Raw genomic sequence first — 69,968 nt, forward strand, 5'->3', positions numbered from 1 at the left:
TCCGCTGGCAGCGAAAAATTATTTCCCATCCACCGGCGTGACGTGGAAAACCAGTCCCACCCCCACCTCCACTCACACCGGAAGCACCCGGTTATGATGGACGACGGGTGGGTTGCGTGTGTGCGAAAGGATGAGCTGAGGTTCGTTCAAAAACTGGCCCGGGGTTTGCAGGCCGCCGGAGGTCAGTTAAAATATACATATATGCAAATCAAATGAATCGCATCGAACCGGAACCGGATTCGGGCTTGTTTTGGGGTGGGAGTGGTGGATGAAAAGCTACGAGCCGCAGCCGGAGCCGAGCTGGTTGGAAATTAATTTAAATGCTCTTAATCAGATTTGCAGATCTTTTATTGGATCTCGCGTGGCGTCACAGCGCCGTGGCTTTCGTCGAATGACCGCACGAACAGTCGGACCGCATTCTCGTAATCATTTCTGGCACAACATATTTTCTCACGCAACCCGACCCAATGGTGGTTGGTTCTGCCTTTTTTGGAACACCTTTGCACATCTGTAGGCAAAATGGATCGCTCTCGAAAGAAAAAAAAAAGAAATCGAAGGTAAATCGGAAGTAAAAAGCAGGTCAGCGCACATCGACCGGCCTACCTGGTGGCCTGGTGCCTTTCTGGAAATGGCAGCCTCTTGCCGGGAAATTACTTAATCAGACTCCCGATTTCCCGTGTCCTGGCCGTGGGGAAGGGTACGCTAGAGGGCAGGCGTGGGCGTAAATTACCGGCCGACCGTTTAACATTTCGCTGAATTCATCAGGTTCCGGGAGATTTTTCATGCTTCGTAAATTAGAGCCCCCGAAACTCCGCTGGAAAGCTGCAGAGTAGCAGAGAAAGAGAGAGAGAGAGAGAGAGAGAGAGAGAGAGAGAGAGAGAGCAAAAAAAAAGTTTTTCCCACCGGAACACACGCCACACAACTCAGGCCCCGCGCCATGAAGGGTGCTGTCTGCTCGAATGGGTGGAAAATTATTGCTGAGGTTTATTTTACGCCTCGCCCTATGCTGTCCCACGTCTGGCCGCTTGGACGCTTGGGCGGTTCATTCCGATGGCCATTTTGAGTAGCTTAAAATGGGACGATGCGGGACAATGGCCGATTTTACGTCCACTTTACGGTCGGTTCTATTTCGCCTCCACGTCCCCGGCACGGGTCCATATGATTTTATTCGTTTAATTACGATGTGGAAAGATGTTGAGTGGTCTGAGTGTGAGTGGTTTTTTTTTGCTTTCTTCGCTCCTTCATTCGATGCAGCTCGTTCCTTTCGTTCGTCATGATTTTGCACTCCAAAAACGGCAAATATCAAAGTGTCTGGCGTTTGGGTGCTCTTTTTTCTTCACCTCTCACTAAAAAAAGGGGTTGGAAAATGCTCTCGGAGCCTTATTGTGTGTGTTTAATTTAAGCACTCAATAGCGACCACTCATAAAAGGCGGTGGCGCTTTTACGGTAATACGAAATTGATTCGCTTTTTGCAATTGATGGCATTTAAAACCCCCGTTAGTAGCATAATTATAACGGCGACACTTTCACGACAAAACAGCCACCAAAGCGGGCCGCCCCAATAATAAGCCGCTCGTGATTACAGGGCTGCCAATTCGAAATGCTCCCCCGACCGGCGAACCCGAAGTGGTGCAGTATTTTAATCTCGCTTTTAAGTACCGTTAAGCATCCCCACACCCACCGAGTTGGCTCTTTGTACCCTTTGCGCGATCAAAAGTATTCAAAAGAACGATTCAACAAAGCGTTGCGGTGCCCGATGGAGGCGCCTGGTGCCCCATGAACACTTCCGGCCTAAGACTTTTCGCATCCGTGTTTTTGCCTGGGAAAAGTTTCTTCCACATCTCCCTTTCGTCTTTCCGCTCTCTTTCCCCTACTAGCGAGTTGGCGTCAAATGTTTTCTCACCGGCCCAGCGGCCACGTCCGGTCGCGTCCGGTCGCCGGGCGAAAATCGATGCCCAGTTCATTTCCATGCCCGCACGGACATTCATTTGTGGTTGCGCGCCCAAAGACCACCGGATTTCGTTTCGCAATGTAATGTCTTGGGTAAACCGATAAAATACACGTGTCCCACCGTCCAAGTTCGCTGGCTTTCCTCATCCAACGGCACTTCTCGGTGGCGCTTTTGGCGGGAATTCAACTGAAGCTGAACACCCGCCACCCAACCAGCCAGCCAGCCAGAGTGAAGCGGATTTGTTTTCACTGCCAGCCACGGTTCGCTGCCGGTTCTTCTGGTCCGGATTTCCTTCTCCGGGTGTTCCGAACCCTCCCTTGGGGCGTGGAAAGCGAAAACCACGTCCGGAGAGCGGCGATGAGCGAGGGGCATTAGATTTTGCGGCTTAACGCTCTAATAAGTAAAATCAATTTGTTGCGGTTCTATCGAAACGGAAGCGGTGCCTCGGTTTCCCTTTCCAGCGTCCGGCGTCCATTGTCTTCGAGCTTTCAGGGAGCTTGGCTCGTTTCGCGCACACTGTCACCAGTGGTTAAATCGGAACCGAACCCCGAGGAGGCAACCAAAAAGGGGCCCTCGACACAGCACGACAACCAATACGACCAATCAATTATTCAATTTACTCCTCTTGACAACTGAAACCATCAATTTATTAGAATACACGACGACTGGGCATGGCCGTTGCCGTTGGTGTCGATTTCACCGAAACGAACGAAGGCTCCTAAAGCGCTTGGGCTGGATTTGATACAGTTATCGGTGGCGGTGCTGAGCGCACGTAAAAAGTCAATGAGGGGTATAATCTAAACTTATCGGTTGATTATTTAAACAGCACTTAAATTTAACAGACCGAAGTTTCCGGCAAGAGTTCTTGCAGCTCTCTGAATGTACTTTAGCATTTGGCGGATTGAAACAGTTAGAAATGACTGCAAATTTTCCATGCCGTTTTCGTGCACTCGTGTGGGAATAAATGAGGATGCGCCGTTTCATCATGCGCTCAAGAGGAATTATTTGCACCAATCGATCGAAAAGGACGCGCAAGTCAACCTGATAAACCATCCAATTCACAGCCCCACCCACGGTGTATGGTTCGTTTTGCGGTTGACTGGGCAGCTTTCGACAACCCGGGAATGCAATAACGACGGCTCGTAAGCTTCAAGGTTACCCGCACGTCCTTAGCGTCAATGCCACGACCCGGGCAGCCAGGTACATTGTCCTGCGTAAAAGTTCTTCGTGCCGATACACCGCACGCGGTCGAAGAGGGTCACACGCACATCGCTCGCACCGATTGGTGGAATCCTTCGCCACATATTGACACCTGTGACCGACATCAGCCTCAGGTCTGCCATCCGCCATCTTTGACGGTGGCCACACCGAGTAGCCGGACAGCCATAAATATTGGTACCGGCGAGATATTTCCCCGAACCGAACCTCCCCGGGGCTGGGATGGGGAGGGATTTAATTGATTTTGCTAGCAAAGCGGCAGCGGCACCGGGGGGCTTGGGGAGGGACGGTAGCGAAGGGGGAAGTTGAAGCTTATCGAACAACCACCCCCGCTTGCATCCGGTAACCGCACGCAAAACCGCAAACCCCGCGCGAGACCCGCGAGCGGTGCGGTTATTTATGGCGCGAAAAGCGAAGCCACACACTGGTTCCGTTACACCGCGACATTGGGAAAGGGGAAGGGGGAGAGGAAGGGGAGGGGGGGGGTGAGAGGAACAAGAGGACGCGGGAACAATGGGAGCGGTGTGGGTGCTCTCCATCATCAGGCAAATGCGATCGATGGGATGAATAATGCGACAGCTATAAATTCGAAACCGCGCACGGAGATTGATCATTAATTACGCAACCATCATTCCACGATAAGTCTAATCAATGGTGACTACGGGCCAAAAGGTGGGGGTGAGACACTGACCTTTAAGATGTCACTTTCGAAAGGTACAGCGAGTAGTTCATCATCCGCCCCATTCGAAGAGCGAAATCACAAGCGCAAGCGCATCAACACGTGCGTTCGTTTCCCTGTTAATGAGTTTGCTTTAGGGCGACCTAAGGGAGAGCTAAAAAAACGCGCAAAAATTCGTGCGAAATTTCCCGCGCACCACAAATTTGCCGGAAGAGACTACCTCCTCCCACCAGTATCGTTTAATTTATCGTATCCATGTCTTGTGGCGCACCTTCGCACCATCTCATCGGCTCACGGATCCAGCGTTCGCGTTCGAGCTGCCGATCGTTAGCGATAAATGCAGCTCCTGTGGGCTCACCCACGCACACACCCACACCAGCAAGGATTTCACGCTGCTTCACGCAACGACGACGTCGAATAATGTCGAAAAATCATCAAAACCCCTCCGCCCTTAGAACCGGAAAAGACCCAGCTTGGTCGAAGCGGAAAAGCTCGCACCGTGCGCGTGGAGTAGATTGCCATCATTGGGATATTATCATAACCCGCTTTTACATTAATGCCGCTCGTCAATACCTCGCTTGCTTCCTCGCGAGCGCGAGCGCGCGCGCGCACGCGGACGCGTGCTGTAATCCTTTTTGCAAGAAACGGTGAGTTTTCCGGGGCCCGCGCGCGTGAATATACATATTTTCCTTTTCGTTTCGACCGGGTTTCGACGTTTTGGGCCGCCCTCATTCGCGAAACGCGAAACAAAAGCTTTTTTCGTCGACTAGCGAAACCGCACCGCAAACCCGTCTTCCAGGCTTTTGTGGCGCCCTGGGGGATGGTCTGGTTTGTTCATTCATTTTAGCCGCCTCTTCCGGGCGTGAAAAATGGACCGAACCGCGGCAATGTAGACACCTTCGCGGCACCCGGGCGCGGCGAATTGTTTCACTTAATCATTCGTCTTATTTTCTCCTTGCTTGCCGGGACCTTAATTAGGTGGAATTAGCTCGCACCGGTGTTGGGCCTGCTGCTGGCGAATCCTGCAGGACACGAACCAAACCGGGAGGGGGTGGAAGCGTTCACCTAAAATTTGCACCCCTCGCGGCGGTGAAAGTTTAATGGCCGAACGAACGAGGCGACCGGTTTCTGGCCGGCCGATGAATTCCTTAAGTGAAATTATTGAGCCCAGTGGTGGGAGGTGGTTGACTAGTCTGCGCCCGGGAGCAAATTAATTCACACCATTCCGTGTTAATCCTGCGATCCTTTTTCCAGCACTCCCAGACCCGCAGGTCTGCCACCACCATCGCACTTGTATTGGAAGTATTTTGCAATTTGTGATGAGTGGAAAAATATGATTTTGTTTATCGCGCGAGCGGGCCGAGCGGTGGAAAATGATGCTCTTTTTCGCGTTTCGTTTTTCTTCGCCCAGAGCAGGGGGGGAGGGGGTTCAATTGTGGTGCTTGGGCGTGCTGGGCGAACACGCTCGGGGCTTTAAAAAGGCATCATCAACTTTTGTGCGTCCTTTTTCTTTTGGTTTTCTTGAGTACCGCTTCGAGGAAGAATTTAGCAGCAGTGAGTTTGATTTAATTACCGTACAAGCGAGCAATTAAAAATGCTACGGGCTCCTTTTTGATGGCTGTAAATTACCGAAACGCATCTAATCTCGATATACGATAAAACGCGTGGAAATATTAATTGCAGTACGGAAAACAAGTCCAAGGGCTAATTTATACACCGATCCGATCACTATACATCATGATTATGGAGCTCTTCTCGTCATAAAACCATTATCAACAACCCCTAGCTAGTGTAAACTTGAATCGTGCACAGGCAAAATGTATCCTGTCCTGTATCGTCTTGCAGCACTGAAGCTCCAAATGGCATAAACTCAATCATTATGATAAGGTTTTTCGAACAGCGTAAGGCTTTGATTTAATTTTTATGCAAACTTTCGCCCGCCACCGCACCAAAACCCCACAGCCGGGCTCCTCCGTCAACATAATTCGTTGTTTTCCCTCCCTCCCCGATTGGCTTTTTTCCTCCTTTTTCTCTTTCTTCTTCTTCTTGCTTACTCGCTTGTCTGGTTCTTCTTTACGCTCTTCCAGCGCCAAGCTTCACCAAACGCCACGCACACCGAACTGGAGCCGTGCGCCTTGTGCCGCAGCGCTCGAACCAGTGCGCCTGTGCTCATTAAATTGCGAAATTAAATTTTCAAAAGCATCATTTTCCTCCCCAGCCACCCTCGCACGAGCCCGCTCCCCCCTGCGCTCCACCGTACCAAATGCAATTTGAAAGTCGCCGCACGGTTTTTCGAGAGTGGTTGCCAGTAGTGAGCTTTTCTGTTACATTGTGTGCCGGATCGCGAGCCCTGGTGGCTGTGGCTTGGCCGGGGGTTGAAGTGCTGCGCAGCACACTCCAGCTACATCATTGCCACCCAACGCAACCCACTGGGGGTGTAGGTGGCTCCAGCCAGCCACGTGTTAACGGCGTGTCGCCAGAACGTTTTGCTCCGTTTTTTGGGGCCGAAGAAAAAAAAACGACCGAAGCCGGAGTCGGAGGACGTTGTTCCATTTTTGGTCGCACTCATGACGCTGTTGCGTGTGTTGGCTGATCCCGAGAACTGCCTCAGGTGTTTTTTGTTGGACCCGCGTCGCAAACCCTTCGGTGCGCCGTAAACCGGGTTCGCCGGATCCGTGACCTTACATTTTCGCGAGGTAGTAATTAAATTTTGCAAGCAACCGTTTGTGTTAAAAATTAATACAAAAAGTGTGCTCCAAAGCGTCTTAAAGGGTGCAGCGTTAGGTGTTGGGCGTGTTTTTGTGATCCACTTATGCTAAACGGAACAAGAAAGGATAAAAGATCAGGCGCCTGTGTTGAAATTAAAAAAATAACCAACGATTCAATACTCACCCGTGCCCTCATTTTAAAGTGCAAAGAACTTATTATAGCTTTGGAATGACGATGACTCTTAAGAAGTTGGGCTTATCAAGAGTTCACCCAAGCTGTAATCACTCCCAATCCGTTCCAATCCTCGCACCGGCATGTCACAGACGCGAATCGCCGTAGAGACGGAAGGGTTTAAACTCGTGGCAATGGCAGGACGGAGAAAAGACCAAAACCAGAAAAAAAACGGAGTAACGCATCAGCGCCGGGACGAGACGAACATGGAAAAAGAGTGGAAAAGAGAGAGATAGCAAGAGAGAAAGAGAGAGAAGGTAAAGTATTCACCAAAACTCGCTCGTTGCGCACGCCCGTAAAAATGTCGGAAAAGTAAATACTACTAAAACTGGCATCAACCCCAAACCGGTGACACGGCACCCGTTCTGGTAGCTGGTTTGGTTTGTTCTTTCGCATTTTTCCGCGCATTTTCCGCGCACGCACACACCGCGCAAAACAAAGCACCATCGCACCACCGATCGGTACGCGTGCTATCGCGTGCGCTATCTGAGCCAACACTCGGCAGTAGATAGGCTTCCACGATGGTTACTCGAGCCCGCGCCACAACCCGGAGCGCTGATTAGTTGTGTTGTTTACATTCACCCATCCACCAGCCACCCACACGATGGTGGGGAGGAAAATCCTTACTATTACTTTTACGCCGCGTTTCGGTTCATCGAGCGGGCGAACGCGAGTGAGTGAAGCCTGGCCCGATAAGGGGTTGCAAAAATGGTCTAAAATTATGTTACAACACAATCCCGCGCCCTGCCTGTGCGCGTGAGCTTTTCCTCCCACCAGGACGTGTTTATTCGCGTTCCGTTCCGTGGTTTTTTTTTTTTTTCACGCTACGCTTCATTCATTTTTATTATTTGTTTACAGCGGCATCGTTCCGGGCGTGCTTCGAGTTTCCCAAGCCCCCTTTCGCTCGTACACGATCGTTTCGCAACCGGGCGACCGAGCTTTTCCGGTCCCTCGGGTTGGGAAAGCGTGCTTTCTTTTGCTCCTTCCGCTGGTGTATCTTCTTTTGACACAGTTTTCCGAAGTGGGACCATGAGTGGGTCGAAGACGCGCACACACGTCAAATCAAGCGCGAAACCGGGGCATGAAACATCGCCCGGAATGGCAATAAATGTTCGGACTCGAGTGCCATCCGGAAACTTTGACCGGCTGGTGTCTTGGTTGTCCCGTAAAAGGGCTTACGGTGTTCGGGTTCAGTCTTTCTCGAACACACATCGCTGGCTCGCAGTCGAACGTACGATTCCGGGCCCAGAGCCTGAAACAATTCGTCGGTCTCGAGATCGAGAGCTTGTTCGGTTGCGTTATGCCGGTTCCCTTTGTCGGTTGCCGACTTTTCACTGAACCCTCTGAGCCGCGTTATTTCATTTTCCCAAGTTTAATGGAGAAAGTTTGGCCAGCACGCCTGAACCCAACGCTCGAACCGGCGACACAAACCGATTGCCCTTTTCGCTTCCAGTTTTCGCTGCTGCTGTTACAATTCGAAACCCCGTTGGCAGCATTCCGTTCGACCAGGTGTTTCCCGATGCTCCGACAAGCGATCGGGCACCGTTGGGGCTTTTTTTAGGGGGCCATTTCGTGTCTTTTTTTAGCTTTCTCGCTCCCTTCCGTTAATGGCTTTCCAATTTGCTGCCTTTAATGCCGCATTTCCAGCCCCAGTGTTTGGCAGACCACGGGTTTTGACCCGTTCCGGTTTCGACGAATAATCCTCTCGTTGATGGTGGAAAACGCCGGATGCAGCGGGCAACTGAGGGTGAGCTTTGGAAAACTCATCCACTGCCATCCCGGCAGAACATCGGACCGTCGGTCGGTGGACTTCCACCACTCTCTGTCTCTCTCTCTCTCTCTAGCTCTCTAATGGCCCAGTTGATTCCGGTCGGTGGTGAAATGGCGCAACCGCAGATTAGTGGATGCAGCATAAAATCCCCACCGCCTGTTCTGGTACCCTGCCCGCGGTCTGGTGTTTCGGGAAAACTTTCGAGTCCTCCAACTGGCCCCTTTTTTGAGCGTGTTTTACTTTTCTTTCCTAGCCCCTCTCCGCGTCATCTAATGCCACTGCTGGATTTGACTTAATGGCGCTCTAACGTGGCCTCCCCTCGAATGGAACTGCAATTCAATTGAATATTAAAGCTATAATAACTCCGCTCCGTGGAAGGAAAAAAAGCCGTTGACTTAAGCGAGAAGCGGGAAAACGAGTACAAATATTGCACGTACAGTACAGAATGAGAGAGAGAGTGAGAAAGAGAGAGAGAGAGAGAAGCATGAACGGAAAAACGAACGAACAGCTAAACAGCAAGGAACGGAAGCGAGCATTTTCTGGCATGTAGCATAGCAGGCTTTTTTTCGCTTCTGTTTTTCTCATGGCCTACTGTTCCTTCGTGCCGCCTTTGCTCTTTCAATGCAACGCCCTCCGATCCGCGGCACTCCGGTTTCTCGAACCATTTTGTTTTTTCTTCCTTCCCACCGACCCGCGTGTTGCGCCCCCTCATTTCCGGGTGCTTTGCGAACTTTTCCGGCCCAGCTACGCCCCGGGTACGGGATGACGAGAACACGGGACCCGTGTTCGATCATCTCGCGCATGCAAACCCCGAGTCCTGGATGGGTTTTCCACGGGCTCATGTCACGGGAAAAAAGGGAAACTCGGGGGCGGCGCTTTTCTTTGGGGCGCGTCACTTGGAAAGGGAAATAGTTTTCACTCATAATTATGCCCGCCGATAACAAGTTTTCTGACCCATTTCCATTGCCTCCCCCACTCCGGTTCACCCACTTCCGTTTTCTCTTCCTCCCCCCCTCCCTTCAACCCAGTACACGCCCCCCAATGACATCCGCACCGCCCTCATTGAGTGCGGGAATGTGTGTTTCGGTCAGTTCGGGCGCAACTTTTGCCATCACCGGAATCAAGGGGCTGGCCTGTGTGCATGCATGCGGAACCCAAGTGGGTGAGTGGGTGGTTGGGTGGGGGGGGGGTACTGAGCTTAGCCCACCGCCATGCTGTCACGCTTTTTCGCAACCATTTGCTCGAACCCGGTCGCCTGGAAACTTCATCCCTCAACACGAAGTCCGGGTCTTGGCGTCGTCGCTTGTGCTGTCACAATTGCATTCGGGGCTCGTTTTTCACCGTACCACACACACACACACGTTCACAATCGGTCAACTTCACCCCCGACCATCCTTCTCCCCGTACCCCCCCTCCCTCCTCTCCATATGCGTGCCGGGAGTTTTAACTTCAGCGGCAAACGAAACCCGAAGCGTGTCAGATGCGAGAACCCCAGAACCGACCCCAGAAAAGCGCCTCGAGCGACAGCCGTTCGTTTCGTCCTGTACGCCGGGCGGTATATGCTGACATCATCCCTCTTGGCGAAAGAAAATTTGTCCGGCCGAACCAGCCCACCCCTCATTTAGAGCCAGGGCTCGAAAATTACTACATCCTGCCGTACAGCAGCGTACGTTAGGCTTCGGCGATGCCCGCAAGCCAGTGTGGCCACGTACGGGTCCTGTCCGGGAAAACCAAGTGCACCACGGACACACACACACACACGCGTACCGAGCGACCGGTAAACGTTAACACTGCACGTGACTGAATTCGGAATGGCCAAATGGTGGACGGTAAGAAGGGACAGGCGCACGAGAGAGAGAGAGAGAGAGAGACAGAAAAAACCAGGAAAGAAGTCGTGCTCCGTACAATCAACTGACGCACAGAGGAGTCCTTTCCATCATCCAGTGGTGGGGTTTCGTTCCCAGGGGCGGGTACTAAGGGTGAGCCAAGATGGCCGCCGGCATTTGGTGGGACAAAGTGAGGACATGGCCAAGCAAAAACCGTTCACAATGCGCTACGGTGACTGTGGACGTGGGGCAACGACTTCCTGCCCGTGGGCCGTTCCTTTTTTGGGATGTTCTTTTTTTTTTTTAGCCAGTTCTTTCTTTCCATTCACCCGGACAGGATGCTTGGAGCCGGAGGAGAAGAAGCCATAAGAGAAGAGGAGAAGAAAAAGGAAGCAAAAAATGGCGAGAATTGCGTGTCCTTCCGCGAGGCCACCAGCCGCGTTCGGTGCGCGTTCCAATAAATAAACATTTTATTAAATCGGCATTTTATTACTTCGCCGCTTGCACAATTCATACGCGCCTCGCACGTGGCCTCCCGGGTGGCTCCACTGCGTGCGTAGGTATCGTCCTGGTGGCCTCATCACCACCCCCTTGCAAGCACCCTAACAACCGATCGCTTGGAGACAAATTTCATTCAAAATGTATCCGAAAGGAAGCCGACTCGCGTCGAACGGAAGTAAAGCCGGAACGTGGTGCGTGCGTGGTGTCGCCCGAGGTCCGTGCGTCAATCCGTCGAAGGGCCGGATGTCTTTCCCACTTGCCCTCTGGCGAACGGTTGCGGTGTGTGTGTGTGTGTGCTTGTGTCTTTGTGCACGCACCATCGTCTTGTCTGCGCCCACGGACGGATGGGCCGGAACGAAATTATTCGGCCCTTACGTCGGCCGAACGCTGGTATCCTTCCTTTGATCGATTTCTCACTTTTTCCGCCAATTGCTTCCTTTCTTTTTTTTTCTCACCACCGGCACGCGCGTTCAGGAACGGAATCCGTGCAAGAGAAATGGTTCATTAACGGGGAACGAAAAGAATAAATGGTTTTTGGTCCGGAAAAGCCGAAACGATGACGCTTGGGGAGGGGGCGGGGGGGAGGAAGAGGGTGGCATGGGAGGCCGGAGATGGTAAGAAAGAAAACGAGGTGCTGGGAAGCGAATGAAAATGACAGCCGGCTGTTTCGTGCCATCGAAAGCGAAAGGCAAACTCGAGAACGTTCTGGGCGAGCACGCGGACGAACAATTCTTCAAATGTATTCATTCAAATTGTTCGATTTTCATTTCGAGTGGAGTGAAGGGCTGAGGGGGGGGGGGGGCGGGCGAGTTCTTTGACATGGGAGAAATTATCAAGCTGTCAACGTCGCACGCCAATCCGCCACAATCCGGAACGATCCCAGGCGTGAAAACCCGCCTGTTGAAATGTTGCATTGTAATGAAAATCGCAAAGGTATTCCCACGGTTGCCATGGCGATGCTTGTGTGTGTATGTGTTGTGTGGCAGGTTGCTGAGATTTTTATGCTCGTGACTCCTGGGCACCGCGAAGGAAAAAATCGCAGAGAGCCAGGAAAAATGCCAGGAAAAATAAAGAAGGAGCAGAAAAAAAAGCAAGAACACACCAGATTGCGAGCGCGGAAAACGAACGAACGGAAACGCTATTCCGCTTTTAAGCTTCTTCCCTCGAGCGTGCGCGAGGAAATCGAGCGGGATAGTTTCGTGCTTTCGCTTCCTGCAGCCGTCTGATTAATGGCACCTCTTCATTATACAGTTTTGAGTGAACAGGCATGGGCCACCCGGCGGAAAGGACCCGCGATCGAATCCCCTCGAGACGTTCAGCCACGAGTCGGACGCTGCTCCCTGCTGGGAGTGGAAATTTATACGCGGCTATTAAAGTTTTCCGAACCGGTGTGGGGAAAAGGACAACAAAAAAGGAGCTTGGCTGGCGAACGAGCTTTTTGCCACGCGCGAAAATACTAACAACGGCACCAGCATTATTATTACGCTCGCTGTAAACATTGAAAGAGCAAATCGTATGTGCCCCCGTACACGAAGGATTCCTTTTGTGCCTTCCTTCCGGGTGACCCTCCTTCCCCCCCTGTTAAACCGTAATAGGCGCGCGGGAAAAGAGAACAGTTGCCAACATTCCGGCGTTGTACGGATGGGCCGCGTTTTTTTTTTCCTTTTTTTTTGCCTTCAAATAAAATTCAGTAATCCCCTCGTGCTTAACCTGGATTTCAATAGAATCCATCCCCGATCCTTGGTCCCGATTCTCGCCCGGCAATACCAGGCTACCAGCATCCCCGTGGAGGTGCATGCAAAGAGATGGGTTTGGTTGAGCCTTTTTTTACGTACGGTGGCGTAAACAAACCGTGAGATTACATTTTCAAGGTGATGCTATTTGAATCAGGCTTTGATCGATTTTCGAGAGATAAGATTTCATAATCGTTTTTAGCATTTAGATATACCGGTATTATCACGCAGCATTTGGATTAAAATCTAAACATACCCATGCCCGAAGTAAAGGGATGATTGTTTTAATTCTATTACATTTATCTCAAGTGCTGCTTCTCAAAACTGCCTAAAAATGGTGTTAAAAAAGATTGAAAACAAAAAAATAATGTTAGTTTTACAATACTCTGTCCCAAAATAATACAACGTGAATGGTACAAAATAAAGGGATGTATTAATCGTCTACAAATGTTTTACTTTACCTATTTATCTTTGCTACGTCATAAAAAATGCTTAAGAATGTGTGAAAACGAACACTTCCCAAAACCTGGACCGAAACACGAAACCTACAAAAGGTTACATTCTTTGCCGTTTTCTTGCTCTCGTAAAATATGGCTTCACTCCTTGTAACCTTTCTTGTAACCGTTCCTGTAACCTGCCACCAAATCCCACTACCACCCGTTGCTGCCCGTTTTAATCGCACCCGCATCCACACACAAGCACACCCACACCCTCCACCAGATCCGTAGGACCCTTCGATGGTGCCCTTTATCAAATCACGCAGCACGAATAATTTATCATCCACTCACCTAAACCGGAATTTGTCACGGCGGTTTGGAGCCCTAATTGACGATATTTGTTTTGCCACTCAACGTATGCCACCGTTGTCCTGAAGGGCCAACCCGACGGACTATCTGCGCAGCCCGTTGAAGCGCGAATTAATTTGATTTGCTTAATCATGGCGCAGCGACCGGGCGCGTGTGGGCGACCCTTACGTCCTTGACGTCCTTGACGCCTTGGTTCCGTTTGTATAATTGCGATAGCACGGCCGGATGCCGATGCCGGAACAGGGCCCACCCACGGCCGCCCTTCAATATTTATAGTTCCAACGAGACGGTCGAACGCGCCTGTCAATGCTCATTCACACCTTGCGCCGTATGAGTCAATGTGTGGGTGTGTGGGTGCGCCGATGTGTGCCGTCCGTCCAAGACGAAACCTTATCGGGTCATGGAGGCGGACGGATGAGTTGCTCTCCGCAATCCGGAACGCGCCCACCTCCTGCTCAAGGGAAACCCACTCGGAAGACGAATCCGGGGCAAATCGTCCATCGAAACCCCCTTGCGGCTGGCAGGATATTAGGGCATTGGGGTTCAGAAACCTCGGCAAACATCATTATACAGTTCCGCCCCGGAGAAAGTCCCGGCAGGATGATGGACCACTGATTGAGCGTCGGGACCAGGTCCAGCCAGGCAAGGTCCGTTCGATTGAATGATACACTCGAATTAATATTTATTCAATTTTCCATCCCCTCCACCCGACTCAATTCGACCGGGAGGATGGGGGAGGAAACTTATGTTGTTCAACATCCCCCGCACGCTTCGGTGCGGTATCCTTGTGGGATAATTTGTGATTCTTGCTCCCAGAGGCGTTAGCCTACCTGCGGAGTTCGGGAAAGACCCGAGGATGTAGTTTTTTGGGAGCGTTTCACGGGCGAACCTGCTCATCGAATGATTATCCACACAGGAAGCTTCCATACAGCTTAAGGTTTAGCCTTGGGAAGGTTTGTTTCTGCTCGTTGCCATAGTAACTTCACGATAGCGCAACCCAAAAAGCCAACAGGCGCTGTAGCAAGGTGGCCAAGCTTTTGCACTCGTTCGAAACACGAAACTTCCGACTGTTGCCTCAACTTATCGACGGATTGCGAAAGTAATGAGTTGGCCGATAACATTCGCAGGCGCGAATGAAAACCGCAAATAAATAACGCCCCAAAGCAGCAAACAATCGCACAGGCCCCGGGAAAACCATCCACCATCCGTTTTGGCCAGTGGCGAACTTCCGGCGAGTACAGCGGGAACTTTTACTTTTCACCTTGCTTGCTCTCTCTCGCAGCCGCTTTCCGCTTTGTTTTGTTTGCCGCTGACGCCCCGCGAAAGGAAGTTTACACTGTCGGTTCGGGGAAGAACTTTTCTTATCTTGTGGCCTTTTCGTCCCGAAACAGACAGCCCAGAAGAGGGCCATCCTTCCGACAAATAGATCCCTCACAAAACAAGAGATCAAATTCGCACCGGTTTCAACCCTGGCCGGCCCTACCCTCCCCCGGGTGCCGTTTGTGTCATCCTTTTGTTTGTTCCGGCTGCCGGCGAAAGAGGAAAGAGTTCATCAAATCGGCTCTGACTAACAAATCCAGCACCGGAATCCCGGGAGCAAGTAACAACCGCTTCAAGTGCCCGGGCAGTATCGGGTATTGTTCGCGCTGGAAAAATAGGGTACCATTATCGCTCGCTTCCAGTCGGGCTCCTTAAGGCACACAAAAACACAAACACACACACCCACACCCACACATTTCGGTAGAGCGTGGGAGCTTGTTGTTCTTGCGGACTTGATGCGGTGGGTTGAGGGATGTGGACTGCGAATGCGACTTTCTGGGAAGTTTTCCCAACCCGGTGTGCGACCCACTGCCACTGACAAATTGAAAACGTACACCAAAGGGAACACGGACAATCGGCAGATCCTGGCCCCGGAAGTGTGTACCCTTTTGCTCTCCTGGGATGCCTGGATCCCGCCCCGTCAACGGAACAAAACTTAAGACCTCTTTTTTTGAGGTCTCTCCCCAACCAGGCCGATAAGGATGAAGCGTTAAATTGATTTATCGTCTAAATTTTCGCAACTCCAGCTCCTTCCAAGAAACCGGACAACCTGTTCCCGTTTTGGGAAGGTTTGGTTTTTCCTACCTGTCCGCAGTCTCCGCTGGTGGCTTCTTCCGCGAAAGTGAGCTGTTCGATTCACCGAACATCGGCAGGACGATCCGTGAACCATTGAACTAACATCCCCGTTGGGTGGGTGGTGGTTCTTTTTTCTTTCCTCTGATACAAGAACCTTCACCCGGAGTACGGGGGTTTGTTTTCCACCCACCCACTCGTGCCGAATCCCTTCGGTTCTTATGTCGATTCTAGTGGCGAGTTTTGCTCCTTAAAATAGCTCCACAGGGAGGCTCGTGGGAGAGAAAGTGAGAGAAAAAACACAGCTCGCGCGCTGCGAGATGGCACAAAAATTGTACCATTTATCATTTACATGCCCGGCCATCGATCAGCGGCACCGAACGATTGATGTTGCGGGCGAACGCGTGTGGGACGCGTGTGTACGCCGCATCCTTCCGGATCGCAAGCAAAAGATTGATGGGCTCGTGAAAGGGACATATTTTTAAGTGGAAACCCACCACCCCGACCACTATTTCGGTTTTTTTCGATTACCACCGTCCCAGCAGCCCGACGAGTTGGGTGAGGAAGTTGATTAGTCGATCATTGTCTGGTCCGGTCTAGAGCGGAACGGTTCAGTTCGAAAGGACCGTCGAAACCGTCTGTTACTTACCTAATCGAGTTCAGGGCGGGCAGTTTGCCCTTCGAACGTGACTGATTGCCAGCACGCGGAATGGCCGCACTCTTTGCCCCGTAAGGATACTAATCTGGCTTCTTTTTCTTGGCTCTTTTCTCTCGATCAAATTTCTTTCAGCTCCAGCAGCAGCTCCAGTGTACCGAACGTCGACTTACCGGAGCTCGGCAAGAAGGGTGGTGTTTTGATAAACCATTAGGACCGGCGTGGGTCGTATAAAAACGACTGGAAGCAGGTGAGAGAGAGAGAGAGCAAGGCCCACCCAAAAGTGGCCCACTTAACATGAAAGAAACAAACGGAACCAATCTTCCGTCCGTTCCGTTTGTGTACCCCGGGCGCTCTAAGTAAATAATTACATTACACTCGTCAAAAGCGGCTTTCACCTGGATGGCCGATTGAAGGGCGGCCCGTAAAAACCCACCCCTCGACACCCGTGCGAAAGAAAACTCGATGTCCTTTCCGACGGGAGGATTACCGAGCTGGTAAAGAAGGCACCGGCCATTGTACGGGACGGGATTGGCAGGCGTGCGTTTTATCGAATCAGTGGACCGATAGAAGCGACCGGGGGCTTGAGGAGGTGAAAGTCGAAGGGACTTCAGCAGGAAGAAAAGGAATCGGCCATCGGTGGCTCACGAGAAAGGTTATTAATGCTAGGAAGGAAGCGCTTAGCGATAGTGGAAATTGAGCAATTTCGAGCGAATTCGTCACCCCAGGAAGAGTGAGAAGCGGTTGCAAGGGGAAGGAGAACCGAAAGGGCGGGCAGGGGGCGAGAGGGCGCACCAGGATGAGTGTCCATGGCTGTCTGGGGATTTTCCTGTTCGGTGCCAACGTGTTAGCAGGTGAGTTTTAGCGCGCGACTACAAATCGCACCCTCGCCATCGTAATTTAATTCAATCTCAATGGCCATTCGTCCATTCAATCTCCTTCAGGTCTCCTGGTGACGGTCCTTGCAAGCGAAGTGGGACAAAGCCCGGTCACGGGTGTTCTCCAGAAGTTCCCGTTGGCAGTACCAACCTCCGAGACGGTGTTTTCAGCACGTTTCAACCCAGGTGACGATGGTGGCATTGGAGGTCCTGCAGCTTCGGAGGGTCTGTCCGAAGGAACCCCGTTTGTGGCCGCTGACATCATTAACCTTGACCGGGACGGTGCGGTTAGCTTCATACCTCGCCGGGACGTGCGATACCAACGAGCCGTTCCACCGGAGTACGCTGGAGCATCGGCTTTGCCACACTGCGAAACCTTTACAATGGGCGATCCGGACTCTAAAACGCTCTACAACCCGGGCTGGCCGGGAAATTACCCCAACAACAGTGACTGTGTGGTGGTGTTGGAAGCTCCCGTTGGATTTCTGGTGCGACTTGACTTCCGGGATCACTTCCACATCGAACCGTCGGAGGAGTGCAAGTACGATTTCCTCGAGGTAAGGCACCAATGTCCGTGACCTCTTTGACCTCTAGAAAACGCCATCTTTTGCACAATTTAATGCATTGCAGATTCGCGACGGAGCGCACGGATTCTCGACGCTCATCGGGAAGTACTGTGGCCAAACCTATCCACCCATGATCACGTCCAAGGAACGCTTCCTGTGGCTGCACTTCCACTCGGACGAGAACATCGAGTACAACGGGTTCGTCGTGGTGTACGATTACGTGCCGCGGCCTACTTCGTGTAAGTGGCTTTCTGCGAGGGGGCTGACAGGTTTGACACTTAACTGACACGCCCGGTCACTTTCACAGCCATCTACGATGACGAGAACTGCCGCATGGAGGTGTCCGGAATGGAAGGATTCGTTAATCGGTCGGATGTACCGCGCGAGAAGCAACAAACCGTGATCGAGCATGGCCTTTCGCTTGACTGCATGTGGGTGGTGTCCGTGGCCGAGGGCTGGAAGGTAAGGGGCTAAAATCCAATCGATTCGTCACTCCTCGTTGGCAACCGAGGATTTACGCCTTCGGGGAGGTGGGCTTAGGTGTTTCGCACTTTAAACCCTTGACATTCTTGGAGTTTGTGTCGTCCGGTGAAGCGGAAATGGACTGCCTAGCGACAAAATTAGACCAGCTCTAGTAGCGTCCAGTAATCCTGGCGTGCTTGTTGAGCAAACTGTTCAATGCCGTGTTTCAGGATTCACTTCGGTGTAGGGCTTTGATGTGAGCACGACGTAAAAACGTAATCAATAAAGAATCCAGCAACGGAAAAACACTCAATCTGCCACCAGTCGTTGTACTCAGATGGCACAGATTGACACTTTAGCGCTCCGTTGCAGCTAATCATGACGCGCCCACTAATCGTGCCTGACGCTCGAACCGTTCGAATTTCCATTTTCCAGATCCAGCTGTCGTTCCTCAAGTTCAAGCTGGAGCGACCAAACGATTGCGATAGCAACTTCGTGGATGTGTTCTCCGAACGGACGGATCTACCGTCGAGGTAAGGATGCAGCCCGGGGTTGCGCAGTAATGCAATCAATGCACCCGAGGTCCTCACCACCGCCCGGGGTTTAATCATCTCCCGTTCGCTTGTGTGCATTTTCTTAGACTGAAAAACTTCTGCGGTTCCATCGCCGATTCGGTTGTGTCGCGCTCGAATGTCCTGCACATCCGGTTCTTCGCCGAAGCGGCTGCCATCAACTCTACCTTTTCGATCCTGTTCACGGCGTTTCGGGAGAAAGCGGCCGGCGAGAGTAAGTGCACTCGCGCTCCTAGCCACCGGTGACGTGGAATTTAATTTTCCCTGGTTTCGGTTTTTATTCCCTTCCTGTTTCTTTTTTTTTATTCCTTTTCCCGCTCCAGCTTGCGATGAAACCGAGTACGATTGTGAGGATGCCACGTGCATTGCGGGCGAGCTGCGATGTAACGGACGTATCAACTGTCGCTTCCGGTGGGACGAGGACGAATGTCAGGTTGGTGGTCATCGTCGCAAATCCACGCGAATCGCAATTTAATTTCATCCACGACCCATCTTCTATTCCTCCAGAAACAAGCGAGCGCTCAATCCGAGCACGTCATCATCATCGTGATCGTGTTTGGGCTCATCCTCGGAGGAATGATCCTGCTGTTCCTGTTTAACTGCAGCCGCAAGATCATTCGCGATCACAAGATCATCCGTGAGCACATTCGGCAGTCGCGTGAGAGCAAACTGAACGAACTTGGCCGGCACTCGACCAAGAAGCTGGTTGATCTGGACATCACCAAGCTGCCACCACCCGCCTTTGATAAGGATCCTTCGATCAACGTGCTCGAAGGTGGCAGTGCAGTGAACGTTAACAACGGCCAGTACTATCGAGAGATGGCGGGTATTGGAAGCATTGGAGGTGGTAGTGCGGGTAGTGGTGGAGCTGGCAACACTGGCGGGCATATGTTTAGCAGTCGAATCGACATCAAGGCCGATCCGCAGGACATCCTGAGAGGAAGTTACCACGAGGATCCAATGTCTCGGTCCGGCACGCTCAGCCGAGACGGTGGAGGCATGTGTGATATGGCGTGTCAGACGAGGTAAGGATGTCTTGGGGCGGTGTACCCGTTGCACACACACACACACACACTAACTTGCTTCTTGTTTGTCCTGGGAATGTTGCAGAGAATCGCTGTTCCAGCCGGTGTTTAAGAATAAAGTCAATCAATCGCCAAACCAGCTGCAAAACAGCATCCGTTTCTCGACGTTCGGTTACGAAAGCCAGCAGCAGCAGCAACAACAGCAGCAACAGCAGGAATTGCAGCAACTTCCAGCGGTAACACCGCCTCCACCGAGGGTGAAACATCACCATCATCATCATCACCATCATCACGCCGGTGGTGGTACGCTTGAGGGTGGTAAAAGCTCAAAAGTAAGCCGAATCGAGTTGGAGGACCTCTCGCCACCGGGATCGGGTGCGTACGATGATCGCGGGGATGACATGCAGCTGCAGCACCAACCCTTGCCGCATCCTTCCCAACATGGCCACTCGCACAGCCACACGCACTCACACCAGCACCCGCACACGCACCAGAAGCACGAGCGCAATCTGGTAGATGCGAGCGGTCGGTCTGGTGGTGGAAGTGGTTCCGGTGGTAGCGACATCCGGAAGTCAGCACCGGACGTCATCATTATGACGTCCTCCCATTGACCCCCGACAGTCGGCGACGGTTAGCCGGGTGGTATTGTTCTGGTTTGGTTTTGTGTCGTATGGGCGTCTCGAAGGACGCGCGAATCGTCATACCGACACATCCTGGGAGCTTCCCGGGGGTTCCTTTTGTTAGTTGGTTCGATTGCGAGCCCAGGCGCGCGTTCGGTCGACTGGGTTTACCCAGTTGTTTTAGATAAGGTTGTCGTGTGGGCGTTCTCATGCGCAAAGAAGGCAAATTCGAGTCGTCTAGAAGGAAGCTTAGATTAAGCGATCCTTCGTGTAGCCGATGTGGGTTCTTTTCTACTTTGGGAGTAGCGCCATCTTGCAGCGGTTCGCGGGAAGAAAGGGGACGCGTGCACTTTTCGGTAGGATAGGGTATATGTTAGAATTACACACATACACGCGATGTCGTCGTCCTTGCGGCCATGGGACGCCAAAAGAGGAAATAGCAAGGGAAATGGTGCTCATTTTAGGCGCAACTAACACCGCACGGTTATGGGTTTCATGTGCATACACTCACACTCACACATGCACACAAATACACAATCAAATTCGCACATACACACGCGCTCCCAGCCAGCGGGAGTAGAAAAGGATCACGGCGCAAGGATGCTCTTGCGTGGCGTGATCGCAGAATCGAAGCTGGACTATAAGCTAGAATAAAGTTAGCGGTAAAGAGGACCTGGGGTCGCACACTTACCAAATGGTGGGTAAGAAAAGCGAAAGACACGTGTGACCGCAGTTAGCAACCATTTTGTACATAATACTGTCAATCGTAGGACGTTACGTTACGCATTATAGAAATGTTACTTTTCTTACGTAAATTTTAGCTAAATTACGAAAACTCGACGGCACGGTTGCCGGAGGCATTACCCGGCACATTGGTCGGTTTTTCGATGGGTTTCTCCTCACGTATGCCTTGGAAGAAACGCAGAGAAACGACGTTCGCTTGGGGAAGTTAGACAATTAGATTGTTATTTTACCATCATTTGTTGGATATGTTAGAGGAAAAATATTGCGTATTAGCGGTGAATAAGTCCGAAGGGAAGAGAAAGAGAGAACTATGATGGCTATGAGATTTCATTTTGTTGCAACCAGCATTATTTGCCGTCAGCCTGGCTAGGCCAGGTTCGGCTAGGACAATTGTTTAACGTTTGTTTGAATTTTCTCCCTCACATAAAGGGATCATGATGATGACGCTGCTGGGCAAACGATTGGAACCAAGTGCAGTGGACCAATCGTAAAAACTTGCACGAAATGGAATACGTGTGCATTATTTAGGAAAATAAATTAGTGAAAACGAAAAGGAAGGGCGCAAAAAGGAAAACATAATTAATAATACTGGTGTATTCTGTACAGCTTCAACTCACTGTCATACGATTTGTAACTGCATTCGAGTGTAACATACGATTACCTAAAAAAACAACGTGATGTCTAAAAACCCATCAGCATCATACTTTTTCCCGCGCATCCTACACGAACCAATTAGGATCATATTGCTACGAAGGCCACTAAAGAGAACTTTCAGAGCAGCAACAGACCAGGTACAGGAAATCTACAGGAAGAGCTACACTTTACGCTTTTGGTTTCATCCCTTTCCATCACCTTTTATATCACACCCTTGGACGGGCTCAATGTTCGGAAGATTGGAGTATTGAATTTTCCTACCACACTTGCACTAAATTATATAAGTAATTCACGCGTGTATGGATCTCACCTGTCGAACCACGCGTTAGCACACCTGTTCACAACATACTAATTTAGTGGTTTGATCGGAAGAGCCTCGATTGTAGATACGGCTAGACGACATCCCATCCTTTATCGTACCGGGCAACAATAGAAACACGAACAAGTTATGGTTTTACACCCATACCTTTCATCAATGGAATAAACAACAAACATGTGTAAAAAGAACCACCCTAGGGAAAATGTAAAGTTTGATTCATAATTTATTAATAAAAAAATGGAAAACCACAACCGATTACACATTAAACAGTCGTTTTTAATAAAAGACGATCTCAAGTAATGTTAATGAAAGAAATTTCTAACCAATAGATGAACAATAATTGACTACAGCGTTTTAAAACGTTTGTAAATTATATAGCAGAAGTAAAGAAGCGTGTAACGATCTTTTTGAAATTCTAACGTCTGATCCAACGTTCAAACGTCTGAAGCCACTGGAACTGTCAAATCATAAATACGTTCGCTATGTTTGTTTTGATCAGCATTCCGGATAAACTTGCGTGCATAAAACATAACAATTATCGCAAAACTTGTGTATTTTATTGAAATTAGAACAAAATTATCAGTTCAGGTTATACATAAACACGTGATTTACATTGTGGAATATATCACTAACAGGTTAATGCTGTGTAATTTTTTTGTGTAACATAACATGGGTTATCCTTACCGAAACCGATCTTCTGTCCATGGATATATTTTCTAGTTAATGCATGCCACACAGTGTTAGGCGACAATTCCATGGCTAATAGTTAAATAATCAATTTACAAAGATAAATTTATCTGCGTGTTTGACTAATATGCACGATAATAGTTTTAAATCATCATTTCCACAAGTGCAGTGAACGGTATAAAGCTATAAGCAATTTCAACAATGACCAGTCAACCACAATGGATTCCGGGTGTCGTACGAAAACCGCAGATTACCATTACCTCTGGTAAAGTCGGACCTTTCATAAATTCATCGTCAAACAAAATTCCGAAAGCAATTATTCCTGGAACAGTCACATCACTTTGCAATCGTCGTGCTAAAAAAAAATCTAAAATCATCAGTGTTACTCCAAGTACGGAATCGACACCGAGTGTAGATGAACTTCACAAGTAAGTGCAGTTTATTCCTATTTAATGCATACCCATTATAACTAACATCTCCATAATGGGTACCAGGAAAGCAGTTGAGGAGATTCTTCGTGAAACGGCAATGAGAAAGTTACAAGCTGAGCAGCACGTATCCACCACATTGCGCCCTTGTCCCTTAAGAAAACCCAACAAACGATTTCTAAACCGCACGCTCATATCGATGGTGAATCATAATAACCGTGAAAAAAATAAAACTACCCAGCGCTCGCACCTGAAGCTAAGTGAACTAATCCGGGAAAACAATAAACATCAAGAAAAAGAGCAATTAAAAAAATCACCTAGGTCGCACATGTCCCAATCGAATTCGAATCGGAGAACATCATCATCTATTATTAATATCATTGATGACAGTGAATGATGGTGGGAAGATGTATGTTTGATAGGGGATTCATTCACATCAAGCATTGACAATTTTTACTAAAACAGTTTTTATACATTATCCAGATGATGTGATACGGAATTTGTAACGGATTTTTGGTTTATACTATCTGTATTTGGAACCAATTCCTAGACAATCACAAACTTCCATAATATATTTACAAACAAAGGCAAATAACGCTCTCATTACGTAATATTAGGCATAAGATGAAAGTTCTCAATTAGTAATCGAATTTTTAAAAACTCAGTAGGATATGGAACAGTATTTGAAGCAGTGTGTCATTTAATGATCAAACAATCATTCAATACAAAATTTCATTAGGTTTGCAAGAAGCTTAGATGTTAGATTCTTTGCCAAGTAACACCTCGATTTTGCAATGGTGGTAACATATCCAACTAATCTATTGTGGCACAAATGACAAAAGCAAGCAAGAGACATCCGATAAAACCAATTAATTGAGAAATGATATGTGATAACAAATGAATATCGGAATCAACTGACAAACATCAGAAATTGTAGAATTCGGATGCCCTCTTTAAAATCTCATAACGTAGAAGTTTCCATTTTTGTTAATAAAATATCCTACAATTAGTCGATGGCTCAATTTCTAGAGCAAGCTTGTGATAAATCATTTTAGCTAATAGAATATGATCATCTGTCTCAATTATCCCATGTTTATGAAACACCATTTACTATTAAAATGTACAATGATCTTACTTAATTTATTCGCGAATGAATTACTCTACCTTTAAAGTAAATATCGAACGATAATAAAAAAAATAGACAAAACTACGTGATACATTGACTTATGTTACTGCCGAAAAATGATGGCAACCTATTCACTGTCGGCAGACGTGTTGGGCATGTTAATCCTTACGGCGATTTCCTAACCCTTTTTTTCATGACACTAAAATCCTCGCGGGTGAACTAATTATCAATTCAAGCAACCATTCCCACACTTCGTCTTGTCGGATGGCAATGTAGATATGGCTCGGGCAAAAGCAACCAAAAGGACCACCAGAGCATCAGCCTTTTAACTCTAAAATTATTGCTCATCGCCAAAAACTCCCCCTGTATGGAGCAATCTCCAATTGTTGTTGCGAACCATCCATGTTCAGAGCCCGGAACGATCGAGGGTTGCGTGCGCGCTTGAAATTCCTTCGCGGTTGGTGAGGGCATTTAAAAAAAACATATATTAATTTTAGGGACATACAATCGTCATCTTGGCCGCCAAGCAGTAGGGGAGAAACGCGCCTTCGAGTCCGTGAACCGTGAAAGAAGACATTCAAGTTCCGTCCCTTTAAATGGATCTGTCTTTATCGTGGGCGGTCGACAAAGGAGAGAAAGAGTGCAGTGTAAGATGACAATCTTTGGATTTTATAACTTCTTGAAGCCACGAAAAGGTTGATGATTAAGGCAGACGAAAACAACAGGTCGAAATTGTCAATAAATGGGCGAAATGGCGTGAATAGTTACCATTTCGTCGCCGAACCATCACAACCAGCGAATGTAAATGAAATAACCCCAGCTACTGCTGTGAGAAAAGAATCACTTCTCCTATGGATCGTCCATTTCTTTCCCCCGCTTTCACCCGACGTTAATCACAATTGTACCGAACGAACTATTCGCGTTCAACGGCAGAACTGTGAGAACTCTCCGGCAATTCCTTGGCTTGGTTACCCTCGGCGGGGTTCGCTCGTAGGGTGTGATTTTATCAACGCTTCTTCCCATCCCTGCCATCACCTTGGCATGCGTAAAGTGACCCCCGGTGATGGGTTTCTTCATAACTTTTCTTCCTGCACCCGCTTCCGACTTTGCCGAAGGGCCCCTTTTTCCCACCCGATAAAAGTGCAACCCATCCGGAACAGCAAGAACTAATCACAACCGACGGAAGGGTGAAAGAAAAGCTCGCACCTTAAGAAGCCACCAAGTGGAGCCCCGGTTCGCACAACACAACAAAGCCTTCCGCGTGCCTTCTCAGGTGTGACGTTTATCGCATGAGAAAATCAGTGCCCGCCCCCTGGATGGAGAGGTGGAGAGGGTGAACCGGGGGAGGGGAAAAATAAAACAAAATCAACCCCGCTTCATATCAGTGGCGCGGGCTCAGACGCCACGAAGCCAGACGTCGGGTGGCATTTCTTAAGATTCGCTTCCTTCTTCTCATGGGCCGCGCAGGCTTCACCGACACGAACCCGGATCCGCAGGTGGTCCCGTGAGAAAAACGCACTCATTCGTGCAGTTTTTGAAATCGTGAACGCGAAAAAAAATCCCTTTTTCCAGCGGTTTCGTGTGCACTTGTTAAAGTAGGAAGGGGGCTTTTAATAACTAGTGCCACTGAAGGATGCAAACCACAATGGAAGCAGTTTCTTTTCTCTTAAATTTTGCATTCCAGCAACGTCTTGACTGCGGTGCATCATAACAAAACGGTAATCGCGGAATGCCACGAACGGGAGCGCCACCTAAAGGATGCATGCGAATAGCTTTCGGCAAAACGTCGGTCAGTCAGACCGAGAACCATCCGTTATTGTACACGTGCTGGATGGGAAATGGGTACACCCGGTCGGACACCACCAGGACGGCCATAAACGTGCTCTCGATATCGCCAGTTAAACGGTTGATAGTGCCCTACAGAACCCCAACGAGCCAGGGAACTACGCAGATGCGTCCAGTGGCAAATGAATAATCATCCCGAGCCAGAACCAAACGAAAGAGCAACAACTAACCGACTAACAACTGGGCTGGGTTGGCTTGGTGGAACTGGTAAGACTTCCACGAGCGCTCGGTTACAGAGTAGAGATGCTGCAAGCCCAAAGGACGGACGGACCACCAACTCGATGAATACTGTTTTGCTATGCATGAGCCCGGCTTATGCTGCTGCTGCTGGTATGCAAAGCCAACCGGCGTGGAAACCCCATTGGCGTAGATACATCCGCACCGTTGCTCCGGAACCCCGGGACGCGAAACATATCGGGATGCGGAAACTGGAACTGCCATGCTTCCTGTTCGGAGCTGAAACAGTGGGCTTTCCGAAACAGTGAAGCGCAGGTCGCTTCACCCTCGGTGCCTCGCAGGCAGGCGTTTTCAATTATTCATGTTCGAACTAAATTTAGAGCCGGAAAAAGCGGATAAATCACACACCGAGCGCGAAGCACATTCGTGGGATGAAAGCCTAATTGTACGCGTAACTGATCTCCAACTCGGTGTGGCCGGAAAAAAACGGGTTACACGGCGCTCTAAGGTAACCTTTTACACTCACTAAAAGCGTGACATAAAAGCTTTTGCAATTGAAAAGCGAAAGGTAAGAGCCTAATCAAAGAAAAGATTTAATTTTGTTTCAATTTGTGCTTTATTTCTTCACAACACAGTGGTAAAACAAAGAACAAATGTAAACGGCAGTACCGCAATTCAGTTGCAATTCAATTCATTTAGTCATTTTCTAGAACAGTATAGTTTATTCCTGTTAGCTTTTTTATGCAGATGTAATATTCAAAATTCCACCCCCATCGCTCTCTGCCACCGTTCTCGGGTACTACATCGGGGAGTCCTTTATCACAAGGATGATGATTTTTGGCCCACATAATCCACCCCCTCCTCAGCCGGCGGTCGACCATGGCGTCACCCTGTCCGAAACCAACTCCGACTACGTGCCCACCGATCAAACTACTTCAACACTAACAACAACATCTCCGTCACCGTAAGCAGAGCATCAACATCATCATCATCACCCAGTTGGTGATGGGTGGGAGGATGCTGGTGGAGGCAAACATGGAAGAAGGGCTGGATGGATGGAGCCTACGTGTATCGTAGGCGACGAACGCCCGGGAGACTGATGATCCCCCTTAGTCGGGGTTTTGCTTTTTGGTCCGGGACACGCCGGTCGTTTCACAGTTGGCTTCGTACGGAAAATATTCGTGCCGTATAAATTTACATTGTGGGAACCGTGGGAACTTCTGCCAACTGTGGCGCGTTCGAGTGTGGGCGCGAGCGAGACCGTCAGGGTGGGAACCTCAAGCACGAAAGGGATGGACGCAGCAATCGACAACGCCGTCGAAGACACCGCGTTGATCGTGCTAAGGGTGGAAGGGCCGCTAAAGAGGGTGTTCAAGAGGGAGACAGAAAAAGTTAGCGAGAGAGAGAGAGAGAGAGAGAGCGCATGGAATCGTAAGGGCAATCGATGGACGTGCAGGAAGAGAAGTTCATCTCGTATAAACACGCCGAGAAGCTGAAGGAGTCGAATGAACGAGTGAACGAGAGAGCAAGGGTTCATGAACGGTTGAGTGAGCGAGCCAACAGGCGCGAGCATAAATGAGGGGGTTCATTCTGATTAAACGCATCCACGTCGCCGGGATACCGCGGCACGACGAACCTGAAGGCCATTTGGCGGATATAATAGCGGTAAACGAAGGTAAAAAATAGAACATACACACGCATGGCACGAGGTACGCAGGCAGGACAGGGAATTGGAGAAATGGAAACCGTGTGTTACGTGAAGGGACCCCCAAACCGCGCCCAGACACAATGGAATGTCTCGGTTGTGGCGCCCTGGGAAGCCCTTCCCAAAAGGGGTGACGAGCGGTGAAGCGTGGTAGACGAAGGAACGCGTCCGATTCCTTCTTAAAAGGGCAATAGTCCTTCCGTCAGATCCACCACTTTGAAGCGGACTCGAGGAAGAAAGCTCGAAGTAGTTATGAATAAATTATCGAACCCTGTGCACCGTCAAAAAGGGTCGATGGGTTCGGGAGGAGGTCTCTTTAAAAATTAAAGACCCCCACGGCACACCAACCTCTGCCGGGTGCGAAACAGAAAAAAGGAAACAATGCCCGGTCCGGTGTTTAAAGGCTGTACACAGCTCCTTAGGAAGAAATAGGACCGAGCAGCAGAAGCGAAGAACAAAGCAAGACAAACACGAACGAACGACTATCAAAACAAACCCACTGCACAATCGTCCGCACGGTTGCATTGTGTTCGCGGGTCGCGGGTTGGTGGGCCATTTTAAAATGGGCCACCCCGCGCCAAAGGACTCAGCGGACATGTAGCAACAAAAAAAAGGGATCCAACCGACTCGGAACGACCCGGAGAGCGCGCCGCGAGCGAACATCTGTGTTTGTTTGTAAACAAGCGGTGCTTCTGTCACGTGCGGCTGACACGAACAGGTGCGTTCCAGGACAACGTGCGGCGGCGAACGATCACAATTTGTAACATCCTTTTTTATGCTCTTTCCCATTTTCGTGTGTATTTGTTAACCGTACGGCCACCGCTAGATCTATCGTTGCCATCGTTCCGCGGAACGTCCGTGCGATGGAATTCAATTTACAACCCTGGGAAACGGTGCACATTTTCGGGCGCAACATGGCCGAAACGGAACGGTATCGCAATTCGACGTTTGCGAAGTGGAAATTTTTGCCCGCATTCAGCCATGCAACCGAGGGCACATTTTTGGTCATTGCCAGTGACCCGCACGGAACAGCCTGGTGATTATCTCCCATCGAGCGCGAAGGGGTGCTTCATCGAATTAACTCCCAACCCGGGGGTTCATTACGACGTGCCTCCGCAGCGAGTCCAATCCGTGCATTAATTTGCTCGATGATGGGCTCCATCAAGGGCCAAACTGCATCTTGGCCGAACTGCTTGTGCCGCCTGTTGCAGATTCACGCGCACGATTCCCGCCAAGGACCTCTCCGGCGTGGGGCGCATGTTTAATGACGGAAATTGGTCCGAAACCAACCACCGTTTATCCCGGGTACCCTAACCGACCAGAACCGCACCTAACCTTGGCGGACGGTGTGTTGTTTTCTCCTTTTTTTTGTTTTCCAATACACGAGCACATTTTTGACGACGTGCGGGAGCTAGCAGCAGCATCGGCGTAGGGCTTTCCGCATCATGACGAGATCCTCGTCCTCCCATCATCACCGGCATCGAGAATCGTGGCTGCGAAAACGCGAACAAAGGACCGGTTAGCGACGTTGCGCGAGGACGCAAAAGGGCCAGAACGAGTCGGACGATCGACGGGCCCGGTTCCGGACGTAAAAAGGGCGAAGCAAGGCGAGCAACATGAGGGAACATGATGGTGGCCTCGCGCACACATGTGCGGGAGATTGATATTTTCCCACGCCTTTTTCTGCGCACTTTTACTGGGAACTCCTCGGTTGCCGGTTGCTTGCTTTTGCCCCCATCCGCCCTTTGCGCTGGTTTGCGTGCTTCTCGCAAAGTGTTTCATGAGTATCCGTACTCTTAACTTCTTCATTTGACTGGGTTTCTCGATATTTTTTTCCGCTGTCCTGCTCGCAGCCCGTGCATCCCAGTGATGGCCACCGTGGTGCGGGCGATTTTCCGGTATGGTGGGGGTGGGATTTGGAATTGATTTTCCTTGCAAAATACATAGCAGGCGGTGGTTTGTGGTGCGTGCGGAAAAACGAGGAGCTGCGTTACAGGCGCCCATTCGAAATATCCTAATTGTTTTTTATTGCTCACTTATTAGCTATCTGCTTTGTCGTCCGTGCTCGCTATATCACATTTCGGATCGGATGGTTCAATGGGAGAGAGCAAGAACCGGGCTGGGAGGCAGCGGAATAGAATGGCCAACAGAACTAAATTTTGTTACTAGGTCGTTCCGGTTTGGTAGAAATCGTTTAATTAAGTGGCCATTTTTCTACTTATTTTTATTGTAGTAGAGTTTAAGTAGTTACTAAGTAAGAACTAAAACACATTTAATTTGATGAAGTGTTCTAATCATTTGAATACTACGATCCTAGTCCAGTTTTAAATACGTGTAGTATATAGGACAAGTATATAGCTACAAGGACGATGTAGATTAACATCTCAAACTCGTAAATGACACGATGCTTACGGATGTGTTTGATGATATTCTTACTTTCGTTAAAACATTTTGAGAGAAAGTATATAGAATCGATAAAAGCAGGTTTTTCGGATTTATGAATAACCAATACGTTTAGCGTATGTTTCTGGAGTACTAACATATATTGTTGTCCATAGCTTCACGTACCATAGCCCATAGTCTAGTTGCATTGGAGATCAAATTATCGTACACGATTTCCCGTATGGCTTTGCTATTCCTGTTATGCTACAGGATACAGCATATTCAAAATTTCGTCCTTTTAGCCTGCGCTATGTTGGGTATCCTGTGAATATAGTTGAACCCCTCAAACGTCACCATAAACAGAGGCTTAAGACCCGTCCACCGAAGGTTCATTTCATCTCATTCACTCCTCTGCTTTCTCATTTATTTCACTGTCAAATCGCGCTTTCTCTTGTCATCTCGTTCGGTGCCTTCACATTTGCTAGCCCTCTCACTCTTGCCCGTTCCAGCGCGAGCTCAAGTACGCCGGCAGCCCTGGCAAAAGTGCGTGGGAAATTCACAGGTGTTGCTCGTTCCTGCTCTCATCGCTCGTGCCCGCTCCCTTGCACAAACCAACGCCACCGCTGCATCTATCTCGCTCGTCAGTGACAGTTTCCAAACTCGCTCTGCTCATTACCAGCAGCCGGCTCGCTCACGCGCGTTCACATCTGTCCTGTACTCTGTCCCGCTCCAGCGCACGAGGCCGCTCATGCACGCACAGCGAAACGAAACGCCGTTTTTGCCCGCACGGCTGACGCGCTTTTTAATTGTGTGTGCGATGCAAACGGGTAACGTCGTCGGAGAATCGGTCGGCTCGGTTGAGTAGCAAATACGCGTCCGGCGGCTGGATCCGCTTTTCCCATTTTCCTCGACTGTTTGCGGGTCGTTCCGTGCGTGTAACATAAACTGTTGTGGGCGCTACAGCTGTCGTTACATCCGCAGTGAGACGCGCTTACTGTACACGGCAATCATTTGTGGTAATTCGCCGTCGAAACCGTACTGCTGTCTCTGCGTTCCGTGCTCGCGTACTTCGGTACCCGTGTGGTGGTGTGATGGAGTGAAAGATTGCTTGTCGATCCCGACAGGGCCGATCTCCTACGCGGCTGAAACGGACGCTCTGGTCCACTGCGATAGTGCTGCCGCTGGTCTATGACCACGCATTGAGTGAGGTTATGTTGACGACGGATTGTCTCGTTGTTTACCTTTAGCCAGCGGTGACAGCTGAAAGCAAAAATCCTGCTCGCCCGAGCCCAAATTGTAGTTTCCCGTCCGTATTCCGTGCGCGTTCTAGAGAAGGGAGAAACCTCATCGTTCATGGGCCGCGCTAGTGAGACGAAAGAAAGTGAGAAACTCTCCGCCGCAGTGACAGCGACCGCGGCGTGAAAGCGTACAGCGTGAGTTCGCAACAATTGGGTGTTTTCTGTCCCTGTTGCGCGTGGTGTGCATGGGCAGCATAAACAGCATGGGAGCATAAGCTGCCCAAGCATAGTAACAAAAACAGACAGCAAGCATCGGCGGCTGGAACGACAATCCAACTGACGTTTCTCGCTCGTGGACGAGATATTTTGGTAATTGTGGCTGGTGGTGAGAAGCTACTGGCGAGAACTGGTGAACCCAAACTGGCTCGCTTATGAGCGATGGTTTGGAAGGCAGGGATTGTAATCAAACAGTAAAAAGTGTCCAGTTGGTCGGTGAATAGGGCTTATGCATCGGATGGGCCAGTAGCGGCGATTTCGTGTTCTACGATTTGTTCTAACATACGCGCATAATCGAGTGCACAGCTTCCAGCACTCGAATAAAACCCAGCTGTCGTCGACGTCAACAAGCGAGTCGCGCGCGCGTTCCCTCCGTCGTAGTGAAAGGTGGCGAGTGATAAGAGTGAAACACGCGTGTAGGCGAGCAAGAGAAACGCGTGTGAGTGAGAGTCATTTTTTTTAGCTTTATTTAATTGTGATAACGATGTCCATTCCGTTTCATCTCTTGGTATCCCACCGAAGCCACCCAATCCCGCCGATTAATTGTAACAATATTTTGCAATCCCTCCGTGAAACGTAAACGAAATGCTGGGCGCAGTATCGTGAAAAAAAGTTCCTGGTGATTTACTTCATTTCTTTATCGTTTGAATCGAAACGTTATTAAAACGTCCCAGTCGAGGTTTGTTTGTGGTGTAGAAAAGTACAACAAACGGGTATCATAACAGAAAGGCTACAATAACAAACGCTTTGACAGATCGGAGTGTCAAAAGTTCATCTACACCAAGGCGACCGGTGCAGCCTCCAGCCAAGAAGTCCCCGACAGATATCCCGCAAAGGGCCGCTACTTGCGCACCCGGCCAAGCAATGGATTCTACGGCGATCCAGAGTAGCTGTCGTGTCGCTGATTCCATTAAACACGCCGAAATGTCAAGTGAAATGCATAAGGACATTTGAAACGCACACATTCCAAGGCCAACTTGGATTAAAAAACACATTCCAAGCGCACGAAAAGGCCATCGGTGGTCCACAGGAAAGGACAACGTTTGGCGAAAAAGTGCACCGCCAATCGGAGCAACCACGGAACCGTCCTGTGGAAGCGATTCGCGGACGATCGATCGAAGACGGAACCAAACATGCCCCATCAATACGGCATACCGGGGTACGGGCAGGCCCCACCGAGCCCACCAACCCACCACGGCGGTGGAGGAGCGCTGCTGCCTCGTCTAGGTGCCGGCGGAGCCGTCATTCCGGTGGCCGCTAATAACAACGGTGCACCCGGTATGGGCCCTACGACATCACCCATCTTCCGCAGTCAGATCGAGGAACGGCGGTTGACGCGGGAGGCGATGGAAAAGTATCTCCGCGATCGCAACAACATGGTCATTGTTATACTGCATGCGAAGGTAATTATCGTTTGTGGGGATGCCACTCCGCTAATGTTCTTGACCAGGCCTCGGTCAAAGTGCCCTCGGATTGGTGTTTTAATTCCGCGACGGGTGGTTTTTCCGATTTCGTCTCCATTGCGCTCGTTTCTCCCCCATACTGGCCATGTTTTCCCCCGCCACGGTGGGTCGTATTTTTCTGCCCACCTGCTTGAAACGCGCCGAACCAACCCGAGATGATCTTTTCCCCAAGATCATCGCCGTGATCCGTTAGTAAACCGTCAATCATGCATTTTCCGCTCTTCCGCTGGTCAACCAACCTCTCTATTCCACGTCCTCTCGTCGAGATAGCTCCCATTTCGAACGACCATCATGGTTGTGGATGATTCGTTTTTAATGATTTTTTTCCTATTTCTCCATCCGCCTGGGACCGCCATAGATATAGGGCCGATTGGAAACCGGCCGGATTTCCTGGTGTTGGGACCCGGCCTCAAAAGACGGCTAGTTCCCACGATCACCTGTTTTTGGGTTTGCTTTTGTTTTAGACCGGTCCGACTAATGCTGGTGATGTGATCAAAACTGGCCAAATTTCGCCATCAATAGCGATTTCGCAGCGCCTTGTTGGCTTGTGTGCTGACGTTCGATTCTTGTAGAAACCTCGTTAACGCACAAAACAAAGCTACGTACGGGTAATTTATTTGAACATTCGTGAAACTTGTAATTTATTTACTTTTACTCGTGCCATCGTGCTACCGTTTCACCGGAGGTTACCTAGTTTCCGCGAGCCTCCCTGGTGCCGTTAGCGCCGCACATTCAATTTTGGCTGTTAGCTGCGCTCTGCTAATTAACATTTTGAGTTGATTTTATTATTATTATTTTTTTCAATTTTGTCGGACATCGCCGTTTCCTCTCGCCGTTATCTTTCCAGCTTCATTTCCGTTCCGTTGATTCGGAAACGCCCAGCTGAGTGTCCCCTGGGCGCGGGAGACGTTGGTGATCGCTATAGCGAGAGGAAGTCCACTAGAAATAGGTTTGTCATCTCAAAATCGATTTATGGATGTGGTCGACGCTCTCGGGGTGTTCCCAGAAGGAAGGGCAAAGAGAAGGTTATGATTGATTTTGCAGTTTGAAAAAAAAACTCCAAAAGCGTCTCGACGCGGCATCGATTTCTCGACGGAAAAAGAAAAGTAGAAGAGCGTGCCAACGGGTCGTGTTGAGATATACCCGGTGAAGGGTTGTAGTGACCAGCTAACGAAACATCTTTCGAGAGGGACAGGTTTGTGGGTCGGGAGCGTGTCAAAATGGACAAAATCTGTCGATGTGCGCCACGATTCACAAAAGTGCCCAGCGTGGGAAAATATCAACGAAAAAAACCCCAAAAGTGTTGGGTCTCTCGGGAGGGGCGTCAAACACGTGTGAGATGGGGCGCTTTTAAACATAATGCAATCAACTCTAAATCCCGCGAAAGCGATGTATAATTTTTTTTCTAATTTTCCCTTGCTGGACAAACATTCCAGACCAATACTTTCGCGGCGTTTGAAAGTATGCTTTTCAATACCGGAGAAAAAAAAAGCGCTCACAAACTCAATTGTCGTTGCTCGGAGGAAGTATGATCGAGAGCAGTCAGCGTCAGTGTGATCTGTCTTGATCAAATGGTGGTTTTGCGAATTTACCGACAATCCGGTCCATTTATCCGAGCTTACAGGAACCATGAACAGAGGGAAACGTTTTCCACGCTTTGGGTTCCTGCTCGTTCCTACTTGCCCTTCCATCGAAGCTGATCAGGTCCAGCTGATGTGTCCGTCAAATCAGCTCTGATGAAACCACAGCGATCTACGAAGAAGCTGCGAGAGGAACGAAAAAGAAAAGTGAAAATGATTCCAACAATTACCGATCACGTAAAGCAGAGCCCCCCTGTGGAGGGAGCAGCGAGATCGATTTTAATGCCCTCCCAACGGTGGGAAAATCCTAACAAACCACATCGGATCCGTACCGTCTGCGTTTTGGTCGAGAGAAGAAGCAAGACACGGACAGAATCGAATTTCGATCTTCGGATAATGGCGAAAAAACACTAGACGGAACTGCGAGCGGTGGTAAGTTAAACAATCACTGCACCTTTGGCCAGCTCTAGCGCGCCTCTCTATCGGTGTAAAGTGGTTGATTTAACTATCGAACTTTTCGTTTGGTCACCATCCTCACGGACGTTGTAGATAAAGCCGGTGGAATTCGGCTGGAATGCTTAACCATTTTGGTGGCAACCACTTGAGAAGTGAACAAGTGAGGAAATAAAAAAAAGCCGACTGGAAAACGGGATAACGTTCGTAAAATCGATGTTTAATTTCCCTGCTTTATTTTGTGTGGAATTTTCGGTCGCGAAGTACAGAGAGTGTCGCCTTTGTGACGAAATCTTTTGAAGGAAATGTGCCGTCCCGCAACATACTGGGGCTTCAAGATGGGAAAATAATTCCCCACGCGCTAATCACGGCCCCGCGGGGGGACAGTTAGCTGTTTCTGTTGGTCTTTTTCCCGACCCCTGCAAAGATCATACATTTATAATGGCGGCAAATTATCTCCGCGTTTCGTGCCGTGGATCGTCATGGCCATGGGAAGTGCGCCCGGGCATCGCGGAAGCGTGAGAAACAGGAAGATTAGGTGAGATCCGACCCAACAGATTGGGAATCCAGAGAAAGACGAGGAAGAGCAGTGGGCATGAAACAGAAGAAAAAAGTGAATAAAAAAGCGCACACGCTAGATGAAGAGCTGAAAAACTTTTATCGAAGGAAATGACATTAGATTGAGTTGATTGAATTAAGCGATGGACCCCGGCGATGGTGCATTAAAACTGCGACGGGCGATTTACAAACCGGCCTACGATTTACCACCGACCGTACGGCAGCGCGTGCGGATGTTGAGCGTTTGCTATGTTGGGCCATTTCTTTGCTTGCTACATGCGTTAACATGTAGCCAGCGTAAATACAATCTCGGAGGAATTTTCTTCTTTTTTGGGAACGCACTTTCCGTAGATTCGTTTCATGCTGAACCGTGGTTTATGTGGAATTTATTTTGCGTAAAGGAATACGACATCCATCATGCTAATTGTGTTAGCATATTTGTTAAGAGCGTTTCCCGTTCCCGTGTATATGATTCCTTAACATCGCCTAATTCGTGCGTATTCGTGCTCATTAGATTGAAATTCAAACTCAAGACAAAATAGAAATTAGCTCAAACCTAAAATAATTGTATAGTAAATCCATTGCACTTATCACAAAACGCTACTCCTTACAGGTCGCCCAAAAATCCTACGGTAACGAAAAGCGCTTCTTCTGTCCGCCACCCTGCATCTACCTGTTCGGTGAAGGCTGGCGGTTGCGCAAGGAGCAGATGTTGCGCCGAGGCGAAAGTGAACAGTCCACCCAACTCTGTGCCTTCATCGGAATCGGCAGTCCCGAGCAGGAGATGCAACCGCTCGATCTGAACAACCAGAAGCAGTACTGCGCGGCCAAAACGCTGTTCATCTCGGACTCGGACAAACGGAAGCACTTCATGCTGTCGGTGAAGATGTTCTACGGTAGCGGGCACGATATCGGCGTGTTCCAGTCAAAACGCATCAAGGTGATATCGAAACCGTCGAAGAAGAAACAATCGCTGAAAAATGCCGACCTTTGCATCGCAAGTGGCACCAAGGTGGCACTTTTTAACCGGTTGCGTTCGCAAACCGTCTCAACGCGATACCTGCACGTGGAGGATGGCCACTTCCACGCCAGCTCGACGCAATGGGGTGCCTTCACGATCCACCTGCTGGATGACAACGAGAGCGAATCGGAGGAGTTTCAGGTACGTCATTAAGGAGCTAAGCATCGAAGGATGCAGCTCAATTTGCTCTCCAGGATAAAAACTAACAAGCTGTTTTCTTTTCCAATTCCTGGTGCAGGTTCGCGATGGGTACGTTCACTACGGTGCGACGGTAAAGCTCGTCTGTTCGGTAACAGGAATGGCCCTGCCACGGTTGGTGATACGTAAAGTGGACAAACAAATGGCGCTGCTGGAAGCGGACGATCCAGTGTCACAGCTGCACAAGTGCGCCTTCCACATGAAGGATACGGAACGGATGTACCTCTGCCTGTCACAGGAAAAGATCATACAATTCCAGGCGTCTCCATGCCCGAAGGAACCGAACAAAGAGATGATCAACGATGGCGCCTGCTGGACGATCATTTCCACCGATAAGGCCGAGTATCAGTTCTACGAGGGTATGGGTCCAGTCCGAACGCCCGTGACGCCCGTTCCGATCGTCAATTCGCTGCACCTAAACGGTGGAGCTGACGTGGCGATGTTGGAGATCACCGGTGACAACTTTACGCCCTCGCTGCAAGCCTGGTTTGGGGATGTTGAAGCGGAAACGATGTACCGGTGCGCTGAATCGTTGCTCTGCGTTGTGCCGGACATTTCGCAGTTCCGCGGTGAATGGTCATGGGTGAGTAGGATGTGCTGATAAAGCACCAACTGGGTTTCCACAATTCGCAGGCGAAAATTGCCCTACGGCAAATGGTGCAACTGCATTATCATCTGACGTCGTCTGACGTTGACTTCACTGGTTGTTGTAGCGTCTATGCATTCAATAAGCGGTAGTTTGACTCACAAAGATGTATCGCTTGTCTATAGCATTTTTTTTACATTCTCATACACGGCTGTGTGTCACTCATCGTATCTGTCCGTGTGACGTGACACTTGCAACGGCGACATCGAGATAGCAAGATGCAAAATACACCATTTCCGGTGGCTGTAAATCACCACAGGCGCTTCGAAAGCATTGAATGCAGTTGAAGTTAAGTTTCTTCTGCGACCCACAGCTGTGTAGATAAAATTCAACTGATAACGCTTTTGTTATTGAAACGCTGAAGGATGCGTTTTACGGATAACATCTCAAACTAGAGTTTTATACTCGGTGAACGATTTTTCCTCAAGTTTCCCCTATATTATTTGGGGAACTAGTATTTAACTAAAACGCAATGCGGGTGTTCGTTTCGATGATTTAAATTAGTTTCTTTATTATGTTATCCGTTTTTTTTTTCGACAATTCACGCAATGCGGCATGATTTTTGCACTGATTTCTGCGAGAGCATCCTCCCGCGCGTACAATGTTGTTTTTTCGTTACGTTTCGTTGAATTTATTTTTTCTCTATCAACTGATTGTTCGAAGCAATGCTCTGTACTCGCCTGGGAATTACTCGGAAAATCGCCCGGCATGGAATATGCGTGGGGTACGTGCTGTCTGCTTTCCATTCGGACGCGGCTTACAAAATGAGCACCAAAAGTAAAACCCAAAACAAACTCCATCTCAAACCAGCCGCTAGAGGGCGCCCATCGTTTTGCTAGTCTTCTAGAGTGGGTTCCGGAACGACGGTGCTTTGATTACTTTTCAATCGATTTCGCCTTCGGAGGTGTTTTGCTACGTGACGCCCGTTTTCCCTTCTTCTTACCACCTCCCCCGATAGCCCCCGGCGCACTTCCGGTCGTCCCGGCTGTCTGATTGCCTTCGTCATCGGCCACCTCAACTGATTTTGCCTTCGATTTGGACGCCTTTTTCCGGGCTCCCTTACGACCCTTTTTCCCGCCACCACCACCACCGGTGCCGCTGCCACTGTCGATGCTCTTTTGGTGCAGATCCCCCAGCATTCGTCCGGCACCGGCTCCCGTGCCGCCCCCGTCGAGTCCGTTTAACGACAGCTGTTGCTGTGAGTTTGTCTTCAACAGAGGCACCTTTGGTACGATACGCGTGTACAGATCGTAGTTGAAATCGGCGCAGGTTTTACCATTGCAAAACTCCTCCATGCACTCGTTGCAGGTGAACACGCGTGACTCGATGATCCCGGAGCGATTTTTCACCTTACGCACCGATGTGGCAAGTTGGTTCTCCCGTTTGTCCCGCTGGATGGTTTTGATCTGCAGCTTGCCTAGTTCCACCAATCTGAAAGAATGTGGCATAGTTGTTTTATAAGTTTCTGTTCTGTTGGTTAACATTACACAGGAGCTGTTGGATGGATGCTTACTTGCTGAAGTAATCCTCCTCTACCTTCGTTTTCGGCCGTTGGCTCGTGAGCATCTTCCAGTCGATCGGGACACTGCACAGTTCCATGATGACGAGATTACGCATCTCGCCCGGTATCGGGTCCATGTAGGCGTATAGCTTATCCCGTTCACCACCGTTCTTCATCAGCATCCGCATTTCTTTTTTCTGCATCTTGAACCCGTACTCCTTCTCCTTGAACCGGATCTCGTCCGAGCGCACCTTTATCGGGCGCATCTTGTAGTCCGGGACTTTCTCAATCATCCGCTTGAACTCCTCCTTCGATGTTGCGGTTGACTTAGAGAGGTCCAGTATGGGGACGACCTCCTTTTTCTTGCCGAAAATGTCATCCATTTTGTTTCGTTTGACGCGTTCGGTTACGTGCGTTTATCGGTCGGTGTGTGCTAACGTCGTCGTCGCGTTCGCAGCTCTAGCAACAGCCTATCCTGGAGCACTAATTATGTTCTATTGTTCTTCGCATAAGGGAAGATTTTCTCACGCGACACGGCGAACAGTACCACAAGAAAACCCACTTCCGGTTGTTTTTTTCTTTACACTTCTTCGCCTCGTACCGCGCGGGATGAACGGTGCGAGCATTGCACCTCAGAGGAAGCAAATATAAAAGCTTCTATCGCGTCGTTAGCTGCGGCAACGTGGACGAGAGTAAAGACCTCAAGCACGAACGAAGCGAAGGAGTTGTCGCGTGCAACCCGACGTCGTTTTCCTTCTCGACAAAGTTGGGAAAGAAATCAAAAATTCATAACAGATTATATGCTTCTCGTTTCGCACAATCACAAGCGCACGAGTGGCGCAGCGCTACAATAGTCGAGCTAGGATGTTGTTGGAAAAGCGCCTGTTTACTTTACCACGGGAAAAAGACGTCTAATGAATTCGAAACCTTGACTCGTCTGCGTTACTTTCACGGAAATATCTTGAACCGCAGCGCTTCGTAAGCTACGGGTGGTCGTTTTTCTTTCCGACTCGGCTTTCCTTTGGTGGAAATCTTGAGAACCAGCCACCGATATCCCGCCACGTTTACTGGCGGCCTGAGTGTGTCGTCCTCTATCCGGAATGTACTTTTTTACTGCCACTTACTCCGCTATGATTCGGTGTGGGTTGCGTCTAGGACGGGCCGTTCGCACCGAGCTCCGTTGTTTTGACATTATCGATTTAATAACAGCAGGTACCTGTTGCTATAGCGGCGTCGCAGTAGTAGTACTGTACTAGGCACCGAGTGCAATGATTGCTGGGATGATGTTTTGTTATTTTTAGCATAAAACTGCTGCTGCCTGGTAGGAAGTTAATGCTGGCTGTACTTGTCATTTACAACCAACTGTTCTACTACGGTTGCGCATCGCAAACTTGTAGGTGATTATATACTTACTCTGATTTACTAATTTGCAACTGGCCTGTATCCAGTGTTTTTTTTTTTCGTTTTATTGAATTACTAATTGACTTTTGGAAATTTGACTTTACACTTATCGAATGGGTTTAAATGCAGCTTTTAACAAAAGCGATGGGAAATGAAATGAATGAATTGTTTGTGAATGAGGAAAAAAAGTACCAGTGCGGTAAGCATATTTCGCATTTATTGTCATGCTCATCAAGAAACCATTTTCCCATGACTATGCGCTACAATAGTTCGCTGTTCAAATAATAAAAACATCTTTTCTTGAGGCTTAAAATGTTTCATTTTTTCTTTTTGTTCTTCTTTCTGCTGTGTGTTCTATCCTGCAGGTTCGTCAGCCTACGCAAGTGCCTATCTCGTTGGTGCGTAACGACGGAATTATCTACGCGACCGGTCTTACGTTCACGTACACGCCCGAGCCGGGACCTAGGCCACCATGTCCAGGCGCGGAAGATGTCCTCCGTCGGGGGTCAACCGGCACCCTGGCAGTGGCAAACGCGAACAGTAATAACAGCAACAGCAGTAACAACAGCAGCGGAACTCCGGTGGTTAACCAGCCTGGTGGCCCGGCCGCTGGGACGTTACCATCCATTGCGGACGTAAGCTGGAGTTCCCACGGTGGCGGGTTACCGTAACACCAAGACCAGGGCCTATGAGAGGCCCTCCGTGATCCCTAATACCGAAGAAATGGAAATATGTAAAAAGCAAAACACGAGACCTCAAGCGATCAAGCTCGTTTAAAGTAGCGATAGTAAGGAAGTGGAATGTGCGGAGTGTGGATAAGCGAAATGGTTCTATAGTGGCAGGTACTACAAAAATGTATTTATTTGAATGACTGGTGAAACGTCACATACCACGATGCACAATAGTTTCTCGAACACACTACTCTAGACCGCTTCCAAATCAACAAAAATCGATTGCAATCGAAAGGAAAAAACGAACTATTCCTGCACCTTACATTAAGGTTCAAAGGATTACGTTCCAACAGTATTTTGTTAATCATCGAAGTGATTTGTTGTTGGAAAACGGTAATAAGTTTCAATGTTCTTAGTTTTTAGGGATTATTATGTAGAATGAATCAACATGCAATATTGGGGAAGACATTTCAGTTTTATAACAAAGAATTTTGTTGAACTGAAAATTCTAACTTTTTAAGCAACTGGAACTATAAAGACAACTTCTGAGGCAATTGGGTTCTTGCGTCGCTGGTTCGAGCTGTCCATTTTAATATTAAAATTTGTTGATAGAATGTGCAGTGTTTCAACGAACATATCCAAATTAAGAGTGATATTCGTAACGGCACACTTGCCAAGAAATTCTTATTTTTAACGGCTATTTATTTCAACGACTGGGACACAATTTGAATTCTGTTTATTGTTCAACATCAGTGTTCACTAAAGCTCTAATGCAAAGGAGGTACAAAATTAACGAGAATTAAATGTAAACGAATGTAGAGAATATGAGTTTGAGATTTGATCTTCAATATTGAGAGTGATCGCCCATCGGATTCATAAACCTTTGCACATTGGTTAATACCACCTCGACCCCATTTGTAAGTGAGCTAGCACACCCAGCTTTGATGCTGTTGATGTATACATTTTCTTAATCTACAACAAGCCATACTAGGTACTGGGCTTGTTGAATTTACGATTTTTCTCACATCCATCTCGACCCGGAGAATAGTGTTAGGGGGCATACGTAATTGCTGGTGTATGGAATAAAATTGCATGATGCACCCCTTCGCGAGGTGTAATGAAATTTATTTTCTTTTCTGCTTCCATGTGTTGCTATTTTGCATTAATCAGTGTATTCAATTCAAATGAATCGTCGCTGCTGACTCACTGCGAAGCTGATTTGCAAAGAGCATCAAACGAAAGCCACTAAAGGTACGGAATGCTTAAACCAAAGCCGGGTATTTGCATTCGAGATTTGTATTAGTTTTTGTTGCAGTTCGAACTTGTGGTGCATCAATTGCATAAACCAATGGATGACGGGTTTTAAGCTTTAGGTTCATTGCTTTACTCTTCATATGATTCGATGCTTTTCTTATCGTTAACGAGTGCGGACCTATTCGCAGTGTGTATATTAATGTATCTGTATAATTAAATTCAGTTCACGCCCTTACTCGAGCGAAGAATAATTGTTGCACAGTATTAGGAGCACTGATTAGCATGATAGTTTCTAGAATACATTATTCATTTGTGAATATAGCTTAACGGCAGCTCGTAACCATTGATCGTAACCTCTCTATAGGTGTGTAGCAATTTTGAACATTTCTTCTCTTACTTCTGTAACGTTTCTACAACGATCTCTTTTTGACCTTATTTTATATGCAATACTTTTTTTATCATGTATTATATTCTTCCCTGGGATTACACTAGCTCGATCATCAACCTATCTGTTCCGAGTTTGTTTTTCTCATCCTGCTTTCTCTTGTCATTTTATTTTCGTGCGATTAAGAAATTGAAATATGTCACACGCGGTACCAGGCGTCTCCATGGAGATAAATTAAAATGGTGTAAACTGGTTGCGTTATACCACTCGGGCTGTCAAGTGAATGCGTTTTGTTGCAATCTTGCACGAGTACGTCATGTTTGTATTTTAGCTTGTAAATATGAATGTAAAACTGATTCTTTATCTCTCTCTCTCTCTATGTTGGGAACGTGGACGAATCAAACGAGATAACGTTCTCCAATATACGGTGTGTATAGCTATACCAACGTTATTTAAAAAAAATGAACGTAAGAAAAGTGCACTCTAATTCGGTTATCTAGTAAAGCGAGGGCTGTTGTGCATTGCAGCTACATAACTGGGGCTCGAGTAAAAAACGATAAACAATGCACTTGAAAACAAAAAAGACATATTTTTAGAGATTTATATATATATATACAAACGCAAAGATAGATATATATTATAAACGATGCAACGAATGAAAGAGCCACTGCTTATACGAATAGTACGAAACTACAAAAGCAGCGCAGTCGATATTTATTATACAAACGCAGAGAGTGAGCAAGAGAGAAACAGAGCACATTAACGTGGATGTTTATTCCACGTTAAAACTATATTTTATGCTATCTCTCCTTGCCACGGGTCTCATCTTGTGGTGATGCTCTATTTTTAAACATTATTTTACCCGCCGGTAGTCGCATGATTTATTCGTTCGAGAGTCGATGGTTCCCAACGACCGAGTTGGTCTGCTTTTGCTGATGGTTCAAAGTACTACTGCTCGAACCAAACTCGGCATCGCATGACAGATTATAACCCGTGAGATTATTTTAGCCTGTAAAGAAGAGATATCTCTCGCGATGCCACCAAAGTTACGTCGAGGTCGAGGACACGAAGATGGGTCGATGAGTTCGGTTCCATAAATCAATGCCGCTTCTTTTCCTTCTGGCGGCATTAATGCACCGTGGGAAAACAAAAAGAGAGAGAGAAACCGAGCGCATAATTCCGTTTTTAAAGAAACCAATAATGACGGGAAAGCTATGTGAGCGCAAAGTGAAGTTAATTGTTTTATAAGTCGACGAACTCACGGTGTGCTAATAAGGGAGCGCAAAAATCTAAAAAAAAAGCACACTTCAAGTTTATCACGGGGGTAACCAGTTTAGAGAAAAGAAAATAATGAATCAAGAAAAGCCCATCTCCAAACCTACGCCACCAAGCGGGTTTTGTGATAGGATGGAACTGAATGGGATGGAAGAAATAGTAAGAAGTAGGGAGAGAAAAAACACAATGGAATTGATGCACTAAACAAGAGCATTCCATGGAAGAAAAAGGAAGTAACAGAGCAACAGAGAAGAAAAGTTACTAAGAAAGGGGAAAGAAAATACACGAGATACAAGAGGCACCGCAGGCGTTAATTATAAGCAAACCTAATGAATTATACATGTAAATATACACCTTTATTATGATTACTACCGAAAACTGAAGCCCATCCTCGATTCCAAAGTGAAAATCTGATGCAGATACGAAACAAAAGGGCCTGCTCCGGGGTGATGTTGAGAAACACTGAGCATCAGGATAGCAAGCGACACCTATCGCGTGGCGTTTGGGGGCTGCCCGTGAAAGAAATGGATAAATTATCTATGAACGTTGGTAGTGCGAGTGCGTCGTCCCCCCTGTTCGAGACTTTAACCTTCGGGAGAGCTAAGGTTTCACACCGATCGGCCAGACAACAATGTCGGACAGGAGGCGCGTCTCCGCTGGGTGAAGAAAAAAAATATAGAGTATAATAAAAATGTTTCACTGCTTCTTTCCCAGCATTCGTTTCAAGGCTAGAAAAGGGAGCAAGATACGGGAATAAGGAACGAGCGGCCCTAACCTGATCTAGAATTACTAATCCAGCTCTCCAGCAGAGTGGAATGTCCTCCGTGGAAGCCGTGCACGATTATGCGCCCCCAAAGGGTGAAACCCGGCACAATTATAATACAATCGGAAGTAAAACGTGTCCGTTCCCATCCCCATCCGGAACGTGCCGTGGTGGTCGAGCGCAGGCTAGGCCACCGATCGGAAGATGTCTCTCTGGCGTTACGGTGCCGTGATTTCCGCGGGAACCAAATCCGTCCAGTTCCCACCGTCCGAAGCGATCCGTCCGGAAACAAAAGACACCCGTTGCAGCGCAGAAGCCACACGAGGGTGAAAACCTGGCAAACCCTGGAACTGCACCCGCGGAACAGGAGCAGGGTCACGACGACAACGAAGCCGGGTCCCGGTGATAATCAACAGCTCTCGCGTGAGACGCGTTGTTGTGGCGAGGGAGTGTGGGGTTAAATTGGGGGGTGAACCCATTTGGCGCAGCGTTTGTTCGCATTAAAACGAGATGCGCGACGACTTACGCATCGGTTCTCCCTTCACACCAAACCCCGCCGGAGCTGGGGAATTGTGGAGATTAAATTATTTTACCCCACCGTGGGAACAACACAAAAATGGCCGAAGGTGAGCCCATTACGATGCGCTTGACTTATTGCTGCGTTCTGACGAATCTTTGTGATTTTTTTAACTCTCTCTCTCTCTCTTTCTCTCTCTTTTCCCTTGTTTTAATTCCTTCTTTCCCTTCACAGGCAAGCGGTAGCGAATCTGATCCCCACCGTCGCCGTCGGCGATCGTTGTGTTAATAAGTTCTTGATAGATAGCAGCAGCTCCCGTTAAGAAGAAAACGACCCCAGCAGCGGCTTCTCACGGCCGGTTTTCCTGTTTCCTCGAAGAAAACGTCGCTGCCGGAAGCCAGGGCTAAAGAGAGCGTGGACATTGTATTCTGATTTTGTGTGTTTCTAATTTTTTTTTCTTGCTCTTTTTCCAGCGCTTTCCATCTTTCTCCCCTGGCACGGTGTGCGAGCTTTTCTCCGTTGCGAATGATAATGTTTTCCTCCTTGGGAAGGGGGTTTCTTTTTCATTCATTTTCTTTCCCTTTCGCCGATTTTCTTTCCCCGCCAGCAGCAAGGGGTTTCTCGGTTTTCCAGGCTCGGAAGAGGTTACTTCCGATCGATGGGCGCGTCTGCTAGCCAGTGTGTGCCCGGCTCGTGCCGCGGCAAGATCGATTGCAACGATCGCTTGTGCGGTGCAAAGTGCCAGCTGGTAGTTTTAGGCATCCCTGTAAAAAGCGACCCTAGTTGTGATACGGAAGTGAACAGTTCAAGAGTGATAGTTAACAGCGGGTTTTGGCTCATCTCTGTACCGGCGAGCGATCAGAGCTAATTGGAGTATTTCTTGAGGAGATCCATTTACAAACTCATGAAATCTTTGATTAGGTCTGGTTGATCGATTCGGTTGGTGCAACGATTGGAATCCGGACCGGTTCATGTACATATGCAGTTGGACAGTTGGAGCATTTAAAGTACTTTATTAGTTTTCTTTAATTTTTTTTTCGCTTGCTTGAGTGTATTGTAATAACAATAAAAGTTGATATTCTTCGATACAAAAGCTTTCCATCAAACATCCTTAATGTTTACCGTACTTGTACGTGTTCTGGTGTTATGTCTATGGTCATGCAGTCGTGCTATATGGAGACGCCTGGTTAGTATCGTATCTGCAGCATTGTGTTGCATTTTTTGCTATCGAGAGGTTCTACAACACTGCGATGATTGGGTTACCGAAATGTTTAACTATTAAACAATCAAATCAAAGAAAACGGGGAAAACGAATAATGTTTTAAGGTGTTAACAATGCATCATTTAAAACTTAAAATTATTTAATAAAAAGCGCATTGCGCATTGTATTTTATGAGTTTCTTTCTTATGTGTTTCCATTTATTACCACAACTGAATATCACCATCGTACTCCATCGTCTGATCGTTAGCATTGCTAATTGCGTAAGATAGCATCTAAAAAATGCTAGTATGTGAAGCTGCGTGATTTGCTTCTTTATTATTTCATTTTAATGAGCAGATCGTCTCGTTGAAAGCGAACGAAGCGTCACGGATGAGACGATAAGTTTATTCCTAACTGCAACTGGTTCCTAATCGCTGGGAATCGTGAGAAAAATACCTTCCAGCAATAAATCACTGAACGCGCGCAGAAATGAATTCCACAGCTGCAATTGTAACGAAAAACTTCCCAGTTCCATTGGGATAAGCGTCGATATGTTTTAATAAAAAAAACTCAAAAATAAAATCATTAAGATCTCGGTTTTTAATTGAGGGTGGGAATAAAAAAATGCAACGAAATGGAAGGGATCAACATCCAACAACAACAAGTCCATCCACGCGCGCACCATTCTCGAATCGGCATCGCAGAGCAAAAAAGGCGAATACCGATGATCGAACATTTGTGGCATTGTGCGCAGTTCGGATACCAGGCGTTCATGTTTCAAAGCTTTATTTCACTAATCACGTGCGGGTGAATCTTCGATCTCTTTCTCACATAAGCGCTCATGCCGACCTTGATTGGGTAGTCTATATCAATCACTTCGTCTCGTTCAGCTCACTTCATGCTCTCATTTGCTCTGCCGATAAGCGCTCATCTGGCCCTGGCGCTTATCGTACAGCTTCTCTCTCGCTTTCACCACGCTGCTCGCAGACCACACGATCCCGTTTTCTCCATCGACCGATCCATATCATTCCTTCTGTATGTGCGAGCGAGAGACGGTGTGCCGGCACGATAGCCTGCTACATTTCCTGCGACCCTGTTACTTTACTCGGTAAGCTGCATCTCGACGGTGAAAAATTTCGTTCGCCAAAAACAGCGTTCATCCAAGACGGTCGACGTCATTCACACGTTTCGATACGTTGAGCCCGATTCTCTCGTTATTGGTGATAATTGCATCAAAATATCGATTTTCTTCAGGTTTGCATGACTCAGATGAAATTAAAGAAAATTTTCTTTCTATAAATTACCAGTAAATTAATCGTGCGTAATTTCAATGTAGTTCAATGTATGTAGATTCACCAGTAAATCAATGCGTGTTTTTTCAATCGCATTGTTTAATTAACGATGCAGCGTAAAAAGCTACTTTCGGGTCATCGTTTCTCAAGTAATATATAATAAAGAAGGCTTTTATATTGGATTGTGTTTGTATTTATTGCAAAAATGTCTTCCTCGGAAATACGTAACTAACAACGCTCCTAACGCCCGAACAACGCCTTGTTACACTTCATTATAATCCCATTTGAGGAACGCGATCGTGATGACTTTGCGGTCACTTTTGCCCATCAGCAAACCACTTTACAACGTTCCTCGATTTTTCTTAACCGCATGGTGCGTTAAAAAAATACAGCCGCATTTAAAAGTAGCCGTAATAATAAGTTCAATAATATTATTAATAGTACCGAAAGTATAATAATAAACTTCAAAATAACTAGCGACTGTCGCGCAGAGGAAAGCTAAATAAAAGAAGGAAGCGTGGTCGCTTTATGTTTCTTTAAATGTTTTCAAAAAGAACCAGAAAAAGAGGAAACGTAATCCTTTTCGTAATGAAAATATGTGCATCCGTTTTTTTGTTTGCCCTCTTTGCGTAAATCTCACTAGCAAACCACGATCGCATCAACCCTTCGCCATCAGAATCCAAACTTCACACCCTTAAAACGACGCGTCTTTCTCACTAGCGCAGTGATTCAACAGAATAAAAACTACCAAATGCCGTTGACTTTGATTTAAAATTTAGTTCTCACATTTTACCGCAACCCTGCTCTGCTAATGTTTGCATAAACTAAGTAGCGCAACCCACCGCCGGTCGGGGTGTCGAATCAATAAAACAATCTAACTACGAGGAGAGAAACCTAATGCTTACATTCTTAGTTCGTCCCTAGCTTTGCGCATTAATCAACAATGCCTATCCCATCAGTAGTACGATTCGGAATCCTTGAATCCATTAAACCATACCTCGGTAAGGGGTGCAGGCAGTAGTATCGTTAAATTGCGATCGTGATAAATATTTGTGCTAATATGTCGCTTGTTTGCGTTCGTCCTACCCTTAAGACAAGCACCAAATTGTCGTCCATCCCCTGACATGGTCCAATTGTCCTAGGCTGCAAGGTATTGCGAAGCTTGATGGAGGTCATATCTGCACGGACATCACCATTGGACGGAACTGCACCCGAAACGCCGGGTGCGGTAGAGTGCACGGTGCGATATTACTTCACGCGAATCGTGCGCTGCTTGTTCATGTTGGTCAGCATGAGCGAAATGTAGGACGTGAGCAAATCGTCCATCTTGTAGCCGAGAGACGTTTCGCACAGCAGCTTCGAACCCCGTACCAGATTGCCGATCGTCATGTGGAAGTACGTGTTGCCGGATGACCAATTCGAGATACGCGTGAACGGATGCGTCACCAAGATATCCTGAAATGAGAATAGACAAAAAAAATGAATTCAATTGAACCATTATTTAATTCACTCTTCACATTCGCAATCGACGTCTTCGAATATGAAAGTGCCCGTTACACACCTTAGAAGTAGGATGGATCAAACTAACACCGTGTTTGTTGATTGCGATCAGCAGCATCTCGGGATAGTTGGGTTCGGTCGTCTGTTTAACCTCGAAGAACGCCGAACCGAATGTTGGCCATCTGGAAGATAAGGAAAAGAAGATTATCACACTGCATTCTTTCATTGGGTGGGAATTTTTTCTTCCATACCTGTACACAATCTTCAGGAAAGTAATTTTGGCATCCTCTGGCGACATGCCAGCGTCTTGATTGTACGCGGCCACGATCGATCGTTTCCAGTCATTCACGGTCTGCAGTTTGATCAAATCCGAGGGTATTAACTCACGGAGCATTTGCCTGAAAGCAAAAAGCAAGATTAGCACAGGTAAGAGCATATCAATCGAATTGTCCTCTGCTAGGATCAAGCTTATCATCATGATTTACTTACGGGATAGCTTGCAACTCTTGTTTACTCTCCCCGAACCGTACGCGATACACAAGCGCAGCAAGCTTGATCGCTTCCTCCTTCGAGCACTTGTGGTAACCGCGCAGCAGCTTAGGCAGTTCCTGATGGTAGTGGAAGATCAGATCGGCGTTCTTGTCCTTGCCGGGCACCGTATTCGTCCACAGCTTCTTCATGAAGAACACTTGGTACGTAAACTGCGGATTTGAGCCATCCCGTGTCGGTCGGGCTTTTTTGATCCAGTCCGTCAGGTGACGAACGAAGTCGAAGAAGAAATCTCCCTCTGGCACTGAGATTACCTTGTCGGCGATCTTCACGAACAAGCTGAAGCCCTCGCTCGAGCGCAGATTCAACCGTTGCGAGATGTTGTGGCAGAAGTCCTTGGCGCGCGTCGACGAATCCACCTCGAACGCCTCGTCCGTGTCATCCGGGAAGTACACTTTGTGGAAGATCTGTGTCGTCTTGTGCTGAATTGCTTCCACCTCAACCTGATGCGGCGGGTATTTGCGCTGGCCGTTTCGAATCGTCTTTTGCAGCCGGTGCAACGAGTCCTGCGATATCGGATGGCGGCGGGTGCGCAGGAACAGCGTCAACTCCTTCAGCAGCTGCTGGCTACACGCGAACAGTCCGGTTGAGAGCCACATCAGCTCCCAGCCGCGCTCCTCCGACAGACGGTTCCGGTTGTCCGTCAGCTGTTTCATCAATTGGCAGTAGATCTCGTCGCGCAGGATCTCGTGCTTGAGCGGCCCGTCGAAGATGTGGTCCGTGATTTCGTTCCCGATACGTGGCCGCTTCGATGGCAGATCTCCCATGTACTTCATGATGGCAATGAACGCTAGGCATGACTCTTCCGCCAGTTCTTCCTTCGCGAGCAGCTTCTTCAGCAAGGGTTGCTTCAGCGGTTCGCGCGAATAACGCCACAATTCGTCCCCTCCACGGCCCTTGGAGCTGAGGGTGCTGAGCGCTTTCGACATGGTGCGTTTCGGCGGTGGCCGGAAATGATCGAGCGAGTACTCGGCAAGGTTGTGTGGTCGGTCACGTCCTTCGGTGCTGCCGTTTGAGTGAATCGAGTTGAGACGTTTACCGTGATGCGCATCTTCCACGCTGAACAGTGCCAAAATATCCGGAGGCGGTTTCGTGAGGGTTGGCAGGACGTACACGATTTCGGCTGGAAAATCGCCCCGCTCTTGCGTCCGTTCACAGCATCCTACGAAACGATAACACATCATCATTAGTGTCCTCAACAATATTCCCTTTCGAGATTGTGTGTAACATACCTATACACCAACCGGAGTTCAATACCGTTTCACCGGTGCTTTCGTCCTCGAGGATGATCAAATCTCCCTTTAAGAACGACAAAAAACTAGTCCCCTCACCCGGTGCTTTGTAATCTTGCAATGCTATCACATACTTTGAGCTGTTTTATGGAAAACACAACAAAATAATTTGAATTTCGTTGAATTTGAATTCGTTAAATTCGACATTCCATCGACTTACCGTTTTTTCAAACCCTCTAAGAAATACACCACCAGGTCTCGTATATCCTCCGCATTTGGGCTTTGGAAGGTGAATTCCTCATTCCGAACTGTCGACAGTGAGAACGTTTGCGTGAATACCTTGTTGGTCTTCTGACTTGACACGGCCGTTATCTCCGGGAACGACAATTCTAGCAGTACTTGTTCCTGATCGTCAACCACATAAACGCCTGTCCAGTTAACTGCAATAATGACATCGTTCTTGGGCAGATTTGGACCAGAATTTCTGCAATAGTAATCAATTTGTGAATGAGTAAGTTCTTACCATTATAAGACAACATAACATGAGCAACTTACCTGTATGCTTCATAAAAGCGCGAAAACAGAAGGGGCCATTTATACTTCGCGTAGCTCACCACGTCCTCCTTCACCTTCAGAGCGGCCGCTTTCTCCTTAAGGTAGTAGCTCTTTTTGTACGCCGTTAGCACCAGCGCCGCCCAACGGTCGATTGCCTTCTCGATCCCAGTCAAGCAGTAATCGGGTATGAAGTTCGGGAGCAAAGTGTATAACCGATCCATCGACATGTCCGTGTTGTACTCGATGTAGTACTGCTGAGCGGCAATCATAGCCAGGTCTTCCTCCTTATCGCACCGATATTCGCCAAATTTAACCCCCCGCACCACTTGCTGGTAGATGAGGTTCGTTGCAACCTGATCCTCGATCGGGTTATGCCATGGGGCGAATATTTCCTTCCGGAAAAACAACCGCCACGGTGCGTTCCGTTCCTGAGCGCCCTGCTCCTTCGCGTATTGTTCACACTGCGAGATCGCATCCATCACGTGATCGCCACCGCTACCGAGCGACGACACCTTATCGAACAACGCAATGTAGAGCGAAAAACCGAACTGATCCTTCAGCGTGATTTTGTCCGACAATTGGTTACACAACTCCCGCGCTGTCGTTGCAGAGTCCGCGAGTAGCGTTTTCGTGTTGCCATCCATGAAAGTGATCGGAAGCATAATTGGTTTCTTCGATTTAGTCGCTTGAAGTTCCAACCAGGACGGAGGCTGATTGCGCGTGCCGTTGTTAAACGTTCGCTTCAGTCGCTCTTCGCAGTACGGCGCATACCCGGGCGGGCCTTCCCGGATGAACGATCGCAGATAGTTGACGAACTTCTCCGAGGGTGCGAAGCAACCCACGCACAGGGACAACAAAATCCAGCCACGTGCGTGCGACGACTTCGATGGGTTGTTCGTGAGTTGCTTGCAGATCTGGCAGTAGATCTCGTCTCTTAGTTCCGCCCGTAGAATTCCGTGTCCGATAATAAAATGCAGCTTCTCGAGGTTGGACGTGGGACGCGATTCAAGCCACGACTGATAGCTGTCGGCTGTGTACTCCTCGTCCTGCAACCGGCGGCGCACGTCCTCTCCCAACTTGTTTTTTCGCTTAAGCGTCAGTGAGACGAGTTTGTGACGGATAGAACGTGGCTTCTGCTTCAGAAAAGCTTCCGGATCGAGCCCCATCATCTGTGCCTCCTGGAACTCCTTGCTGCGGATAAAGTTACGTCCCAAGGTGGCTGTAACTTTCGACATCACGGACGTGTTGTCACGATCCATCGTGTGGTAGCGCGGTTCAGGCAGATCGCCTGTAAACCGCAGGATCGTTATCCAGAGGGCTTGGGCCGCCAGCTGATCACCCTGCGTGTGCAATGGTAGCAACGGGTGTTTGAGAGGCTTCCGCGAGTAGTAGTGTGTTATGTTGCCCTGGAAGTAAGTGGCGGCGAACTTCTGGAACTTGAACTCGGACAGATCCTCCTCGTCTTCGCTGATCGTGTGGATGGGACCGATGATATCGTCGTGGCTGCCGGCGTTCACCGGGAGGTCGTTAAACACGGACGTTTCCCGACCTCCGTGAGGAGTCGGCGCCTCACTGCTCGAATCCGGCAGGAAGTCAAACATCGCCTCCACCAGCTTGCTATCGTCGACTGGTTCGTCCGCTTTGCGAGCCGCATCGTTGATGATGTTCTTTTTAACCTCTACGCGACGTCGCTCCTCCAGCTCGATCTCCATTTCCTTCCGTTCGATCTCGTTCAGCCGGTCCCGGTAGTGCTGCTCGGCAATCTCCTTCGCTCGTTTGTTGCCCTGGTGCTTGAGTTCCTCCTCTTCCATGCGTCGCAACCGTAACGCCTCGTGATGGCGCCGGTACTCTAGCTTCAGCTTGTGGTAGCGCTTCATTGCGATCATCCGTCGGACGTGGGACTGGATCTTGATCACGGCCCACATCTTGTGGCCGTACTCGCGACGCACCAAGTACCCCCGAATGCGAGCCTGCAGCCGGACGATGTGCCCCCGGAGGTGCCGGAATCGGTGACTTAGAACTCGCGACCGAATCAACGCCTGCAACCGCATGTAACCGATGCGCATCTTCTTGTAGCGCTGCCGCTGCGCGTAACCCTTCCAGTATTTTTGCACCGTGACGGCAGCCTGACGCATACGCAAGAAACGTCGTCGGTAAACCCACCCACGAATCGACCGCTGCAGGATGAGGATCTTGCGTGTCAGCACCCGATCGCGCTCCTGCTCCAGGAACAAGTCGTGTGCATCCTTCAAGAACACCTTCGTGTGGCCGAGCTGGTAGTCCGACCGACCCAGCACCGTTGCGCAGATCTTCGACGTAGCCATACGACAATCGGTTCTGTGCGCGGGAGGAATACCATTGATCAGGAACCGATAGCGCTCGACAAAATCGCGGAAGTTATGGCGGATTGGATATCCTGCACGTCGGATGCGGATCGTCTCCATCATGCCAGAGTAGCGCAGCTGTCGGCAGCAGAGTGCTCGATCGAACATCATCGGCTTCTTGAGCTCGTTCGGTTTGATACACCGAATGAAGAACGGCTGGCACTGGCTGAGCGTTTTCATGAGCGAATCGAGACTCTTCTTGAACTGCGTCGACAGCGTCGGTGTGCGTTTGCGCGTTTCCGCTCCCATCCCAATGTCCTCCGCAAACACGAGCTGCAGGAACTTGTTGCTCGAGCTGGAAATCAACTGCAACAAGTCGGCACTGAACGTGTCACGGTTCTTTTCCAGAAAGCCTCGCGTATCGTAAAACACAACGCCGGCAAAGTGGTTCAGTCCGAAGCTGGTGTTGATATCTGACTTTGGCTTCAGATAGTTCCGATGGGTGCCATGTGTTTTGTGCAACTTCGCCAACATCGTCTGGTCGGTGCCCTTCGGGAACTTGCTCTCTTCATCGATCAGTGCCATAATGTTTAACTGCTTGATCGCGATCAGATCGAGCGCATCCTGGTTGTCCACAAACTCGATATGCTGCCAATTGATGCTTTCGTGATTGTATTCCTCCTGCTCCAGCTTGAAAATATGCTGCACGAAGAACTGCTGCAGGTTCTCGTTCGCGAAGTTGATGCAAAACTGCTCGAAGCTGTTGTGGTCGAAATTTTCGAACCCAAAGATATCTAGCACCCCAATAGCGCTGCGCGTGGACGATTTCGGTTTGTAGATGGCTTGATTGATCTTTTTCACGATCAACACGAACAACCTGCCGTAGATGCCCTTCACGAATGCGTCCCGTACATCCATCGACTGGTCGCGGGACAACGTCGAGACGACTGTTTCGCCGTGTGCAAACAACGTTTTACGTGTGAGCGCATCAATGAAGGGCTGCAGGGGCACTTCGAGCAGATTCGCCACCCGTTCCACGTTGATGTGTTCCGGAATTTCGGTCGCATCCAGATTATCAATCACGGTCGCATTATATTTGATGTTCCCCGTGTGCAGTAGCGCGGCCAGCAGCTTCAGGATCTCCCAAATTTCATGATCCGAGAAACATAGCACCTTCATGGCGGATCGAATGTCCGCAAACTCCGCCGCATCATTACGACCGTCACACCGGATGCAGCCGCCACCGGTCAAATAGCGATAATCAGACGCCTGTCCCAAATCGAGCCGCCGTTTTTCCTCAGGCGACAAACCAGCTAGCAAGCAGTAAAATATGTGGTAATTCCGTTCGTCCGCATTCTGTGACACGATGCGTGACTTCTCCAACAGGTACTGTTCGATCTTTGCACCTTCGATTACACCCGCACTGTTGAAGTGAATGTCGATGTACTTGCCGAAGCGCGACGAGTTGTCATTACGGACGGTTTTCGCGTTTCCGAACGCTTCTAGGATCGGATTAGCCTCGAGGATTTGCTGCTCGATCCACGAGTGTTTGCCGCTAATCGCGGCCAGATACTGCAGAATCAGTTTTGTACTTTCCGTCTTGCCCGCGCCTGATTCACCCGAGATGACGATGCACTGATCCTGGCCGTATCGGCGCATGTGTGCGTACGAGTTGTCTCCGATGGCGAAAATGTGCGGCGGCAGCTCGCCGATCTTGCGCTCCTTGTACAGTTTGATCTGGTCAGCGGTATATATCGGCAGTATCTGATACGGGTTCACGGCGACAAGGATCGAGCCGGTGTATGTCTGTGAAAAAAAAAGTTGTTAATATCATTTCAGCCTCATGAAAAAAAAACGTTTCTTGCACTCACATATATCAGGTTTTCGTTGTAACGGATGAGGAGGTTGCGCAGGATTCCAGCCTCGTGCAGATCGCCTAGCGATATCATGTCTTCGACGCCCTGCACTGAGGAGGCGTGCATCGCCTTGATGCGTCGTTCCGGCGTCAGCCATTGTTCGTTTCCGTCGTCGTCCCGTACCTGAATCCGGCGGCCTTCCGCTGAGATGACACGAGCCCCGATCGCTACATCGAATTCTCTTCCTGACACGGGCTCGATCCAGATATAATCACCCTAAAGAGTGGCGGGTTAAACGAATGTTAACAAATTTGATATTTTTGAACTATTCTGCAGTTTAGCTTTCTCCCAACAAAAAAAATGACTCCTATCTAAACTGGGAAAAATATCATTTATTTTGCATCGATATGCCCATCAACCATTACTTCCAGTTTGATAATAGAAGTAGCGTTATGTGAAAGAATATTAATTTCATTTTGATTCATTTGCAGCCAGTTCCATTCCTTTGACAAGTTCGCTATTCCTGGCATTTCTGCACCGGAATTTGACAGTTCGCACAACTGTACCATGGTTCTGCGTTGGTGGAGCCCCGAAATATCACTAACGGACAAATGACCCAGTATTACCACGTTCGTCTTCATCGTGAGCAACCACAGCACAATCTTGACATTCTGACAGACCTTCTCCTGCTGGTCGCCTTTCGGAAAATCTTGCTGTGTTTCCATCGGTCGGTCTTCACCGGTGAGACGTGTTGTCCTGCAGCACATCACTAGCACCGGCAGATGATCACGCAATTTTTCAAAACGTTTCGGCAGGAACTGGTTCTCTACCGCGTAACCCAATGCCACGGGGCGATCCTGCGATCGGCAAGGATGTCGCCCGCCGTATGCCAGCATGCCGAGACAACACGGTTCGTTCAGTGGGAGGACATTTTCTTCGAATCGAAACAACACCGTCTCACGGTCCTCAAGCACGACAAAGTTGAGATCCGGGTGATCACGCAAATTGTGCTGGAGGAAGTTCGAAGGAAGTATCGATTGCACACATGCCGGTTGCGGACATTGGACCGGTACAATTGAGCTCGTCCGTTCCTGCTTGGCGGGTGATTTTTTCTTCGACCCAACAGGTATTCGCGTATGCTTCGGGCGTTGCATTGATTGTAGAAAATTCGCTTTTTTTCGTAAAATTTTACGTTTTTCCTCAACCTGAATCTATGAAATTAACTGCTACTGCATGCCAACAAAAAATTGTCGCTGTTGCCAACGTCAGTGCTTACTTGGATAATTAGCATTACAATGTGCATTACGATACTATCGTGTGCTCGACGCAATGTGCCTATTCTATTAAACCTCGGTGGAATTATTTGATGAAAAATTTATAGCATTTATTTTTTATTGCCACATGTTCCCTCATTCCGGCTCATTCGATTCATTTCCTCATAAGATCGGCTACACTTAAATGGATGTGCATTTTTATTCCTTTTCTTTAAAAGCTTTAGCACAACGTCTCTACGTTGCTCTTGTTTTACCTGGAGCTCTTTCCGTACCATTTCCACACTCCCACACAATCCAATTGCTCAGCGAATGACGTCCATTTTTCCGTGCATTTTTCGTTTAAATTTCTTCGAGCGTCTAGCGCATGGGCATTGTTTTTCTTTTCCTTGTTTCAAAGCTACCAAAACGCACGGAAATGCAATCGCGCCTCACAATCGAACGCATGAGCGATGGGCGACGATCGAGGAAAATAGTAAGCTCACGTGCACGCCGTTAATTAATGATGAATATATGGAGGCTTTCCTGCTTCTGCTGGCACTGCGGTACCGCATTCGGGCCGCCACAAATCGCAAAACTTCCAGGCAAGGCCTTCGTGCTGTAGACTAAGCCAAGCAGAGCCGAGCGTCTGGTAGTACAACCTTGCAGCACCAGCCTGCCAACAGGGCCAGAGTCACATACTGAGACGCGGAACGTCGACGAAAAAGAAAAAAAATAATGGTTCGCTCGCTCCCAACAGGTGGAAGTGTTTCCTCAAGCGTTTAATTTATGACTTTGCAAAAAAGGTACTGAAAAAGACCAACATGATAAAAGGAGGAAAGTATCGTATAGAGGAAATAAAGCAGGAGAATGAAAGAGCAGAAACAAAAAAAAACAAATAAATACAGCCAAGAAGTCGCGTGTGATGTGTGACTTCGTGAAGGCTTAACTGAAAGCCAAAAACGTTCACTAACATGCAACAGCACTTTGGCACATGGTACGCTAACTTAAACCCAAGCTGAAGAACATTCAGCCTATTTCCAAAATCGAAATAATCCACGAAAGCACCCTAAAAATTGTGCGGAAAGTGAAACAATGAGAAAACTTCCGCCTAATGTGGCCCAAATAAAAACGAGTACCTAATTGATTTTTGATTGTAACCAAAGCCGTGCATTACGCACATTGTGCCACATGACCAGTGAGTTTCGCTTTCACAGAAACGCGTTTGCCCTTAGTGAGTGCATTTTGATGATTTATGAAGCGTATGTGCATTATTTTTTCCAGTCAGTTGCGATAATTTTCCTGTGGCTAGCACCAAATTCAACCAGTAATGAGGCTCTCCAAATTAAATCAAACCCTACCGAATAACCTTTCACGCGTTAGTGACGGTTGAGAGGGAAAGCGATAATTGAAATAATCATCCATCGGTCACGTGAACTATGCATTTTTTCATGTTCATCTGCTTCTTTCCTTCATCTTTCTAACAGGCGTAGAAAAAAAATTAGCGTTTAAAAAATATATGTTTAACTCTGTTCTTACTGCAACTCAACTTATGCAGCTTGCTATTTATTGGAGTAAAGTTGCAGAAAAAATGCATTTCAAGGGTATTGAGTGGGAATTAATCCTCTTGGCTTTCACAGGAAGAATGTATCAATTTCCATGATCATTTTTCCGCTACATTTCCCGTGCACTATTCGCTTTGCACATTAATTTTGAAATTCCGCCCCTACGAATTCCTCATCAATCATACGCGAAGTACGATCGCTAGCAGCAGAAGTACGCAGCTTCTGCACATGTTTTCACACGTCCCATCGCACATACCTCCGGTGCTCAATCAAACACGACGTATTCAGGTGATGTGAAATCATCTCATTCAAAGACACCTTTTTCTCAACATCCTCCAAACACAACTTTTTGAGCATGGCGTCTTGTAACAAAAATAACGCTGCACGAAAAAAAAACCACATAAATATCCACCATCAACAAATGCGTTTGCTTGCCAAGAAACCAGAGGGAGATAGTGCTTTTTTTTGCTTTTTGTGCTGATTTGTCTCAATTTTGTCACTTTGCAGTGGAAAGTAGGCCGTGCAAAATAAGATCATAAACATTGGCAAACATCGGCTGGGCGTCGGTGAAAATTAAACACTAATATTTTACTTACGTCAGCACTCCCCACACTGTCCACCTCTTCAGGCAGTGGTCAACCGTTCATTTGCAAGGGGTTTCAAAATAGCAAACAATTATGCCTGAATTTTGAACACCCCGCCCTGCTTCTACTTTAAATTTAAAAACCAGAGGTAACCGCAACAAATCCGATGCCAATTTTTATATCTTTTCCCTGTTTCTTCTAATCCGCTGCAGTTTTGCTTAGTGTGCAATGGTGCAATAACAAACTGAGTACACGATCATCCGGCAACTCCTACAACACACTTACCCGTGTAACGATAACCATTTTGACGCCACATTGACTTCTGGTTTAATCTGAAAAGAGAGAATCAAAAGAAGAGAGAGAATAGTAAAACTATTAAACAAAATTGAAACAAGGAAAAGTGTTTTCATTACTGTGTTCTGGGAAATGGAAAATACAGCCAACGAAGAAATGGAACCTACAGGTGTTGCAGCGATCTTTTCCGCAAGTGCGACCGAGCGAAGGTAAATTGGCGGTGACGGCGATTGTTTCTCCGCCCCTGATGATGAAGAAATTGATGATGGTAAAGATTCATGTGAGCGCTTTTAATACCACCCTAAGAACTCGGTTTCCCGGCGCCATTGAATTGGAGTCTTTACTGCCATTTTTCAAGCCGACACAAAACTGCTGAATCAGCTGGGCACGACGTGCGTCGAATGAAGGCACGTTCGAACAAACGGCATGACAACGAAAAAACAACGAAAGATTTGTTTACCAAGCGACGAACCTTCGCCTTGTGGGGGCACCAACTAAGCGACATGCTTTCTGGATGTGTTTTCACGAGATCTGCTTGTTTCCGAAAGGTGCGCGCAGATATAACTGAATGTGAACCCTTCGCGGTGCATTCAATAACACCGTACCGGAACGGAAGCACCCTGTACAATGGCTCACACAATAGTACCGTGGGCCGCATGATGGGTGGTACGGAAATTTATAATGCCATTCATTTGCGTCTTCTCGCAGCAACAAGTGACGTCGTAAAATGCCCGTGAAAGATTTAGCTACTGGTAAATAACGGGAAAAAAAGAAAACTTTGTTGGAAATGCGAAACCAATGAATCGAAATGTGTCGCAATAAAATGGGTAACTTTACGCAATCTACATGTACTAAGTAAGATTGAGCCTTCCACCCAATTGTTGCACCATTTCAGTACCAGAATTCTACCCTACAGTTACATGATCGACATTTAACTAGTCCGCTAGAAGATGATCTCTAGTTCTAAAGTGAAATCTGAGAATTTGGAACGCATATAAAATCGCCATCGTGTGGTGAAAGAAAAAAGTAAATAAACACAGCTACAAAAAAAACAGACAAAACCTGTTCCCTTGTTGGCATTCTTTAGCGGCTAAGAAAAACATCACCCACCACCAGCACAACAAGAAAACAGGTCTTCGCTGATCCCGGACAGGGATCGACCTCATTTTCTACCACCCTTCAGCCCACCGCAGGAACAGTTTCGCGGACGCCCGCAGAGAATATCCCCGGTAACAGCAGCGAAAAGGCGAAGAAAATCGTAATACGATAACATACTCTCTCGAGTACCGCTAGCCGTACCGATCATTCGCTGGATTTTTAGTTGTTGCTTCTTCAGGTTTTGCTTAATGCGCGCGTACCTAAAGAATCGAGCTTTCCGTGGCTTCCAATGGCGAAATTATTTAGTTGCAGCAGCTGAGAGTTTGTGCCACGACGAACCACCGCCTGGTTGCGTGGTGTTGGTGCGTACGCAACGCGATCATATGTACCGGGAGAATGTCCGATCGCATCAACACTTTCATGCGCAGCCCTTCATTCTTTTTCCCATTTCGCTTTACGCCCGTAGGATGATCTTTATTTTTATTTTCCCAAGGTATTCAACTACAACTTCTTCCAAGGCGGATTTTTTCATCATGCACGATTTTGAGACAAAACCTTTCCTTCTCAAAGCACACACGCTTATAGAATTTACCGGACGACGCATGTTGGTAAATAAAATGCCGGTACGGAAGCAGGAAAAGCTGCCAACGTTCAGTCCCGCGAGAGATAAAACCGGCTGCGAGAGAGACCGAGAGAGCAAAGAAGAAAAGAAAAACTATACGCAAACGCGCGAGAGCCCACGATCGCGATCATCAGCGTGATGACGTTGATCGTTTTCATCCGGGCAAGTTCCACTCGGTCAAGTCCAGTCGGCCAGTCGAACCGGCAGCCGAGAGGTTAGCCTCTTGGATCCAGTTCTCCAGAACGGCCTTCCACTGGACTGGGGGAGTTTCTTAGCTCGCGGCATATATAAGCATGCAGAGCTCTTCCAAAACGTCACGCTGAGCTCTTCCGTTCCTCACACGCGTTAGCTCACCATATAAAGCGAACGTGCCATCTAGAAAGGGAATACCAACTAGCAAGAAAACAACCTGCTCCACGACGGTCAAGTCTGCGTGTCCACGTTGGCGAAACTCGGTGTGAGATCTGGTGGTACGTTCAACCAACGGGATAGACCGGATCGAGGTTGGCGCTACCGATCAATTCCAGGGTAGAAACTAATCAGCCAGTAGTCATTGCGAAATGGTTCCATTTAATGTAACAGATATCGGTTCATCAATTACTTGCAGGTTGTCAGAGGTGCGCATTTACCAACGTACCTTGCTGACGGATGATTTCACGACACGGATGGTGGAGCTCACGACAACGATTAAGCAGCACGCACGGGGAAGAAAGATAATTTCTTTGATGTGACAAACATTTCCTCCCACAAATTAGTTGCTTTTGATGCTTGGCTGGATGGCTGGTATTCATGAGACGTGACGAAAACTGGTAAACTTTCATACGATTCATAGCAATTGTCAGTATACACAAGGCATTTTTCAACGAAACATTTCGAGTTATGAATGAGACATTTCGAGTTATGAGTGCATTGAAAATGAATATCCACCAATGTATTACTGAGGAATAGTTTTTTTTATATATTCTGTACTGCAGTAACATTAAGTCACCATATGTAATTAGTACCGCTTTTTTCCCTGAGTTTACTACCACCACTAGAAAACGCACAAATATCCCGGTAGCAAAGATGAAACAATGCACCGCTCCGTCCGCATATGAGGTAACACTTCCCATGTACGGCAGTGTTTGGCCTCACGCCTTGGCCGTTTCTGGCATTGCCACCCGTTGAAGGGTATTTTCTTCCGTCCCCACCGTTCTTACGCGGAGCACGCAAGTAATCGGATTTTTCACGACCCCTCACACACTCTCCGACGCACAGTGATAATTATCGGTGTACTCAGTCGTATCGACAACACTGGTGTCGGAAGAAAGCGTCATTGGGACGGTGCGGTGTGGCTCGTTTTTCATTTCTTGGCACTGGTTGGGCGGCCCTGCGGAAGGGACCACTTACATCGGTCGGTTGGACGTGGCCTAGACACACCCATCTACGTTCACCGTGTCTGAAAAGCGCGGTTTTCCCCCCTTTTTCGTTGGCACGTGTTTTGTACGACTTCAACAAACAGTGGCAATCATCGGCTATTAGTTGGGAAAAATTGGTTATACCAATCGCGAATGCTACTGCCCTTTTGACTGAATAAACAAATTTAAACACATCGATTGCGTTTGAGTAAACAACAGCGCGTTGACAATGGACCAAACATTTGGCAAATGCAGCTCATTTTGCTGAGGCTTGTAATGTTTTATCGCGATGTGATATTGGCTTGACTGTCGTGATTAGCGGTGTAAATCACAGAACCACAACGATGTCCGCTTTTAGGTCGTGATGACAGACACAAATCTATAGTCAGAAAAAAAAGCAGATAGCGTCGCAGATAAAAAAAAGCAAGACGCTACAACGTCTTATCTCAGAGTCGCGTGCGAGAACCGGTGATTGTGTGTAACACAGCCGCAGCTATGTAGGTGGAACTATCGGTAGCCTATTACAAAACTTTTTACATCGTTAGACAGACATCATAGCCACACTTATTTATGTGTCACACAGTGAACTCCCAATCCTTATCACTGAAAAAAAGCACTATAAATCGGTCAAGACGATAAAGCTACACCGACCTGTGTTCAATGGCACGGAGCGATGATTATGTGATAAACTATTAATAAACCTAGCACGTCACGTCATACCAGATGTGCCGGTGGTGATTACCCGAAACAGAACCGAGTTTCAATTTTGGTTACCTTTGCTACTACTCAAGATGAAGCGTGTTCTTTTATGCTTGGGTTATTTCATCTATCAATCTCATCACCAGTTATCACGATCTTTATTGGCGAGGTATTTTTAAAGCATGATTTATGATTGAATGATAACTTTTCGAGGAAAGCTTGATGTGCAGATTAATGATCCTAATTCAAGATCTACCTCTCCTTGTAACAACCGATGTATATCTACCACGATAAAGTAAGGTTCTTGCTATCTAATGTTTATTGTTGCGTACATCTTCGTCGTACCATCTTGGATGCAGAGCAAATGAACCCAACTTGAATCGCTTTTAAAAAGGATGTATGTACCTACAAAACCACAACACAACGGCTACCTACATAACTGGAACATTCGATAACTGGAGCATACGATAAAAATGGGAAGAAATATACTCGCCAAAGACTAGAGAAAATAAAATCAAAATACCGAGTCGCTTCCACTGCTACCTTGCGCAAGGTCACATGCGGGCAAAACTCCACATAACTCGTCCTTATCAGTGACGTTATCAACCGCGTGCGTTCACGACGTCGCGATGGAATGAAGCAATAGCACGATTGCGATAAGAATGCGGAGCATTTCCCTACCCGAGTGGGGGAGTTAATTGGGCGTCGTCCGCGAACAACGAGCGCAAGACAGAGTTTCCGTTGATGTTGGACACCTGTACCGCTTAGACTCGCAAAATAAAACCAAATTTACACACCTGGCAGTAAACCGCCAACAGGCGAGGTATCATGTTCCAAACAAAAAATGACAGCAAAAACCATCCCCTAGCAGGAAGGGGTGAAAGATATATGCAAAAAAAAATTGCAACCCCTGAAGCAGCTCTCAAGCCAAGTCGTGATCATCATGCAGCAATGGTAGAGAAGAACACACCACGAAGACCTTCGCAGGTGGAGGTAATTGCATAAATTACTTATCTTTCCATCATCCATCATCACCCGCGACAGACACGGCAAACGGTGGCGGTCGAGACGGCCACGGACACGACGACGACGACGACGACGACGACGATGGTATCGGTGAGCGACATTTTCCCGACCGGCGTGCGCCTTACGCAACGCACTATCACTTTCCACGGATGGGGGGAGTGGCATGGTCGTACGCACGGCACGAGGGAGGCTGTCTGCCACGTGTTGCCAAGGCTTTCGTGGGGCTAGCTGCCTCGCACGGGGATCGTGGAAGTTGGCAGTGGAAAGCGAACAAAACACCGTGTGCTTTCATACCTCGTGGGAGGAGGTTCGTTGTTCGGAAAAACCCCAAAAAAAATTGAAAGACCGAATGGGAGAGGAAAAAAATTAAGCCCCATTCGATGTCTAGTAGTAGTGTTTTACTTTCATTTCATTTTCCCCATCATTGCACCGAAAACAATGGCGGTATTTTGGGGAGATGTTTTATTTCTCTTACCTCTTTCTTTTCTTTACGAAGGAAGCAACAAAAAAACGCACCCCGATCATGGGGATGATCAGACGGTGGATCAAATGACGTTCACACCGAACGATTTCAATGCTGCGACAGACATGGCCGCGTATCGGTTTTCTACGACGCGTTGAGGACTTTTCCGGCGTGCATGTGCAAGCGAAAGTGCATTTCGCCCTTCTGCGCTAACAAAAACCATCACGTGAGCAGAGGCACAGTGTAGAAAATATTACCCGAACCATACGTGAAGCTGCAACAAGTGCACGAACAAAAAACATACGTATTATCGAATAAATGAAACATTCCTAATTTCGCAGCGGCATAAATAAAACCACCCAAAAACCACCCCACAACAAGTGAAACTGTCGTCCGGCGTCGTGAAAGCGAAAGTGGGAAATTTCGTTTTCCCTCGTGGCGCAATCGCCAAACCTCCACCGCCGTTTCCCACGCCACGGTGAGAGAAGGAAAGATATTCGGCAATTGCCACTTTGTGACGACTAAATTATGGCACCATCCCTCCACCGGGCCACGCCGCACGCTTTTTCTTCTCGCACTTTCCCAACGGGGCCCAACCAAGCTGGGCTTTTCCGCGGGCCGGAAACGTGGAAAACCATTAATAGATCGTTTGTTTACCGACGTCGCCGGCGGTGAAGTTGATGGATGAGTTTAACGATCCAGTTGGGAAGGTGTTTTAGGGGCCCGTTTGCGAACCCGTCTTGTCAAGTCTTTCCAGTCGGTCAAGTTTGATGCGTCTTGAAGGGTTTCGGACGAGAGCGAGTTTTCTACGGGAGCATCCGGTGGCAAACATTACTATTTTTTTTCTCTCGTCTGTCCGTTCGTTCCAATAAAAAGCAGCAAAAAAGTGAAAAGCACGAACAGACAAAGATATGTTTCTCCCCACGTTCACCGGATAGGGCAACAATTCCGAGCCAACTTGCAGTACGAGCACGTTGTTGCAAACTCGCTCCTCGCCCCGTTGGGGATGTGATAATTTCATATAACGCACACAAACACACACACACACGCACATAAAATAAGAAGCAGAAAAAAATCATACAGAAGAAGAAATTAAATAATGAACCGTGGCCGCGTCCGGGGCAAAACTACAAGTTTAGCCGGCCCCGTTTTCGAAAATGTGCATGCCCGGCGAGAGAGCAGTGAGGTGTAAAATTTAATTGGCTCGATTTTGGCGTCGGCTGAGCCGTCCGCATTCAAGGGGCAAGTGGCCAATTTTGGTGAATTTACGCGTTCACCACCGACAAGCTTCATGACGTTTAATTATCGATAATGAACGGCAAGACAAATTTGGATGGTTTCCATCACAAATCCATCTGCTCCGAAATAAAGTGAACAATCGCCTGACACCATGGTAGAACGGTTCAAAATATCGCGGAAATTATACTTAATCTACCTCATACGTTCATTGGCTTACATTAGCGATCGCGCACCGAATAAAGCACATTATTTGTTGTTTAAATACATGCAGGTTGATACCAAACATACCCATAACTGCTATTGATGATTTCAAAAATGGTACACATCAAGATAAACGCTTCATTTACGGGTCGGTTGTGAATGCTTCCTTATGCTTGCATCAACCCAAAAAAAACCAGTATTAAGCGGCTTCATCACATCTTCAGTAAACAATTTTCCCAAGCAATTCTTTCCCGGGTCGTGCCTGGAAATCAAGCCAGCTGACACGCTTCAACTACCATGGATGGCTGTCCTTTCGTTTATCGGTTTAAAACGCCATCATTAAACCCCAATGATCACGATCGAGTCTTCCAGCCTAGACACGATCATTTATTTTCATATTTCCGGCTCCCATCGCGACGAAACCAACGGCAACCTCTGTCGGTAGATTGATTTTTAATCCTACAAACCCGCATACGAGCCCCGCACGAGCTGTCACCACTAATCTGCCCATCTAAATAGGCTTTTTTGTACGTGGGGTGGGAGAACTTTCGCCCGTTGAAACAGTTGATTGAACCGATCAAACGGCCAGTGAAACGAATCGATCGTGACATTTGTCGCGCGCGCTTGCTGAATGCCGAAATCGGTGCCCGATTTCTAATGCAAAGCCTCTCGAGGGTTGAAAGATTTGTGAAAAAAAAAATTAATTCAATCTCCTAACCAAAAACCACACTTTTATATTGTATTGTAATCCCTTGAAGTTGCTGCTTAAAATGGAATGAATATTTTATTGTTTTTGCACACCAGAAGGAAATAGCAGATGACAAATCAGATGGCTATCTCCATCTGGCCCACAGTCAGGATGATTTATTACCAATTTGTTATTCAACCGAGAAAGACAGAGAAACTAAATCATGATCATCCAAATGGCATGCATCGCAACTCGGGCACATTCCTTCTACCAAACCAGGCAGGGTGCATCGCTCGGCTAATGGCGTAAATAAGATGCCTACCATACGGCCGCACCAACAACGCCGGTGATAGTGATCCCGTAAGAAAAATAACGAAAAAAAAAATAGACGCACCCCTTCTCTTTCTGCGCACAGGGGTCAAATGAAAACGTCGGGAAATGCGGTGCCCCGACGATGCACTGCGACTGCGCTAATTCACTTTTGTTTATTGTATGATAATATAAAGTACCAGACCCACGCTCTGGAAAGGTGAGAAAGGTGCATTGTTCCATCGGTAGGACGGCGCCACGGTACGGCGATATTGCAGCAAAGCGCTTCCGCCATGTCTGTGTCCCGGAGAGGGCCGTGTATCCATTACTATTTTCCCTTCTGCCCTCTCGCTCTATGCCGATCGATCGCGTTAAAGATCCACCCCCAGCTAGCCTATCATTTGGACGGTTCTTCAGATTTCAGATTTGAAGAGAGAGAAAAAGTGCGGAAGGCAGTAGCATAATTCCCGTGGAAAGTGAGAATACGAAACCGCGCTTCGAAGCTTCGAACGAAATAACGAAAAACCTTCACCAACATATTAAGCGATACCATCAACTGCGTGTGAAGAGTGGTGGTGATCATTTCCGTTTGGCGTTCGCCGCTTACTGCCGGCTTCTTTGGCTTTGTGTTTCTTCCCGATTTTTTTTCTCTTGCTCACCTTTGTTTTGTTTTTTGGTTTTTGTGCGTTAGTTCACTTCAATAAAATTAGGTAAACAAACAGCTGGAAAGCGAAACCATCTTTTTTTTCTGTGCTTTTCGTTCCCAACCATCAGCATCATCTCTGCCGGGTGACTTGGTTACGCGGTGTGCGTACACAATAGGACATCTTAGAGATGCGGTGGTACGGGAAGCGTTAAGAGTGATAAAAGCCAACACACAACACAGACACCGAAAAGCACTCACTTGGCGGGATTATTAAACATTAAATAACTTAATAAGGCCCAGATCTTACGCAATGGTGTATTGCCGCTGTTTGCGGCTGTTGCTGCTACTACTGCAGGTGCAACATATCCGAACAGGGTTAATTTGTGGTTCAGGTGGATGTAGAGCGGTACACTTTTAGTGCGATCGCGTTATAACTGGTTGTGTTTTTTGTTCAGTTCTTCACTGCCTTGAAGCCTGCAAAAAGATGCATTTGTGGCGAGAAGCAGCATTAATCAAATTTCAATTTAAAAAAGCGCACTACTCATCACACGCAGTCGCCTAATGCGTCGCATTATGACCTCAAACATGCTTATGAAGCAGTCATTTAGGAGCCACTCTCCAAACTCTGCAATGTAGTGTTATAAACCGAGCTCAAGAGGTGCTAAAAGATCGAGCACACTACAAACTTCACACCTGTGTCATCCCTTAGTGTGGAGATAATTTTGGGAGCTTGTACCAAATTGGTGACTTCGGATGGTGCAGTCTGTTAATAAACACACGGAGCGCAGTATGATCGGAACAAACGAAGGAATTGCTTCGCCGTGTGGCAAGAGTAAGAAAAGCTCAAGCCTGGAAAACAAGGCTAGAAAACAAACAAACCCAACAGCCAACTTGTCGCACAACAACCGCTAGGAAACCGAGAGCTGCCTCGTAACCCAAAAAAAACAGCTCTTCTTTCCACGTATCGCGTTTCTTCTTGTTCTTTGTTACGGTGGATCACGTAACGGTTTTCCGGATTCCAACCAGCACGATCACAAGCGATCTGACGATGGCGCGGTATTAAAGATAGGGAGAAACGGCAAATTTAGTACTTAAGTTGCTACAAAAAAGGGACAAAAGGGCGCTGATGATAGAATAGAACGGGTGTGTATCTTGCATCGAATTTATTTCCAAAAATTAAGTTAAAACGGTTCGTTTTGTTACAAAGCTATGTACAACGGAATGAACCTCTCAATTAGCAATTTCAAACTCATTGAAAAAAGTAAACATGTATCATAAGGATAGTAATATTTGAAATAACCAATCTTGTATTAAAGCAAAATCGGAAAACACTTAGCACATAGATATCCACACATAGATTGTATTGGAATGTGATCATATAAAAATTCCAGAGCGAGCGTTCTTCAACGCACGACGTATGATTTGTTAATATTAGTATCATCTACAACCCCTATTCGGTTCCATCTGAATCTTCGCTTACGCATCAACCAACTTGCAGGGGGGACGTTACACCATTCGAGTTTCCAGTGCCATCACATGCCGTTCGAGCCCCGTACAGACCCCGGAATGGGCTTTTCTCTTCGGAATAGAAAAGAAATTTCACCAACCCGATTCAGGTTTCCAGTCACACTCGGCGGGGTGTGGTGTTTTGATCGATCGAACACAATCGGTGTGTTGACTTTGGGAGTGTTTCGTCGCTTCGGTTTTTTTTAACGTAGTTGATCATTGTATCCGCTCGACCATTTAATCATTTCAGCAGCCCGTCCGTCCGCATGATCGATCAATTCGAAGCAACT

General features: G+C 47.9%; 4 protein-coding genes across 4 annotated transcripts; 2 read left to right on the plus strand and 2 right to left on the minus strand.

The window, feature by feature from the left end:
* Positions 1-16,991: 16,991 nt before the first annotated feature.
* Positions 16,992-20,306, plus strand: LOC128727509 (uncharacterized). Its single transcript, XM_053821428.1, has 9 exons — positions 16,992-17,046; positions 17,137-17,627; positions 17,701-17,875; positions 17,944-18,098; positions 18,534-18,631; positions 18,739-18,884; positions 18,994-19,103; positions 19,178-19,695; positions 19,781-20,306. The coding sequence occupies exons 1-9, from the start codon at positions 16,992-16,994 to the stop codon at positions 20,304-20,306; spliced, it is 2,274 nt and encodes a 757-aa protein (XP_053677403.1).
* A 12,723-nt stretch (positions 20,307-33,029) lies between these two features.
* Positions 33,030-41,388, plus strand: LOC128727510 (recombining binding protein suppressor of hairless). The gene is made up of 4 exons (XM_053821429.1): positions 33,030-33,299; positions 36,564-37,112; positions 37,210-37,752; positions 41,083-41,388. Exons 1-4 carry the CDS (start codon positions 33,030-33,032, stop codon positions 41,386-41,388), a joined length of 1,668 nt encoding a protein of 555 aa, XP_053677404.1.
* LOC128727511 (uncharacterized) lies at positions 38,691-39,699 on the minus strand. Its single transcript, XM_053821430.1, has 2 exons — positions 39,329-39,699; positions 38,691-39,246 (listed from the first exon to the last, which is right to left on the minus strand). Exons 1-2 carry the CDS (start codon positions 39,697-39,699, stop codon positions 38,691-38,693), a joined length of 927 nt encoding a protein of 308 aa, XP_053677405.1.
* A 6,870-nt stretch (positions 41,389-48,258) lies between the features above and the next one.
* Positions 48,259-59,793, minus strand: LOC128726392 (myosin-VIIa). Its single transcript, XM_053820198.1, has 9 exons — positions 59,776-59,793; positions 56,107-56,367; positions 51,912-56,041; positions 51,577-51,840; positions 51,357-51,496; positions 50,065-51,286; positions 49,827-49,973; positions 49,637-49,757; positions 48,259-49,530 (listed from the first exon to the last, which is right to left on the minus strand). The coding sequence occupies exons 1-9, from the start codon at positions 59,791-59,793 to the stop codon at positions 49,324-49,326; spliced, it is 6,510 nt and encodes a 2,169-aa protein (XP_053676173.1). The 3' UTR covers positions 48,259-49,323.
* Positions 59,794-69,968: the final 10,175 nt, after the last annotated feature.

This window comes from Anopheles nili, chromosome 3 (genome assembly GCF_943737925.1).
Source record: "Anopheles nili chromosome 3, idAnoNiliSN_F5_01, whole genome shotgun sequence".
NCBI classification, from domain to species: domain Eukaryota; kingdom Metazoa; phylum Arthropoda; class Insecta; order Diptera; family Culicidae; genus Anopheles; species Anopheles nili.

Coding starts and splice junctions, on each gene's coding strand:
- LOC128727511 (XM_053821430.1), bottom strand. CDS start 39,699: ATGGATGACATTTTCGGCAAGAAAAAGGAGGTCGTCCCCATACTGGAC. Junction 39,247..39,328: donor GAGGAGGATTACTTCAGCAA/GTAAGCATCCAT, acceptor ACATTCTTTCAG/ATTGGTGGAACTAGGCAAGC.
- LOC128727509 (XM_053821428.1), top strand. CDS start 16,992: ATGAGTGTCCATGGCTGTCTGGGGATTTTCCTGTTCGGTGCCAACGTG. Junction 18,632..18,738: donor CGGACGGATCTACCGTCGAG/GTAAGGATGCAG, acceptor GCATTTTCTTAG/ACTGAAAAACTTCTGCGGTT. Junction 18,885..18,993: donor GGAGAAAGCGGCCGGCGAGA/GTAAGTGCACTC, acceptor TTCCCGCTCCAG/CTTGCGATGAAACCGAGTAC.
- LOC128727510 (XM_053821429.1), top strand. CDS start 33,030: ATGCCCCATCAATACGGCATACCGGGGTACGGGCAGGCCCCACCGAGC. Junction 33,300..36,563: donor TTGTTATACTGCATGCGAAG/GTAATTATCGTT, acceptor TACTCCTTACAG/GTCGCCCAAAAATCCTACGG. Junction 37,113..37,209: donor GCGAATCGGAGGAGTTTCAG/GTACGTCATTAA, acceptor TTCCTGGTGCAG/GTTCGCGATGGGTACGTTCA.
- LOC128726392 (XM_053820198.1), bottom strand. Junction 51,841..51,911: donor CGCTTTTATGAAGCATACAG/GTAAGTTGCTCA, acceptor TTACTATTGCAG/AAATTCTGGTCCAAATCTGC. Junction 51,287..51,356: donor GAACTCCGGTTGGTGTATAG/GTATGTTACACA, acceptor ATCGTTTCGTAG/GATGCTGTGAACGGACGCAA.